We start from the raw sequence: 72,089 nt of genomic DNA on the forward strand, positions 1-72,089 counted from the left end.
AGATGCCATATTTGCAACTGAATATGTTTCGCGAGAAATCGTTTCTTGCCTATCTCGCTGCGCTCAGCCGGCGAGAAATACAACTTCTTTGACTTGACTCAACAAAATAGGGAAGAAAAAAGTTTCAGTAGAATATAGGTTGCGATTTGAATCCATAACGTCATGGTCAGCTGAAAGCATTCTTAAAAACAAGGCCAAAAGGGCAAAGATATATCGTGGATTTTGAAAAATCGCTACTGGCTTCATGGGCAAAGTCTAAACTAGGGAAAGGCCAGAAACCTGGTCGAAATCCTTTACTCCTTAACGACTTTTCCAATTGTTTCGAAACCTTCACACAACAATTTTCTATGCCCTAACAAGCTCTCTTCTATGTACTATAATTTCCGAGTTCCCTTATAGTAAAGAAAAAGAACCAAGAACTACCCGTTACTTGACAATCAGCTCATGCGATAACATTGCACAAAACTGACCGACAGCACTGGCGTTCTACAACTAACTGGCTACTAGCTCTAGAACGTGTATGGTGCTCACTCCAACAGCCATCCAACTCAGAAGGTTCTAAGGTTTATGAAAACACAGCAGAGGAAGGTCAGCGCAACCAAGACAAGGAGAAGGTGAAAGTCTCAGCCGTTAATGACGTTGGCGGATGTTCATGAATGTCGACGCCTATACTGGCAAGACCATCAGACAATACGGTTAAGTAACTAGCATAACTTGTCGTTGGTTGGTTGGTTGGTTTATTTTAATTCGCACAATAAACGGGAACTATGCCCAATGATATGAAGGCGAATGGAAAGACCGAATTTAAAAAAGAAAGGACGGAAATTAGAATATTACGAAAGAAAAAGTAGCTGACAGAAGTAATTCCTTGGTCCTTTTTCTTTACTTAAAAAATTGGTTCTCTATCCTAGGCTATCCCTGCGCACCTGATGAGCCCTCCTTATCTGTACGGCGAAACCCTGGCCTTGTGAAACTGCTGCTTGTTACTGCTGCCTATTGTCCAAATTGTCATATTCGAAGTACGGTACTGTTTAACTGAGGCGTTCGATTTTTCATCGTTCAATTTCAATTAGCTTCTCCTTCATTTGATCTTTTCATCTTCGGAGCCACGCAAGGTGTGGTATGTTGATGTGAGTCCTTGAATCTTGGTTTGACCGTATTGTCTAATGGTCGTGCGAGTAACATCCGCCAACGTCCTTCATGGCTGAGATTTTCAGCTTGTGCTTGTTTTGGTTGCGCTCACCTTACCATCCTATGTTTTCATATCACTTACAACAGTCCAAGTTGGAAGAATGTTGGAGTGCGCACCAATGACGTACTAGATCTGATCGCCAGTTAGTTGTAGACCGTCAGTAGACTCTACGGTCGATCACGTTTGTGCAATGATATCGCCTGAGCTGATTGCCAAGTAACTTGTGGTGTTAGTGGACATAATAGCGTAAATTGGTCGTTTTCGTTTACTATAAATTAATAATTGACTCTCTAACCGAGTCTTTTTCCCTTATCTTCATTCTTCATACAGGCAAAAACCTGATTGTCAATGTTTATGGACTATAAGTCACTGTAAGTTTCGAGTGTTGAACGACAACGTTTTCGGATCTTTATCCATTGTTATCTTCACTACTGAATTATCTTTCCATTTTGTTAATGCACATTTCATGCATCGATTGACCGTTTATTATAATAGTCACCTGTCCATCCAACTGGTTTTTCTTACTGCGACTCTAAGATTGTTGTCTTCTCGTCGTTTTGTTTAAAGAATTTTTGATATTGGTGCACATTTGCAGTGAGAAAAGGCGCGGTTTATGACTACAATGTAACGGCATGATGATGATCCCTTTTTAGAAACACGCCACTCTAAATGATGATTCATTACAGCAGCCAGTAAATTACACTTTAGCGCTAAAGGAAAATAGGCGAGGGGTAACATAACTCGCCCGGATTCCTCTTGGTGTTCGGAACTCATCTTCATCCTACTCTGTTATTTCGTAAACGTTCGGTCTTACTAGCTCTCGCTATCCGAGTTATCTTTCACTCCATCTCTTGCCTTCCACATTGTAAGACATCTCTCCGGTACATCAATGAGAAAACCAACGTTACCGCTTACCTTGAGCACCTCGGGTCGGCTGCAGAAGAATTCCTACGTTCCAGATGAGATGGAATAGAGATCTGACTTTTGAGAATGATCTAGTTTGCGAACGGCTTTTAAAAGAGTACTTGCAACAGGGTTGACCTCTGTGCACATCCATCGTTGGAACGGTGTTCACCGAGGGTTAAGCGCACACAGTGCAGGTCAACCAGGTCATATCTGTGACAAACCCGGAACCGTTCCAGCTGTGACGGACATTCTCACGCCCCAATCATCGCCAGGTGGAAAGAACAAGAAAATGATAAGTACAATGTGGCAATCAGAGAAAGGAGATTGCAGAGCAAACTAGGGTACCCCGTGGGAATGCACTAGCAAAACAACAAATACTGCTACTCATTCATACTGTCATCTGGAACACAGTCACGGTTCGAATGGCAGTGACACGGCCGGTGCTGGAGTACTAGTATGGGCTTTGAGTTCTCAAGGATTTCGACATTGCACTGTGGAGCCGGCCTTCATCTGACCACTGCTATAGTATGCTGCAACTTGCCGATAATCTCGTTCAGGGGAGGGGGGGGGGGGAGGTGGCGCAAAAGCAGTGCCCATTGAGTACTAAAAACTAATGAAACTTGTTTCGGGCCAGGCACTCTGGGTTTTGTCTGCAGCCAATGGGTGAACAGCAGCACAAAGAGGGGAACGTAAACCGTGCATTTGTGAAAGCGAGAGGAATCACGATTGTTTTAGGGTAACCATAATACAAGTATATATATAGCCTACTCTCTAGTAGTGGTGAGGAAAAGCAAAGCACAGTAACCTGGTTCTCTTCTGAGTAAGATGATGAAGAGCATACCTACTTGCAAGTTTCCGTCACAGAACGCCCCATGCTGTTGACCAATCGCCAGACCGGTTCACTGTAGGCTGAAACTGTTTCACTTATAATGTTGCTATATCATGCACGAGCCTAGTTCCATTGTATGACCAGACAGCCAACAGTAAAACTGCCATGACCTTTGAAAATATTTAGAACTCTATAAGGCAAATGCTTCTGGCACCCCAGGTGCTATCATTCTTGGCACAGCTGTATACCTACGATTGTAAGGCGCGGATGTTTCTCACCGGCATCAAGTCTAAATATGATCACAATCGACACCAAACTGTGCATCACAATAAAGCAGCTTTCTGCCCATGTTCCATCTAGTTGATGAGAATGAGCACTATTGTGTATGAGCCAGTCGGCGCAGTGACAGAATGGGAAATATTATAGGCAGGACACTTCAGTTTCAGTTTTCTTCACTAGGGCTTGTATATTATGTATGTTTCATATAGTGCAAGTGAAGCAAAAGATGGCCCTAACAGTTCCTTTCTCCATCGGAACATTCACTATAGTTTATCGGCTTGAAACACTGATCAAGTCGGATCCATCAAAAATATCAGCAGGCATAGCCAATGGTCATGGTGAAACGGAACAAACTAAAGTAATCAGCCACTTTGTACATGCTAATCAAGGACCTTCTACTTCTGCACGAGAATCGGCGGCACGACTCCCTTATAGCCGTAAGAGTAGCCCTCGTGATGTAGCGACTAATGGGCCAAAACCATTGCATGTAAATAATGAACTCAACCACGACCCAAAGTTACATTAACCCTTTGCGTGCAGAGTACGAGTTAATTCGCGCTTTTGAAGTGGGCTGATCCACTACGTACGAGTAAACTCGCAAAATAAATTCGCGAACTAGGCATTTAGTATGAAACCGAACTCTGTCGATAGGGGTGCACCCTTTCTGGGTACCGCGAAGTGCACGTTTTGCAATACTATTGGCGCAAAGGTCCGTGCCTAGAACTCCTAAAGGTACCCAATCCAGTCTCGGGTCCAACAATTAAGCATTCTTGGTCCTAGCTTGCTTCACGTCTATGGTAATGACGCATGGGTGCTTTTCATGGCAATTGTCTCACATGTTTTGTACTAGCGCCGCATACATGTAACTGCCCCAGTGTAGCTCACGCTAAACTCCTCAATCGGAGCAAAGCACAGCTACTGACGTGATACAATCAGCGCTAGTCTAAAAGATTTTGCGGAGAAGCTGACCTAGTGGTGGGACAAAGCAGATGCCTAGCTTGTCAACGTACAAGCTAGGCATCTGCTTTGTCCCCCCCCCCCCTCTCCTATCCAAAACCCTAATCTATGTAGTTTGGAAGCAATGAGCTTTGAGTTAGATTAAGGAATGGTTTAGAAACAGATAGACAGCCATGACAATCGTATGTAGCAACGCGGATACAGAGGCAAATATCACGATAAAACAAGAATTGGGTGCATGGTGAAAGGCGATTCTTATCTTTAAATTCAATAGAAAGTGTTCGAAGAAAAATTGAATTTTGTTGAAACTATTGCCAAAGCGTTCCGTGCGTAAACAAGAATACGATCTTTCGTTCAATCATAGCCGACTCATCAGGCCCAAACCGCGTGGAAGAAGAAGACTACGATGGGCGTAAGCCCCCTAACTCATATCCCTGCTCATCGTACTGTTCAGAATTGAACGCAGTAACTTGTAAGCTACGAGTGATCAACAAATGCGGCACTTACGAAATATAAAGACTGTAGATTGAGTACAAATTGAGTACAAAATGGATGTGTTTCTTTGCCCAAAATTATTGTAAAAGTCTGGTTTTATCTTTATTTCTGAAAAGTACATAATGTTCGGGATCGTGTGAAATTTAATTGATCATTAAAAGATCTTGCGAGAAATGTGAGATATGTTCCATCCTTGCCTTCACTACTTTCCCTCCGGGCTTAGTTTTGCATGTGGGAGTTACCATAACCGCTGCCAAAAATATAAAATGATAGAAAACAAAGAAGAGGTGTACGTCGTTTAAATCAGTGGAAGTGAGAGAAGCAAATGATGGTGGCTCAAATCTGCCCCAAAGACGCATACTGTGGCTCCAGGTTTGGTTCGATCGTGGTCACGTCCATCTGGTACACATCACTCCTGGTCAACGTGTTAGTAAATAGAGCAGATTGCTGGACGGTGTTGTCAGTGACGGTGATACGCCGACTCCTGCGTCGGGAACGCGCAATGTAACTTACAATCAAAGCACTGGGTGTTAGCAAACCAATACAGAAGCCAATGACACCGGCAATGATATTTGAGGATGATGAAGCTGACGCTGCTTGTTCACCTGTATCACAAACAAAGAGCGCCAAATCAGAGCTTGATATTACATACAAAATCCAAAGTTGATTAATCAACTTTTGATCAACTTTGGATTTTCAACTTTTGATTTAAGTTAAGCAAATCGGAGACTAGCTAGTAGCAATCGCGTGACTCTTCTGACGAATTTCTCCATTTGCTAGGCGAAAATACAATCAGTTCTGTTTTTTTAATCATGGCCTTTGGTCATCACGCTATGCTTGCCTGCGAACACAGGGTGCCAGGTTCAAGTCCTGCTGGGGAGCGGAAGGATTTTTTCCAGCCGTGCTTAGAACCACAGTCAATTAGGACCTCGTGACCTGGCACGAGGCAAGTTTGGATTAAACGAAAAGGAAGTTTGGTCTTTGACCACTTTTGGTAGTCGGTCTAAGCTACTGACCTTACATCGCTTCTACCACTGAAGACATATTCCCTATCTTCCTTCTGGGGATTTCTGGAAAATAATGTTTTTGATCGGTACAGCGGTACTACTCCAGAAAATCGTCTAAGGTGAGACAATGGTAGCTTAATGGAGTTTTGTTCGTAGTTTGCTCGTCTACGCTGTGGCATGACTCTTTTAGACTTGTAAATAATGTGATACTTGGGCTACATTTTTGTAGGGCATGCCAGTTTCAAGGTTTAATTCAGAATCCTTTTTTTCAAGGGCTTTACACAGTTCATCAACTTTCCAAAGGAAACCTGCCTGAAATGATTGAGCGAAATCGGGGAGATCGCCTTGCACAGATACCTTGGTGTTCCCAGGCATGCTGTAGAACTGCTCACCCACCGACGTCGGCTAATGACGCGCGACTAGCACAAAATAGTTAGGTGGAACAGGACATGGTGTCAGTTCCAATTTCAACTGGTTCCCGGCATATGCATTCTGTCAATACATGAATATCGTACATCTCCTTGTAACAGCCACTCGTCAATGCAATCAGGGACAACCTCAAAATGATATGCATTAACTCTGGATGCACGTTGGTACGCCATTTATATGTGGTTTGCTGGATATTCGAACAGGTAGAGATTGCTGCATGTAGTCATTCGTACGTTGTACCGAACAAAGTGAGCTGGCCTGCCGTTTTTATCGCCGTACAATTCCATTCCAACGTACAATTCCCTTCCAACGTACAACCAATATGCTTTTGAGTAAAAGGTTTTCATGCATTTTCCATGTCGCCTTTTCGACTCATCCAGACTAAGCATTACAGATGGACTACAAGTCATCGTGGCTCACCAGTACTATGTTTAGTGAAGCAGCATGGAACGGACTGAGACCAACGTCCATTTTTCAAGCAGGCTGTGTGCGTTGAATCAGTTGTCATGTATCCGTCAGAACAAGAATATTCGCGGGAGGACCCAACATCTAGGCTTCCATTATCTATGAATCCATTGGCTGGTGCCAGCAAATACGGGCAGGTTGTTGTTTTCTCTGTGAGGCAAGGGCAGTATGGCAAAGACAAAGAAGTCTGGAAACATTCAAGAAGCGAACACTCTGGAGTAGGACAAAAACATAGTTCAATGGGTGCACCACCAGCAACACGGTCCACATGCTTCTACTCCATCCGCACATTAGTCTTCGCAGTTAACATTCAGTATGTACTACACCAATCGGGAGTCAGGTGAGTACGTGTTGGTTGGTTGGCACCATGTTACAAGGTGGAGGACGCACTGTGTTGAAAACTGTGCGTCTTCCACCTTTGTAACATACTGTCAACCACCGACCATGTTTTAAACCAAACAAGGCCTACCTAATAGATCAGTACACGTGTACTGGGAATTCACTTCTCGCACCAATACCAGACCTAGCATCCAGCCGCAAGATGAATCTCTTATAATTATTTCACCAACATCAACACGGCCATCTTACCAATACAATGAGGCGTGCCATCGGACCAAGTGCCAGTTTCCATACACACTGTTGCTGGATTACCTACAAGATTGAACCCGGTGTCACATGTGAATCTTCGCACGGTAAATACCTCCGTATCACCAGTGGAGACTGCTCCATTTTCAGGCGCATTGACGTTGGGGCACATCACTCCTGCGACAAACAAGAACGAAGAACGTTAACGTTGTGACATTATCGCATACGGCGATTGACTGCACTCTCAGGCGAACAATAGTGGCCCTGCTATGGCTACATTTTCCTTGACCAACCAGATGCAGTTTTGCAAGCGCGGTAGAGATTAAGCTTGCTACAAAAGTTATGAACCCCACCGAAACTGCAGAATACGTCATTTCCTAGCCTCTAGAGAGCCACAGAACGGAATGCCAAAGTCAAAGGAGCATGTTTTCTCCGCCCGCAGTACCCGGGAGTACTGTGATGGTTTGTATTAAATTATTTTTACATTTCACAACTGTACGTAGTATTATGTACATATAATTTCCAGAATTTATCATGAGACACGGCTATCCAATGGAAGAACAACCTTGTCAGCTTTTATCGCTAGAGTATCACGTAGCCGATCGGGTACAAGGCGGGTCCTATAGCGTTGCTGATAAATTGTGAGGAAACATGTGAAAAGTGTGAACCTGTCGCAATAATTATTATGTCCAGCACGATCAATCCGAGTCCCATACGCCCTGGCTGCCTACTTACGATCACAGTTGGGTGTGGGGGAGGACCAGACTCCTCCATGATTACAAGTGGCAGAGGAAAAGCCGATCAGTGTGTAACCATGAGAACATATGAATGAAGCCGTTGCGCCAACAGTGTAGCCAGTCAGAAACACAATGCCATTGGTGGGGCCTGCCACCGTGCTGCAATCTCTTGCTGCAAAAAGCAATGCAGGAATAATGCACACAAAATTTAGTAATTTTTTTAGTAAAATTTAGTACTTCGAAGTATGTGTAAGAGGCATCAGTCTTTGCGACACCTGTGTCTACTTCTGGCACATTTCAAAGACCTGAACTCCCATCAAGAAACAGTAAACACGCTGCGTGCACTTTAGCTGGCATATGTAGCACGGAGGCCACCATTTTCCTGCGCACTTTGGCCGCACGAATTCAATACCGTAACCGTGACGTTTAGCGCATAACTATAACGGTTCGAGCGAACCAAAGAGATCAGTAGTCCCTACTTGGAAACGTGTTTTTATTAACCGTATAAAATGATGATGCAAAAAAAGAAAATGCACTCAAGCATTGCAACCAGGAGGCAAAAAATGAACTCAGTCCCTAGCTAAGGCTCAATGAGGTTGTGTGCTTGTCCAAATTGCAAAAGGATCCAAGCAAAACTCCAACAAACCTCCCACCAACACAAGAGCAGCCAGAAACCCAAAAGGAGAGTAATAGTAATCCCTACTGCTCTCTAGGGAAATACCTGCCAAAAGGTGCCAACCAAAGTGAGTATATTACCTAATGACTTAGGGCGCGTTCGAATTGTCTTCATCAACTGTTCTAACAAATTTTATAAGGAGATTAGTTGAAGTGTCCCATTAGAACGGTTTCTATCATTTTAGAGTTTTTCAGTGGAATTGTCATGGCGATGATGACGTCCGATCAGATCGACCATCTCCACATACTACATGATGTAGCTATTCCAAACTCTTCGAAACTAATCCACCTTCCCATTGGATGAGTTTCGAAGAGTTTCGAAGAGTTTCGAGGAGCTTCGTTTTCCTGAAGAGGCCAATAAGGCCACCTCTTCAGAAAAACGAAGCTCCTCGAAAAGTCAAAGAGTGAGAATTCGAACGCGCCCTAAATTAATAAGGTATTGGGAGAGTATAAGCACAGCAAAACAACCCCTTACCAGAGCACATGATCTCACTCCATTTTCCGGTAGATGTACAGCTGATGTGGCCACTGCCACTATGTCCAGTGTTGCAATGTACGAACACGCTGTCACCGTATACATAGGGTCGCGTCAGGTTAGCCCTGACAACGGCATTGGTGATATTGGGTGGCTTAGGGCATGGCTGAACTGTGAAGCGACAACAACATTCATGGCAGAGTTATACTATGAAGGATGAACGTTTAAGTCAGAACGAATCAACGTCAAGAAAAGAAGGCGTGAAAATCACCTGCACCAGAAGTCGACCTTGTTATAAAAGGTCAGCCATACTTATACTCTCACAGTATGATCACGTCAGCTACATACTATAATTGTCTGGTTTTAATGCTTGGAATAGTGGAGGAAATCTAAGAGACAGTAGTATTCATTAGGTTGAGGAAATTGCAAACTTGCAATGTCTGAGGACTAAATGTGCAAAGGATGTGCCACAGCGCCGTTTGAATTGTTCTATTTGTACTGTGCAGTTGATGCAAATGCTGTCCAAGTGTAAAGTTCAGAAATGTGAATCTGTGAAATTTCTACGGGATGCGTCTAGAAGTAGTCATCATGATTCGGTCAATCAATCAATACTAGACTTACGAACGCAAGTGGCACTAGTCGTTGACCAGGTTTTGTCTGCTTGACACACAATTACTCGGTCCGATCCATGAAGTATATATCCCTCATCACAGCCTAACACACGTGTAGAGCCCAGAGAGTTCTGTTGTCCAGCCAGGAAACCATTGGTTGGAGTAGACGGAAGGTTGTCGCATTTGATCTCTGGTAAGGTACAGTAATTCAAAATGAATGCGACGGCGTTACAGTCTTGGTCATACGATGAAGTTGGAAGAGCACATGAGTGCATATGAATGGACATAATAACGCGAACTGGAAAATCACAATCATGTTTATTGTATCTTCTTATGTATTTGAAGAATGAAAAGGATCCCTGTGGACTTTGATTAAGCGTGATTAATTGAAGATGTGCTGGCTTTGTCCCTGCGAATTACATCACTTAAAGTAAAATCAAACAACATACACCAATAACTGTCAGGAAAAAAATTGGAGGCCTATCCAAATTCGAAGAAAAGGTGTCAGCACCGACGCAATCCACACAGTCAAGTAAGCCTATTTAGTAACGGAACGTTATCGTTCCCTTCTCATCATGGGTTAATACAGGGAATGATCAAAAATGTCAAATACAGCAACTGTCGTCGCGTATACTGGAATTGTACTATCATTTCTTCAATTGCGACTCTTTGATTCATCGTATCTTTTCTGTAATGATATGCTCAGCAAGGGGATTTTAGTGGATTAAAAAGAGATTTCAATTTCTCGGGTGTCTAAACAAATATGCACTTGCCGGTGAAGGCATAGTGGAGCAACATACCTTTGCATGTGGGAGACGAGACTGACCAGTTGCCGTCGGATTGACATACAGTAGACTTTGCACCGTAAATTTCATAGCCAGGACTGCACGAGTACTCTCGCGTGCTGAAGAACACAGCATGACCACTGGAGACATTGCCATTTGTTGGAGGAGTGAGCAGGGACAAGCACCTTATTCCTGAAAAAGAATTTGGGGAGTGAATGATAGGTTTGAGGGTAACGAATACTATAATGAGCACATTGAATATTGACGGCTCAAGACTCTGGCGATTGCCTAGTGCACTTTCTCAATGCGTATCCCCTATGTAAATTCGGTGACTATTACTGGCTGATCCCTATAATTATGCTCATTTCGTTTCAACCGAATTTTTTTGGTGTGGCTCAAGACTCCAGAAGTCAACATTTGATAAGAAAGGCCTCAAACACGAAGTACCTTTATCCACTCCCCGGGGGTACACCTTAACAATTTCCACTGAAATTATAACGTCTTCCATAGGGACATAGCTAGGAAATGGAGATGGACGAAGAATATGAGCGTGGCAGGGGATGGGTAAGAGACAACAATCAGAGGAACCACAACAGCGGTTGGTTTGTTTACCTTTGGCCATAGTAAGTGAGCCGCAATCAGCGAAAACGACCCTTAGAGATTTCGTAATTTTTTCGAGAAAAAGGTCAATTTGTGACGTTGAACGATTTTTTGATCGCGCTGCAAACAGCGCGACGACTTCTTGAACTCCTTGCTCGAAGTAATTTATTTTGAAGTTAGTTGAAGTGGTGTCGAGTGGCGACTCCAGTGTTCCTTGATCTTGCTGCGATGGCTGCGGACGCCAGAGCTGTTCGCAGAGCTCACACGGCAGTCATTGTCTACAGCTAGCTCGAGCCTGTTGGGGATCCGGGAGTGGATGCTGAAGTAGCCGCTGAAGTTCAGAATAAGGATGAGACGTTCTTTGGTTCCGACATCCATGTCGACAGCGAGGCGGAATCACAAAAAGTATTCAAGCTGCCCACCCACCTTCGAATGCTGAATATTCATTGTACAAATACATCGTATACATACATTGCACCAATTTGGGGTACACCTTGTATATTGGTGTATACACCCGTTTTGAATCGGAATATTGAACTTTTTCTTGGCTGAGGTCCTTCAGTAGATATGGTTCAACAAATTTCTAACCAAAAACGAAATTTTGAAAATGTTGACCCTAAGGGCTGTTTTCGCTGGTTGAGGCCCATGTGTTAAAAGTTCGTAAACCAGAATAAAATCTTACGTGCACATGTCGGGGCAATTGTCCAATTCCGTGAAGGGAGACAAGTTATTGTATTCAACCCTTGCAGTGCGAAGCCTTTATCACAGTCCACAAAGGCAACACTGCCTGGTACAAGCGGTGACTGGCTTGGCCAAATATTGCCATTTGTAATGCTAGGAAGAGCATTGCAGGTATGAGCTGCAGTGCACATTGGAAAAAATAGCGGCGATAGGTTGTGAATGTAGCTTTTTCATTCCACTGTGGTACCTGATCAATTCAAACACAGTCATTATGGAATACGTAACTCTGACATGCTAGGCAGTATATTCCAGATCTTAATATATAATATTAATGTGAAGAAACGTGTACGAAAAGTAAGGTAATCAGCATTCCTAATAACTAAAACTATATGGCCGTTAATAACAAGTGTTGGATGCAGGTAGCTCCGACATACCCGTGCAGGTTGTTGTAGCATCGGACCATTGTCTATTTGCCTGGCACACGGTAGTGCTATCGCCAATCAGCTGAAATCCAGGATTACAGGAATACGTGCGAACTGTCAGAAAATCATTTCCTCCAGGTGACAGACTCCCATTTGTAGGAGCAGTTGGGGTTGATGAGCATGCTATTTCTGTTTGGGAAAACGTGTGCAAGGAACCATCATGATCGAAGAAAGTAAATAAAGACCTTGTAAACCATTGTGCCTGCAAAGTATTTCTCAATATTTTACATACCCTACGACTTTCTATTGCTGTCAACATACCTATAACACTTCAATGACATCCACCGTCAAAGTTAGCGCACTGTGGTGCTTGCTCCAACAGTCACGGGGCTGTGCGATGAATGTACACTGAAAAAGTAAAAATATATTTTCCCATTGTTCCACTCAATCTGTGGTTGGCATTGAGGGGTAATTCCAAAATGGAAGTCTGTTGGTTTGCTCACTGGAGATGTGTTAGAGCTAGGTCTGGGGTCGGTGAATGTCTCAGTAGCCGGTCAGTTTTGTGCGCTCATATCGCCCTTCTGACTCTTGATCATCTTGTTACAATCGTGGATAGTTGCTGCAAAACTCGTTCTCATGTGTTTCTTCTCTTTTTTACAATTAACATTCTGTATCACTTTTTTGCATTAGAAAATGAGGAACTTCCCCGGGAGGGTACAGATCCTAGGCGTTTTTTGTTTGTTTACAAGAGCCACGTAAACCCGTCATGTGTGAGCCATGAATAAGGGGAGTGGTGGCGTGGTCTGGGATGCTCTGCCGACCTTGGGTCTCGGCTTCATCACAACCAGGCGCGCCAATAGCAGAGAGAGAAAGAGAGGGAGAGAGAGAAAGAGAGACATAGACAGAGAGAGATAGAGAGAGCGGGAAGGGTTGGGGAGCAAGAGAACTAAATAAAGTATAATAAAAATATGAGAGAGAGAGGGAGAGAGAAAGCGAGCGGGGAGGGTTGGGGGCAAGAGAGGGGGAGAGAACTAAATAAAGTATAATTATATAATGCGTAAGGGGTGCACATTCAGATCCAGAGAAAAGAGTAAGCAGGGCACGAGGCGTATGGCAATATGCAGGAGTGTGTGGGCAGATGTGCATACATCTTACAAAGTGTCAGTGGCCCAGTGCCGTTGCTGGGCACGGAGGTGCCGGAAGACAGACACTTTGAAGCTTTACAGCCGTTTCCGGTCAGGTGGCTGGCTGAGGACGGCGGGTGGCAGGGCATTCCATACAGGGACAGCACAGGCTGGGAAAGCTCTACGGCACCTGTCCCGGCTATTAGCCCTGTCTCAGGTAGCCCTGTCTCAAGCTCGAGTTATGCATGTCGAGACGGACGAGAGACAGACGAGTGGGTCGAACATGGGCTGGTCGGGGGCTTGAGAGGGAGGCAAGAGCTGACGAAGTAGGCTGGTAGGATTGGAGCACAGTAGCTTGTAAATGTAGGTACACGCAGCTACCATGCGCCGGAAAGACAGGCTTTGCAGCATTGCGCCGGGGCCAATCAAGTGGAGGGCTGAGCGTTGCGTCTGCAAGTGACAATCTGCTGCGCCCATCTGGACCAATGGGCAGTACTCTATTACTGGGCGTACAAACCCACCGTACACTGTAGCTCGGCTGCGAGAATCCATGAGCGGCGAGGCGTTCCGCAGGAGCCCGAGACGCTGGCGTGCTCTCATGGCGATGGTACGGAGGTTTATCCCATTCCCTTTAGATGTCGATGTCGTTGCGTAATAATTTGCTCTTCTTCGGCATGCTCTCTATCATCATCGTCAATTGTATTATTCATGTACTTCCTGAGTATCACAAACAGCTAAGCTATGGCTATGTACTCTGCAAACTATTCACGTTCATTATTTTGACATCGAACTCCACATCCTTAATATAACTCGCACACGGTGTTCCGAATGCAGCAACGAGTCGATTACGACTCCCTACATCCCAGCATTATTATGGAAAATATGAAGCTGGGCAACGACGAGGGTTTCCCGCCAGATCTTGGTTAGTAAAGCACTCGGAGAGATATGTATTGTCGAGGGGGAGAGTTTATTTATTTTTATTTATTTATTTATGGATTCCCCAAAGGCCGAGGCCTAAGTCTAAGGGGTCTCCGTTCATGGCTTACTGGGAATATATCCGCCAAATTATAACATCATATATTGAGAAGAGGAAGGGTTATCACAAAATAATGCGTACTGTAGAAATCAACCATAAAATTTGTTACCATGTTACAGAAACTCTGGAAGGAATGAAACCAGCGGGTTCGAAGCGGATGTTGGCAAAGATGGTACGGATACGAATTAATACTCGTAGCGTCTCGGTTACTCTCCCTATGATCTCGAGAAATTAAGTGATAGCTCTACCCCCCCCCCGCTTTCAGTCAACTATTTAGTATCGATGGAGACCAATGTATTTCTAAATAAACTTGGACTACATTACGAAACTTACTGCTGCATGTTGGTACTTGTCCAGACCACTGACCAGATGTCAGGCAAATGGTATTTGCGTGCCCGACCAACTCATAACCTGGCGTGCAAGAGTATGTTGACACACTGAATGCTGTGTTAGCTGGTGCCGTCACACGTCCATTAGTGGGATTGACTAATGATGCGGAACATGTTATTCCTGAAGAAAAAATATCACGATTACATTGAAAACAGTATTTACACAATGAAGAGTAGAGATGGCAGGCCAAGTAATTGGATGCCTTTGTTCCTTGCCTCCACACTACATTCTTCAACTGCAGACATCGGCGAAGAGACACCAAAACGGGCGTCGGCTGAAACTTGCAACACGTCATTATTTTCTTCATGGTTGGGAGATTTACCCCCAATAGTCCACTAACACCACCAGTTACTTTACAACCAGCGTACCAGATAGCATTGCACGATAAGGAACAACAGTACATGTACTGCCGACGGACGGTCTCCGCATAACTGGCAATCAGGTCTAGCATATCTTGGATGCGCAGTCTAACAGCCTTCCAGGCTGGAAGGTTCTAAGTTGGTAATAACATAGGAGGGGAAGGTCAGCGCAACCAAGACAAGCACGAGCTGAAAGTCTCAGTTGCGAAGAACGTTGGCGGATATACATGTGTGTTGAAGATCACACTGACAAGATCATCAGACAAGCCCCTCCGAATATTTTTAAACAAAGGAACGGTTGAAATGTTTTACTTCGGTGGCAATGAACAAAGCTAATGTTCCTTGTATGGACATGAATCTTGTGGAACCAGCCACACGGTGTAACCATGTGTTTGATTCTACAATCAACGGCTACCTGCTCCTCACCTTTAACCTTATCTATCTTATCACAAGTTAGGCACACTGCTCGAGTTCCTGTCGCTAACACACAGCCACCCACCTTGACAGATATCTATGTCGAAATACAGCAAGCTGAGCATGTTATGAATTCATGGTGATGTAATCTCAGACACGAAATGTAGAACACGGGTTTTCAGTCAAACTGCCTCGATTTCAAGCCCTTACGTTTGCAGGTAGGAGTTGGACCGGACCACGCACCAGTTGAAAGACAAATAGTATGGGAGCTTCCTTGCAGTTTATATCCATCATTACAGGTGTATTGTCTTGAGATGAATACGTCATTTGTTCCTGATGTAACATTTCCATCAGTTGGTGCAGGAACAGTCATTGGGCATTGTATACCTGCAAAGAAAGAGATGCTCAATGTGTGCCATTGTTCGTATCAGCAGACCAAAGTCACTATAGACCAATCTGTTTCTGATGTACACTTGAATTTGCGTTGGGAGACTATCAGATTTATGTAGTATTGCTACTCAAAGAACGCCGGTTCCCGGCGATCAAAAGATCCAAAATTACTCTGAATATTGGATGGAAGAATTCAACGTTAGCACATGACATACAATCACGGGCAAAAATCAGTATTGCTGTTATTTGACGTGCTTTTTTACAACACTTGCGGAAAAATATTATATTTGGTTTTAGGTGTAAGGTCTGAGGCCTCTTACACATCACATAGTTGTCATACTAGAGCTCTCTGAAAAGCAAGAACACAGAAGGCAGGGAATCTGGTCAGACACTTACGCTGGCAAATTGGCGGTGAAGTCGACCAAGCTCCATTACGAAGGCAAACAGATGCGCTACTACCGACCAAAGTGTATCCCGAGCTGCAGGTGAAAATTGTCGCGCCATAAATCTCCACGGACATGCTAGCAATAGCCCCATTAGAAGGAGCATGTTGACTGCTACATACCACACCTGAAGACAAAAACAGCGGAAATAACAACTTCAACGACAACACACTGTAAAAGTGTTATAATAGACACAGCATGAAAGGGGTACTAAGGCAGTCAGTGACCTGCTATCTAGCTTCAACACATCTACAAAAGGCAAACCAACAACGTCCCGACTTGGAAGGCCCATTTGCTGGGCGCTCCAATGAGTGGAGGAGAAGCGCAACGAAGATGTCCACGAGCTTTGTCTCTGGGCAAAAAAGAATGTCTAATGTCACATGTCAATTATTAATACTCTTCAGTTGTTCGGATAGCATGGTGAATGAGGCATGCACAGAAAGAAGTATAGAATAGTTTACTGACGTCTGCATGTTGGTGGTGTTCCAGACCATGCTCCTGTTGTTTGACAAATAGTTGTTGTTGCGCCAGAAAGTTGATATCCGGTATTGCACGAGTATGTTCTTGTCGTGAAAGCATTTCGCCCGCCAGGAGATACGATACCATTAAATGGAGGAGGTGGATTGGCAGGACATTGCGTTGATGTTGCTTGAAATACAGCAACCAGAGGTACACACAGTATACAGAACACGAGGCATTTGGATTTTAACTTGTCTTAGCAATGATTAATCGTTAATGGACATCCGGACTCACGCGAAGTATTCACCCCCGTGGTGTAGTTGGACACTAATAATTATACTCTAATACTAATATTATTATACTATGAAGACACAAAGTCACACAATGAAAACCTTGGCAAATTTATTCCGTTGTTGTGTATACTATGAAGAAAGATCAATAGTTTTTATTGCCGGTGCAATCTTTTCCGAAGTTTGTGCTATCCTTTCTTACTCTTCTTGCACCCTCGTGACTTTTCACTCAAAGTGTATAAATCCTATTATAGTTTCATCATTCTCTGTAGTCACGAATTCCATTGATAATGGTGGCAAGAAAAATTCTGGAATACTTTATCCGTTGCTGTGACATGAGTGCACATATAGTTTCATTCATTCCATAATTATCAAACCATTTCCCTGTTCTGTACGCCTGCCGTCTAGTAATAGGTGTATGTTCTCTGTGTGTGTGTGGGGGGGGGGGGGTTTGGAGGGAGGGGGGGGGTGGGGGGTGAGGGGAGGGGGGGGGTTGGTGGTGGGGGGAGGGGGTGTACGTGTGTGTGTGCCTGTGTGTGTGGGGGGGGAGGCTTTGTGCTACACATCACCTGAACGCCCTTTACTTCATTCCTGATACGTAGATTGTTGTAACAAATTATTAAGTCCTAGCCTTACACACGCATGTTGGAGGCGTATTTGACCACGTTCCATTTGGAAGGCAAACAGATGCACTGCTACCGAGAAGTTTGTACCCGGAACTGCAGGTGAAAATTGTCGCGCCATTTATCTCCAAGGATACACTGGCAATAGCACCATTAGGGGGAGGATTTTGATGGCTGCATACAACACCTGAAAAGGCAAAGAAGAGTAACAGCGACACGCCTAATGCTACCAGAAACAAAGTTTTTCCATGGGCATGGAGAGAGAGAGAGAGAGTGACAGAGAAGGCGCCTATTAAATATGAAGAATGTGTACAGTGCGGAACATTGCGACGAGAAAGAAAAAAAGATCAGGTACAATCCAATTGAACAAGAATGCGAAGCAGCCAACAACAGCCGGAGATGACTCGTACATATTGTTTGAGATACATGTCAACAAACAATGGATCACTCGTAGTGTTTTGCTAAGTGATCCGAGTGATCCATTGTTTGTTGCCATGTGTCATTGCTCCCCCAAGAAAATGGATGTTGAGCACTTTTTCTGCAGCTGCAGGCATAGTCTTACTGAGTATTGTTTGAGATATATTGTTTCGGAGGCGGATAATTGTCCCAATTCAAATTCTTTAGGTTTGCTGAGAGGTCTGGCAGGCACGCTTATCCGCTACTGCGTTGAGTATCCGTGTAGGGTCCTCGTACGTGAAAGTCATTCTCTCCTTTTGGTCAAATCTACCTTGATTGTGACCACAATGGCTGTGTGGCGCGCCCTCAAAATGCAGGAGTATAACATCGCTGAGCGGTTTCGAAACACAATGCAATGCCATGGTTTGATGCGCGGGACTGTCACTTGGGAGAAAGGAGTTAATGACCAAAGAGTCTGTAACGCTGGCGCTGGATAATGCTGGGCCTTGGGTTGGTGTGACATCGCTGGTACAGCGTGGCGCTAGATAGGAGCTTGGGTTATCGCATGTTGATGATTTCCGGGTTGAAAACGTTGAAACGTGTCCGTCTTCGAGAGTTCAGCTTGTGCTAGTCCCCTAGTAACGCTATTAAACATAAGAACTGGGACTGCGAATGCATTGTACAAACGCAGTCGCCGTTGGTCACCTTGTTTTGGACCCCATGTTTTCCAATGATCGGCAAGATGCTGTTGCTAACATTAGCTGACGTTTCCTCGATGTATCTCCTGCATCTTTCAAGGGTGAACCAAATTATCTAACGGATCTACAGCGTTGTTTCTGTCTTGATGGTGTACTAGAGTTGTATATTCAGACTCGGAGTTGTTCAGGCTTCCGTGCTAAAGTTCGAGGAGTTCCGGCGCCGTGGAATCAACCTCTGTCAGGTGTTGCTGGCCGTTTTAGATGAATGCCAAGGATATGAATAGTCTTTCAGAAACTTAACGGCGGATCGCGGAACACTGGAATCAAGGCAGCTGACGTTGCAGATTGCTAGAATACAACAGCATACGAGCTGACATAATAATTATTATCACAATTCAAGTACTTCTACAGCAGTAAAACAACGTGAATTTTGATTTGTACAACTTCCCCTTACGTTTGCATATAGGTGCTGGACCGGACCATGAGCCATTTGAGAGACAGATGGTATGTGAGCTACCTTGCAACTGATAACCATCGTTGCATTTATACTTTCTGGAACTGAATACATCATCAGTGCCTGTGGTGACGGCTCCATAAGTAGGCGTGGGAACAGTCGTTGAACATGTTATACCTGTATAGGACAACACATGAGACTCCTCGGGCTCGGTAGAGTGCTCCGATAGAGCTATCTTACTTTAGTTTTCTGATGGTTGCGTATGGGCATGAAACTACCGGTATTAGATGCAAGGAATGATGCGTGGTGCTCTGTGTCTTGCGTACCTGTATAGGAAAAGCATAGATGCCCTTGATGCCATTGTTCGAAAAAGAATGCAGTAGTTAACTATCAACCCGATTGCCTTTACTTATATCCGACTTGTATCAGCTGTCTGACGGTTGTCTTGTTGCTTTGGGAGAATGTGAAATATGCCTGAAACTTTCCTTTCTGTGTCTACTATGATGTACATGTACGCTGGGTATGCAGTGCATGGCATACAGAATTAGTTAGCCACAGACTTACGTTGGCAAATTGGTGGTGAATTTGACCAAGTTCCATTTGGAAGACAAACAGACACACTGCTGCCGACTACATAGTATCCTGAATAACAGGTAAAAATTGTTGCACCATTAATCTCCAAAGACGCAGTGTCAACCGAGCCATATATAGGAGCAACTTGACTGCTACACAAAACACCTGCAAAGCATGGAAGACGAAAAAAGTTTTTAAGATAAAGATTCAACAGGGCTATGAATATAACACAATTTAATGATGCCGACATTATATTAACATAATGGACAAATTATGTAGTGTATACGAGAGTAACTCATAACCGTTTTTCCTGGAGGGTCATCAGTGAATTTAAATCGAAAAATAAGGGAAACGAACCGACAAATATAATTATGTGTTCAACTGTGCTACAATGTACTGGTTGGAAGTTACAAAAATTAAAAATATCAACACACGTGCAAGAGTGATTGTATTATCTCGTGGTACGAGAATGTTGGGAAAGAAAAGTGAGTGTACGAAAATCTAAATGTGAGAAATGTGAATGCATAAGTTATCTGCGCAAGTAGGAATTTTACAGCCAATACCTTTAACTGTGACAAGTGGCTAGTACGACAAAGTACACTACTCAACCAACACACAATACTCACAATATTCTCTATACATACTTCGAAGTACACTTACACAGATGGACTTTTGGTTGCTCGTGAGAGTGCTCAATGCACCAAGGTGCAGAGCCTAGTACACACAATTGAGAACCCGGATCAAGCATTCTCGCTATGGATGCCCTGATGATGCCCAATGGGCGAAATATTGGCATTAGGAAATCTATTCGATGCAGCTGAGAACCTGTTATGTACGGTGTGCACTGGAGCTATTTTCCGAAGGTAATAATTATGTTATTAAATGGAAACAAAACAAACGCCAGGCTTAACGAAGTCTGAAAAGATCGATAAGATCCAGGACCTCCGCAACCCCTAGGAACCTTCGTTCTCCCAAAATCCCAGACGTTATTTCTGGCCCACTGTCGCACTGGGTTGAGCCAACAATTTTCGGACTCGACCATTTGGCCAGGTCCCGTGATTATTGGTGTTTCAAGATATTGTCTCCGAACGTCATGACCAATGCTACTAAAGGATAATAATAATCAAAATCAAAAAGAAGCTGGTTTGATGGAAAGGCTGGTGACGGTCAATTTCTTTCTTCAAAATGAAGCTGGTTTGGGTCTCTTAAATCCCTTACGTTTGCAGGTAGGTGTTGGACCAGACCATTCGCCGGTTGAGAGACAGATGGTGTGTGAGCTACCTTGCAATTGATAACCAGCGTTGCAGATATACTTTCTGGAACTGAATACATCATTTGTGCCGGTGGTGACGTTTCCGTAATTAGGCGAGGCAACAGTCGTTGGGCATTTTATACCTGTATAAGAAGAAGGAAAGATGCACCTGATGCCTTTTTGTGGAAACAGAAAACAATAGTAAACTATCAAACAGCCTGAAAAGGTGGCACATCACCCAAAAATGCTAAAAAATCGAAATCTCCCCGAAGTGGATTATGTTGCTGGTTTCTGGTGGTATGTGCCCTGAAGAATGCTCTGTAAAAATTTGACGTCGATTGCACCGATCCGAAGTTATGGAGCATTAAAGTTGCGCTATGCAATTGTTATTGAATACCCAAATTGAAAAACTTCAACTTTTAGGAAATTATTATGAAACTTCAAAATCGGGTATTGAGCCAATAATAAAAGTAGAAAGGAAAAGGACATATGGAAACGTGTTAAGAGTAACTCTCCACCACTGTAACTAGATACTATATACAGTCAGAAAGTGCAACAACTAGGCACAAAACTGACAGAGTACTGAGACATTCGACCCAAGTTGGGTGGTGTGCTGCTTTGCTGCTTCGAATTGTAGTAAGACCGCTTTGTCAAATCGCCTACTGGTCTCGTCATCGTCCAGTGACAATCGACATTCTTTGTTTCGTTGGGACTGTAGCTTGTGCTCGTTTTCGTTGCGCTTGCCTTCCCCTCTTTGGTCTTTCCATAACCTTGAACCTTCCAAGTTGGAAGGCTGTCGGTTAGCGCTACGGAGATGTGTTGAAGCTAGGTGTCGAATGTCTCAGTACTCTGTCAGTTTTGTGCCAAGTTGTTGCACTTTCTGACTGTATATAGTATCTAGTTACAGTGGTGGAGAATTACTCTTAACTCGTTTCCATATGACCTTTTCCTTTAAACTTCAAAGTAGTGGTGGATTTCACTCAAACTCCCACCGTCTGCGGAGAAAGACACGCTGCTTTGACTGCCATGGTTACAAGACCAGATTTTCCACGCGCCGCTCTTTTTTTCCAAAATCACGATTTTTCCCTATTTTTCGAAAGTTGAAGAATCAGTTGAGCCTTGAGGACGACGGTTGCCGTCGGTTGGTCTTCTTGTAGTTTTAGAACGACAGAACTGTCAGCTGGTTTGTGTAGCATTGTCGATAGCTTCATAGTGAGACTATGGGCAACAAGAGAAAGGGCAGTCGTCGATACAAGAGCAGAAAAGCGAGCTTTCAAAGGAAATCAATTCGCTTGAATATTCAAAAAAAAATCTAATTCCAGCGATTGATTCTGAATCTGAGAGCGATCGCAGTTTACCTGAAGACGTTCCACCACTTCTAGTGGAGACTGTTTCTGATGATAATGGTGGTGATTCTAGCTGTGTTGCAGACGGGTTTGATGAGGATGGAGATAATGTTGAGCAGCCTGATGATCATGGCTCACAAAGAAATTGAATAATTCATTTGCCACCATTGCAAGCCGCCTGGTCGCTGATAGCTGTGTGTGCTCAGTATGCAACGTAGGGCTCTTCAGCTCGTGGAGGCAGGCAGATTTGACAGACAGGCTGGAAGGCAGATCCACGACTTTGACTTTGTGCTGTGATGACTGTTGAGCCGAGACAACTTCCCAAATGGCAGAGACACCTGTAGGCAAGAAATTCTGTGAGGTCAACAGGAAGAGCGTGCTTGCCATGCGTCGTATTGGTAGATCGCGGGAAGTCCTGTGCAAGACCAGTGCCATCCTGGACATTCCACCTCCTGTAGCCAACAGTGCTTTTCTCAAACATAGGGATACACTCCATGCAGCAGCAAAGAAAGTAGCCAACACACTATGGCCACAGTTGCCGACGCGCTGAGAAGTGGCGAGTCTGAAGGCGAGCCGGTAGACATCGCAGTTACAACAGATGGTACTTGGATGAAGAGGGGATTCAGCTCTCTCTGTGGTGTCCGGACTTCGATTGCCTGGGATGTCCACAAAGTCGTTGATGTTGACTGATGTGCTGATCAACTCCACGCAGAATTATTACGGAATGGCCATACGGGGGAATTCAGTGGCAGTGATAGATATGGCACGGGCGATATGGGCATACTTTTGTCATACCTTTCTCACTGACCAGACGCCCAACCATGAATTTTGTCCTGATGGCTCCACTTCCTGGTGTGGATGGCAGAAGGCCAGGGCTGAGAAGAGATCCTACAGCCACACCAAGAGTCTGTCACCCGCAATCCGTGATGCCGTGAAGCCTATTTATGTACGTCTGGCCGAGACAAGTTTGTTGGAGCGGTGTACACGTGGTGCCACCCAGAACGCCAATGAAGCGATCAACAGCCTCATCTGGCAGATCTGCCCAAAGGAGCTATTCCGCAGCGCCATGGTGGTGGAAACAGCTGTGTATTTGGCTGTCATCATCTTTAACGATGGGTGCGAACAACTGGAAGCCTAATTGACCGAAATGGCATGCAGCTCTGGCACCCTCACAAGTAGTGCACTGCAGGGTCTCGACCGCAAGAAGCAGTACCACAAGGTTTTGAAAGTCATCCTCAAGCAAGCAAGATGCAAGGAAGAGTCAACGAGCCCAAAAAGATGGGGTTTGGTGATGCAGCTCCTGAGCGAGAGGGTGTAACGTACACCACGGGTGGATTTTAGCTGGCCCAACATACATAGTTTTTTAGTGATTTTCGTAGGACATGGTGACAGTATTTCCGGCATAACTTTAGTGCTATTCATGCTAGAAAAACAAATCTTATATGTAGTCGCATCTGCTTCGAATTTTCCAGGTGCTGGACCTCTCCTTTAATGTGTAGAGTGAAGCAGAGAATGCTTTTGATGTATTCAAACATTCTGATCGTTTTCTTACTGCCGGAAACAGAACTTTGGTGTGATTGTAGTCTGCTTCTTTGTTTCCTTCTGTCCTATTTTGGAGGTTCAGCACCTCAACATAACTGCATAGAGTCTGTAAATTGAAAGATATCATTATTCACAACTGTTCTCAGTACTTTCTGCTGAAAATTTATCAAACATCGCAAAATCGCAAATTTCCATTTTTGAATTTGCGTGAAAGATTGGAACGTATTCGCGTATGTGCCTACTAATTTTGTCAATCTCCTCCCTGATGCACATGGGAGCCACCCTGAAAATTTGAACTGAATCCAATGTTCTAGTGCTGAGTTACACCCAGAAATGTCCACGGACTTGTGATTTTGGCCCATTTGGGTAATGTGCCACCTCTTGAGTCAGAGTTGCAAGACGCGATAAATATGATTGTCACCTGGATGTCCAGTTGGAGGCTTCAGGCAAACGTTTCAAAACCAGAGTACTGTTTCTAACAGATTCTGCCTCAATGTTTAAGTTCACCTTTCCCAATTCACCCACAGAAATTCAGACGGTAAAGGAGCACAAACACCTAGGGGTAATGTTCGATTCATCCATGTCCTGGTCGGCTCATGTAGATTACATTTGTAATAAAGTCAGCCGTGCTCTTGGTTATATTAAAAGTCATTGTAAACAGGTCTCTATTCCGTGCCGTTCCGCTATATATAAAATGTATCTGCTTCCATTGTTTGAATATGCTGCCACAGCCTGGTGTGGCCTAGCTAAGGTCTTATCCGATTCCATTGAAGTTCATCATAAGAAAGTTCTAAAAATGTTGTTCTCGAAGAACCTTTCCTTTCCCTCCAATGAGTTGTACTTATTAGCTCAGACTACTCCGTTAGAGCAACGCCGACTAACTTGCCTCTGTATATTTGTTCATCGAATGCTCTTGGGTTGTGTTCCTGAAAATATAAAGCCTTATAACTGGTTTGTTTCGGGCCGCTCAACCAGAAACAAAGTGTCTCTTCCCAAGGCCAAGTCAACGCAATTCACAAGATCGCCATTCTTCCAGGGCTACTGTGCATGGCTACAACTTCCCGACTCAGTGAAGACTTCTGCATCATCGAAAGAATTTAAAGTGAATCTGAGGGCCTGCTGATGACTGAGTGCACCATGATAATAATAATAATACTTGCAAGTAAAAACTAATCAATATAGCTTTTCGTCTGTTTCCTTTTCATGTATATAATCTTCTCCCTCTTTTACCATGGTTGGCTATCACCCACATCTTCCCGTTTTGGCTTCCATCGGAAGCCATAAGATGTTGAATAAATAATAAATAAAGAACATGCCTTTACTTCAATCAGGTTTGTATCATTTGTCTGATGGTTGCCATGTTGATTTGGGAAACTGACAAATAAAATTTGAAACGTTCTTTTCTGTGCCTCGTTTGTAGTTCGCTGGATATGCAGGGGATGGCTAGCAGACCTACGAAGCCATGGACTTATAGTAAAGAAAAAAGGACGAAGGAACTTCAAGGTACGCTATAATGTCCACTGACACCACCAGGTACTAAACAATCTGTTCATGCGATAAATTTGCCCGACACTGACTGACGGTAGTGCGTTCTACAACTAACTGCCCAACAGGTCTAGCACATCTTGGATACGCACACCAACAGCCTTCCAACTTGGAAGGTTATAAATTATGGAAAAAATGAAGAGGGGTAATTTGTAGTTTCTTGGTCCATTTTTCTATACTATAAATTTAACCTTGGCTCTCCACCCGAGTCCATAGACTTACGTTGGCAAATAGGTGGTGAACTGGACCAAGTTCCATTTGAAAGACAAACAGACGAAATGCTGCCGAGTACATTGTATCCTGAGTAACAGCTGAAGGTTGTTGCACCATTAATCTCCAAAGACGCCGTAGCAATCGAACCATTCATAGGAGCAACTTGACTGCTGCAAGAAACGCCTGCAATGTATGGGAGCAGAAAAATATTTCGTCAGATTCGTTCTTTGATGTACAGTGAAGGCTGCGTAACACCAGCCAGTGTGGATTCAAAGGAAGCGTGAGTTACGATGACTGAAGGAAATGTTGAACACTCTCTGGTAAAATGACAGCTGCCCCACGGCTCAGTGGTTAGGGTATCTCGCTGGCTTCACGGTCCCTGGTTCGAGTCCTGGTGGTGGCAGTCAATTTCTGCCCGTTTGCATCTTACCCTCAACCCAGTGAATGCCTAGTAAGCAGATTTCAGTTTATTATCCCTCCCATGCTCGCCTATGCAATGTCCGGCTTTCGGAAGTCTGAAAACATCAATAAGGTCCAGGGGCCCAGCGATCATTACGAACCCTCGTCCTTGTCCCTTTTCCCAGCGTGCGTGCTTCTCCTAGCTCCATCTCATGTTTGGTATTATATTTGTCTTTGTAGAGATAAAATAAAAATTTCTGCCCCCGATTGCAAAAATGGGTTGAGAATTTCAGACAATGTCGAGGGAACTCAAACATTTGGCCAGGGCCCGTGATATTGTCTGCGAAGGACCTGACGAATTTTTGCCGAAAGGACAAAACTACTCCAACTAAAGACGAAGCTGGTTTGTTCTTTTTCCCTTACGTTTGCAGGCGGGTGTTGGAGCAGACCATGCGCCGGTTGAGAGACAGATGGTGTGTGAGCTACCTTGCAACTGATATCCTGAGTTGCAAATATACTTTCTGGAACTGAATACATCATTTGTGCCGTTGGTGACGGTTCCGAAAGAAGGTGATGGAACACTCGTTGGACATTTAATACCTGTAAAGCAAGAAGAAAGATACATTGGACAGCATTGATCGAAGCAGAAAACAACAGCGAACTATAGATTCAGAAAGGAAAAGGATACGAGTTAAGAGTAACTCTCCATCACTGTAACTGGATACTATATACAGTCAGAAAGTGCAATACCTAGGCACACAACTGACAAGAGTACTGAGAAATTCGACGTCCTGACACCTAGCTTCAACACATCTCCGCAGCCCGATGTGTTGAAGCTAGGTGTCAGGACGTCGAATGTCTCAGTACTCTCGTCAGTTGTGTGCCTAGCTATTGCACTTTCTGACTGTATATAGTATCCAGTTACAGTGATGGAGAGTTACCCTTAACTCGTATCCTTATGTCCTTTTCCTTTCTACATTTATTTATGGCTCAACATCCGAGTTTCAAATTATAGATTCACATGCCTTTAATCTGTATCAGCTGTCGGATGTTTTAGTGTTCATCGCTGAAATTAACAAAAGAGACTATACATCACGCCACAACTGTTTCGCCGTTTGCCGTTTATACATATACGTTGCTGCTAACACTGGGTATGAAGTGGATGGTTCACAGAATTAATTTTGGCCCTTGACTTACGTTGGCAAATTGGTGGTGAACTTGACCAAGTTCCATTTGGAAGACACACAGATGCACTGCTGCCGGATACATTATATCCTGAATTGCAAGTGAATATTGTTGCACCATTTATCTCCAAGGACATACTAGCAATAGTTCCATTAAGAGGAGCCAATTGACCGCTGCACACAACACCTACATAACATAGAAGAAGATAATCCTAAAAATTCTTGTGGGAGTGCGCCAGTCTTGTTTTTGGTTTGGGAAACAGTATAATGAAGTGCTTTCGGAACACAAATTTCATTAGCCTACTCCGAATCGACTGGGGAGGGTTTGATCCCTCACAACATTGTGTATTGGGACACTGTTTGTAGAGATGGCAGTGGTGCTTTTTTGAAGGTTCACCGAGTGGAAGTATTTGAATGCGAGTATTGTTCCTTACGTTTGCACTTAGGTGTTGGCTGAGACCATGCACCAGTTGAAAGACAAATTGTGTGTGAACTACCTTCAAGTTGATAACCAGGATGACATTCATATTTTCTGGAATTGAATACCGCATTACTTCCTGACAATACAGATCCAAAGGAAGGTGATGGAACGATCGATGGACATTGAACACCTACATAGAAAGAATGAGAATTGTATCTTTGTTCCAAACATAAGCCAATTTAACCCTCACAGAACACACATAAATGATGGTTATACAAGCCTATCATGCACTTGTTACCATGAAAATATACTCAGTTCATTAGATTCCGTTGGATTCTCGGGAATTCGGAGGTACGCCAAAGTGAGCATCGTAATACGATGCTCGCATTGGCGTATGATTAACGTGGCTCCCACCCTCTGCGCGCGCATCGTTTGAAAAATGTAGATTTTCAGTGAATATTTCGGTAGCGATAATTTTTCAGCGATCAATCATTGTAGGAAACGTCTTCTCGCTTTTCTGCAATTCTGGCGACCTAGCTAGAACCTGCTGCTAGTGTCCCTCTTCACTCGTTCCTTCTTTCAAAGGGGAAGGCAGCCCTCGCAGAAGATTTTCCAAGAATGCAATGTCGACTGGTGCTCGTGCCGGTTCCTTTTTCTTTTCTTTTTTTCTCCCCTTCTCCCTTCCTTGCCGTGGCTGGCTACCACCCCCTCTCTTTGTATTGGCCGGTGTTCTCACTGTGCTATGATATGCTGTAATAAATAAATAAATAAATAAAAAGAAGGGAGAAATCAAAGTCCGCTCTTGAATCATGCCTGGGTCTTAGAATTATTTCATAATCCGCTTGTGTACATTTCCTGCCAGTGCCACTGACATCTCGCGACCTTCAACTGCTCGATCATCTCCGCACTGACTGGCAAATTCGTCAAGTAGCTGTGGATGGATCGATTCGGGGTGATCGAAGGTAAATACATCGAAGCACTTCAAACATGTTTCAAGACGCACTTCAAATTTTGTAATTATGTTTTGAAAATTGTTTAGAATAATTCGTACTTCAATACGCTGTCGAATCATATCCTCTGCTTGGGAGTCTCGACTGTTTTATTGCTGCATGGCCTTCCTCAACACCGTTCACTGTACATGTATCCCGGAACGCAGATTGGATGGCATTTGAGGTGAATTTGATAATTTGTGACTGTGTCATCAACCAAGCGAGGATATTAATATCAACAGCCTCCGAGGACGCTCCGAAAATCACAAACGCTGCGAAATAGATATGAAATGGTCTTATACACTGGTGGGTATTCCACATTCATTGCGTCATATTTTTAGACTGTCCGAAAGTTTGTCGTGCCGTGCAACTTGCACAGACCAATCCGATTATTGGCGTGTGGCCCTATTGGCACACACTCATGCTTATACCACTGAATCTATCTATATGTGCACGCATGTTTGTGCATACATAATAAATTATACAATTTTATTAAAAGTAGAAAGGAAAAAGACATATGGAAAGGAGTTAAGAGCAACTCTCCACCACTGTAACTAGATACTATATACAGTCAGAACGTGCAACAGCTAGGCACAAACTGACAGAGTACTGACACATTCAACGTCCTGACACCTAGCTTCAACAAATCCCCGTAGCGCTAACCAACAGCCTTCCAACTTGGAAGGTTCAAGGTTATGGAAAGACCAAAGAGGGGAGTTGGAACTGTAGCTTGTGCTCGTTTTCGTTGCACTTGCCTTCCCCTCTTTGGTCTTCCCATATGGATGGTTATCAGATTCTATAGTCATGTACTTACGCTGACACGTTGGTGGAGAAATCGACCAAGTTCCATTTGGAAGACATACTGATGCGCTGGAACCGACTACATTGTATCCAGAATTGCAGGTAAATATTGCTGCACCATAAACCTCCAAGGACACACTAGCAATAGCTCCATTAGAAGGAGCAACTTGACTACTGCACAAGACACCTGCACCATTCAGAAAGCAGGAAGATATAAATGTTTAAAAAGTGCAGTTTTCATTACCTCCACGTTGCATCAGATCATTGCAACCAATTTTGTGGTGCTTTACGCAGTTCAGAGTATATTTTTTCTTCGCAAGCAGGTGTCCAAATATGTAAGATATGCGTGTGCTTCAGAATTCGGGAATCATATGTCTTATTTATCCCTAAAACTACAATAGAAATTCAATAATCAGCATATGACTACACCGTGTTTTGACATACACGTTTGGTAAGCTTTTGCTTTTGGATTTGGAAGCTGATGATATTCAAAATCAAAGGAAATGCTTTATCGACAGCGACACTACGCCTGGTGAACGTGGCTACCGCTAGCCCAAACTAAAATCATAGGCCATTATTCCAAGAATCCATACCTGCGCTGGAACCTTATCGTTCTATGTTGCCAATAATATAATTGATCGCTGTGAAAACGTGCGGCGAACACCGCAGTTGTGGCTGTTGCCTGATCATTGTGAAAGCATGAAACATTGAGGATCGACTAACTAGTCTTGACTGCCACCCTGTTGGTTTGTGAAATACGCATTGTAAAATACTATTTTTGTTATGTACAGCTATATTTCCATCGTCTCTTTGTAATTAGAAGCTAAGCGCCTGGGGACGAAGGAAGCGAGTGCTGCAAATACTTGAAGTAGCAAGAAAGGAGGAAATTAATTCTAGAGCGGATACTGACGGGTGCACGTTGGTGGTGCTCCAGACCATGTTCCAGATGTTTGACAAACAGTTGTCGTTGCTCCAGAAAGTTGATATCCGGTATTGCATGAGTATGTTCTAGACGCGAATGCCTTTCGATCACCAGTTGCTACAGCACCATTTACCGGAGAAGGTGGATTAGCAGGGCAATGAATTGCTAAAAAGGCAAATTCCAAAACATCAGACTTTCAGTCAGTGACTCTCAGTTGTGCAGAAAGCACATGCTTCTCACATGACCTCGCTACGCATGTGCTTTAACTGAGTTTGTCAGAGAAATAGGTAAAAAGTGTGACCAAATTGATCTGTCAATTTCCGTTACGTCTGTAGTAAGGTATTCGTTGGTATGGAGATCAGGCGTGCGGAGCCCTTGATAACGTTTCGAAAGACACTCGTGACACTGAAATAACAATCAGAAACAGCTGATACATATCACATGGGATTTAGATTCACATACTAGTCCGAGCACAGTACACACGCAGAACGTCTCTAAACCATGCACCACGACGGAAACATTCATGCCTCATGGGGGAAGATGTCTGAGTAGTGTACCGGTTAACTACTTGAAGTAATCCAGTAGACCCAATGACGAGGGATCCAAAGGGATAATCTCGAAAAGATATTTATTTTTTTAATCGTCCAGATCTAATCACGACATATGAACAAGAAATGTCCAGCACTCTACGGCGGGTGATATTGGAGCCCCTCTAGAAGTGTCGAGGACAAAACCCAAATGTTATCCTTGTACAACTCTGTGTGTTTGCTGCTTCAACTGCACGTACTTGACTGCTAAGTCCACATATCCTATGAACTGCGCTAATGCAATTAAAAAAATAAAGCTGACCTCGGCAGAATGGCACTGGCTCTGACCATGATCCAGATATGTTGCATACGGAGGCTGTCCTGCCCACTATTGTATATCCTGAGTTACAGGTGAAGTACGTTGCACCCCCAACGTCATTCAAACTGCTTACTATTGCACCGTTCGCGGGAGAACTAAGAGATGTACATGTGATTCCTAAATTTGCAAACACGCAGAAGAAGAATTTCACCGTCAGAAAGGTTATCGAATGATTCTGCAGAGACAATCATGCATGTTCACTGTATACTTTATTACACATGACTAATTAAAATGGTTGCCATTTCAATTAACGGAACTTGTTATGGAGGTGAAATGTAGTCGATGTGTCCATCGTATAAAACCTTACTTGTGCATGTTGGCGCTGTGCTTGACCACGTGCCATTTGCCAGGCATACAGTTGCCCTGTTTCCAGTAATTAGATAGCCATCGTTGCATGCAAATACAGTGATCCCGTATGGCAACGTAGAGCTGCTGACAATCAAGCCATTTGCTGGCGGGGAAAGGGGTGCACACGATCTCACTGCCAATCACCGAAAAAAGAAGAAGATAACATTGCAAAAAAAACCATTGAACAATCCAATACATATTGGGAGCATCAAACTGTCCTTCATATTGAAGCGAGTTTTCTTTCAACTCCACAATAGCAAATAATGTCATCAACCATCACACCATAACTGCGCTCTCCAGCGGAATGCTGCTTCTCGTGGTCTCCAATAATAGATTTCGAGAGGACTGCCACAAATAAACTCAAGTTCAAATGGTGAGGGGTGAATTCCCGGAAAAACTGAGTATTGAGCAGAAAATGGTGTTTCTTTCACGATTGTAGAGCGTAAAGCTCGGCGTTCGTGTCTTGCACTACGGACAGCAGTCTTGCAACAGTCATGTGTAGAGCAGTCAGACCAGCTCCAATGTTAGTATGTAAGAATGTATTGTGGTATATTGAATTATATACTGATATCAATGTGAAAATCAACTTACAAGTGCAGCTTGGAAGAGAAACGCTGGAAGGCCACTGGCCACTGCTGCCACAACTGATTACTGATGATCCATTTATCTCATATCCAGGAAGACATGACACATTTGCTGTACCACCACTTCTGAAACTTCCCACTGTAGTGCTGATAAACCCGTTTCCAATTACAGGCATTGCAGAGCATGTAATGGCTGGTAAGACGCAGAGAACAAACACATACATAGATTCATTCTCGTTCTGACAGGAACCGAGTACTGTATGGAAAACCTCATCTTGAATGTAGCAAGCTATTGGAGGCAGACTCATATCTACTTCCATTCCCAGAGCTATACCTGGCCTCTTATTGATGATACATATTCTACAAAGCATTTCGGCGTTTTGCATGTAGTTTATTTCAGAGGCTGAAGGCACATTATTTTAGCTGTTTTCAAAGTCGGTGATATTCGCGAGCCATCCGACAAAGATTGAACATGAAGACACAGATACTTGATGTACAAAAGAGATTGATCCTAACTGAACGAGACCAACTCAATTGGTGTTCACAAACTTCAAATATGAAACGTGTGAGGTTTTGTTGGACGCGATATGCTGTACAGGATATATGTCTTATTATATGAGTTCTCATCTTTGATAATCGAACATGATTACTTGAACTCATTGTTTAGATCAAAACTGGTATGTAAAGATACCGCCTCCCCTGTTAAAGTGAAAATATAGAGAAGCTGATTTCAAGAAAGAGATAGCATTGCATATTCCAAGACTATTTACAAAGATGAGGCAACATTGCTTTCAGAAGCGTATTACTACTTCAAGTATCTTCTTATACCTTGGCAGATGGGAAGTGTCGGAAATTCACCACTAGTAGGACAGGTGACTGTGCTGAAACCAACGAGTAGAAATCCAGTGTCACAGGACACTTGGTATTGCTGTGGAGCACTAAAAGGGACAATGGTCGCTTTCCCATTACGCATGGGAGGCTCTGGACATGTTACCCCTGGAAGTGGGTACCGGAGAAAGAAAAGATCACGGGCAAACTTTCAGGCATTTGCACCCAACCCAGTAACAACGTGCAAACATTCATCAATTATCGTCCCGTGATCATGGACATCAATACCCAACCCCGCTCCCACCCCCTCCAAAACTCTCCGTCTCTGTCTCCATCTCTGTCTGTTTGTCTGTTTTCCTGTCCGCCTGTCAGTCTCTCTCTCTCGCTCTTGCTCTCTCGCTCTCTCCTTGTCTCTCTCTCTATCTCTCTGCCTCCATCTGTCTCTTTCTCTCTCCCCCCTCTCTCTCTCTCTCTCTTTCTCTCTCTCACACACACACTCTTTCTCTCTCCTTCTTTCTTTCCCTCTCTGTCTCTGCCCACATCGTTTTCTCTCCATGGTTCGCTTTCAATCCTCTCTATAAATCTCTTTCTCTGTTATACTCTCTCCCTTTCCCCTTTTCCTCGTGTGTACGCTCTATCTGTCTTCGCGTTAGAAAATGACGACAGTTGGTTGGACACAGGCTGGTAACTACTTTTCAACTCAGTTGGTGCAAAGATGAATTCTCCCACTGACGTACTTGTCACTGATTGGGATTGATCACCTTAAGATCAGATAATTATAATTCATTGCAGTACGATTACAAGGATTTTATTCTACAACGGTTACTGACGGGTGCACGTTGGTGGTGTTCCAGACCATGCTCCATTTGTTTGGCAAACAGTTGTTGTTGCTCCAGAAAGTTTATATCCAGTATTGCATGAGTATGTTCTAGTCGCGAATGCCTTTTGATCACCAGCTGATACATCACCATTTACAGGAGAAGGTGGATTGGCAGGGCAATTAATTCCTAGAAATGGCAAATTGCAAACATCAGACAGTCAGTAAGTGACTTTGAGTTATGCAGAAAATACCAGCCTCTCACATAACCTTACGTCGAATCGGACTTAACTGAGCATGTCAGGGAAAAACGACAACCGTATGACCAAATTGATCTCTTCGATTTTGGTGACTGCTGAAGCTAGGTATTCTTTGCTATAGGGATTAGGCGCGCCGAGCCCTTGATAACGTTTTAAAAGAGAACCATGGCAGCGAAATACTCAGAAACTGCTGAAATATGACATGTTTTTTAGATGTACATACTAGTCCGAGCATGGAATACACGCACAACCTCTGTGAACCATGCACCATCACGGAAACGTTGCTTCGTGTTGGATTATGTCTGAGTAGGGAACTATAAACCTACTTGAAGTAATACAGAAGACCCAAAGACGAAGAAGGGCCTGCACCACCAGGCGCTACAACACATGACCTTGAAAAAGACATTTAGATTGTTTACACGGCCAGACTACACCAAGCAACATGACCGAAAACATCCAGAACTATACAGCGCGTTGACAACTTCATCTTGAATGTAGCAACCGATTGGAGGCGGACTCACATCTTTTTTCATTCCCTTATCGATCTATATATATTCTACATAGCATTTCGCCTGTTTACATGGAGACACATAGTTTTACTTGTTTTCAAATTTGTTTACATTCAGGAGCCATCCGACAAAGATTGAGAATAAAGACACAACAAATATGAAATACAACAGGGAATTGATTGGTTCTAACTGAACCATATGGTGGTAAAGACACACCTGGCAATATGGCGGTAAACACACGCCTGCCCACACACGCACTCTAGGCTGCAAAGTTCTGGCACAGAGCTCTCCTTCTCACCACCACCACCATCAGTTCGCGCCTGGCGCCTGGTCGATGCATGGTTGGCGGTATCCGGCATAGCAGGTTGGTACATCAAGTAGTGCATGGCACATAGCAGATGACACAGCAACGACATAGCTCGATTGCGACGTACGTTTCGTCCCCGCTGGACTCATCAGGCAATCTTCTTCTTGGGTGTCTTCACACGGAGCTTGACTCGGGAGAATGAAGTTGAAGACACCATTGCAGCTGTACTTATGGTTGATAAATATGGTGGTAAAGACACACCTGGCAATATGGCGGTAAACACACGCCTGCCCGCACACGCTCTCTAGGCTGCAAAGTTCTGGCACAGAGCTCTCCTTCTCACCACCACCACCACCATCAGTTCGCGCCTGGCGCTTCGTCGATGCATGGTTGGCGGTATCCGGCATAGCAGGCTGGTACATCAAGTAGTGCATGGCACATAGCAGATGACACAGCAACGACATAGCTCGATTGCGACGTACGTTTCGTCCCCGCTGGACTCATCAGGCAATCTTCTTTTTGGGTGTCTTCACACGCAGCTTGAGTATTTGTTGTCATTGGTTAAATTTCTTTTACTCTTCATAGGCTATCAGATCAGTGCACACCTAGCTTCTTTTGTTCATTCTATTAAGCTTGAGTTGTGCCCACCTCATCTCATGTGTTTTATTTGGTTCTATTCTCTAAGAACTAGAAACTCGCTCTTACTCACTAAGTGTAACTCATCCACTCTTTTGCGCTACCCTCTCTTTATTGCTTGTTCTGTTTGGATCACTCTACCCAGAGAAGTTAAGGATCTGACCTCATTCCGCCTGTTTAAGATCCGTGCCGCCCTTTATTTACTACGACATATAAAGCTCATTATCCACATGTCCTTTGCGTCCCTGTGTTTTTCACTGTTTTTACTTTACATTATCTTTCTTTACGGAGTTGTTGTTGCTATTCATTTTGGCACTCCTTATTTTAACCTCCCCTTACTTTTATTTATCGCCGTGGTTGGCAATCACCCACTCTCTTGGCAATCACATTGGCCGGTGTTTCCACCGAGTCTTGAGATGTTGTAATAAATATAATATTTTCATTTTCGGTCTATTTATAACCAGTATCTATATGAGAGGCGAAGGACTAAAGGGACCCTCACTTAATTTTTACCGACTTTCGCGGCAAAAAACACATTTCGACACGCGTGTGTGCTGGACGTCTGCGCGTGCACGACAAGACGTACGTGTGAGCTGGCTGACAAGTGAGAGCCAGGGAGTCGTCAAGTACCGGCGTTTGACGACTCCCGGCCTGGTGAGAGCATGCATGCATGCATGTCCAGCTGGCGGGAAAGGGAACCTATTTTGTAGATCGATGGGTTGAATGTGAAATTGTGGATCTACACGAGGTTTGTTTTGATGTTCTGATACTTGTTGTAATGGCTAGTGATCTTGCAAACTGTTAACTGTTACTGTGACTTTTCCAAGTCCTACTGATATACCTTGTCAAATCAGATGCCCTGTAGTAGTCTTGGTGGAGGCAGACTGGAATGCGTTGAATTCGGAGCTTCTGAATTGAAATTTATTTTTTCTGGAGTGACACTGACAAGCGATGGCATTGGCGACAGGAGAGCTGCATCGCAGTCGGATCCTGTCCATGCACATGCGATCATGCTGTGTTGTAGACAGTGGAGAGCTAATTTTGACCCAAGAAAATAGTTTTGAACATTCATGAAGAGGATATTGTTGCTGTAGCTAGCTGACAGACATAGCCTGTGGCAGTGGTGTATGAAATCAGCGTGCAAGGTCTGTAGCAACTTGATCATGCAGAGAAGGAGCTGAGCTGAACTGCACACGCACTCGCTACTGCTCTCGCAAGATGATTGGCTTTTCTCGAGTGATCCAGCCCCCTCAACGCATGGATCCACTGCGCTTTGTCGTCGAACACATCAACACGCCTGTTGACGTTCACTGGGAAAGGTATCACTTCACGATGAGGAGCACAGCACTCGTGGAGACTTGTGCTGGGTGAGTGGCTTCTCTCCAGTGATGCAGGCCACCTGGAGGCATCGGGCCAAGTGCGTTCTTTGCCGCAAGGGCCATATCAAAACAGCAACACCAGCAATGCCACCACTTCCCGACTTCAAGACAACTGGACCACATCAGTCATTTGCCATAATTAGTGTCGGCTATGTCATCCCCTTCTATGCACGCCAGGGTCGAGATCGGTCACAACTCAAAGAGATATGTATGTGTGTTTACATGCCTGCTGACTAGGGCTTGTCATTTCGAGGTTATCTCTGGACAACGACGGTTTTCTCCTGGCTCTTAGACCCCGATTCACCATGCGACGTGGTGTGCCACAAGAGATGCAATCGGACAACGGTACCAATTTCCGTGTGGCTGATCAAGATGTAAAAGCAGCTGTCAAGTTTCTCGACAACTTCAGACTAGCAGCAGAAAGGTCATACCGCGACATTACCTGGTACTTCAAGCCACCAAGTGCACCACACTTTGGTGGTGTGTTCTAGGTAATGGCCAAGGCAATGAAACTAGTGCTGCATGAAGACCTTCAGCTGCTATTGCCACAACACTTTCTCATTGGCCATGCTAGGGCAACTGTTGCTGCTGAAGCCAACACATCTACAATGACTCAAGCTCACCCAAGAAAGCGCTGGGAGTTTGTGCAACGTATTGTAGATCAGGTATGGAAACGTTAGCTGAAAGAGATTGTTCCAAAGCTAAGCATCCAAGTGTTGTGGTTGCTTCAACAGCATCACCCTAAGGAGATATCGTGCTTGTGATGGATAAGCACACCGCAACTGCACACTAGCCACTTGGACGTATGCTTATGACCTATCCAGGTAAGGATGGTGCTGTTCGGATAGTAGAAGTTTAAGTAGCTGGGAAGGTATACAAGCATGCAGTTCATCATCTTGAGCCACTGGAAGTTAAAGGTGCAAGTACTGAGCGAACTGTGATTATTTTCATATTCATAGTAAAGAAAAAAAGACCAAAGAACTACAAGTTATGCTATACTGTCCACTAACACCACCAGTTACTTGACAATCAGCTCATGCAATAACAATAATTATAACATTGCACCAAACTGACCGACAGTACTGACGTTCTACAACAAACTGGCTATCAGCTCTAGCACGTCTTGTAGGTCCTTGGTCCTTTTCTTCCATCCGAGTTTTCAAATTCAAGTTTTCATATTCAATTGCCATTGTTTTTGTCATGTTTTTCTTCTTGTTGTCTTCGTCTTTTACTCACTCATGTGATATTTATCACTTTTCTTTCACGAGGGAGATATGTTAGATTTAATCTCCTATTTCTGTGTAATTTACATGTACTACTGTGTTCAATGGTGGTGAACCACGATGCATTGATCATCATGAATGCATGTGACATGCGTCACAGATCTGGTTTCTATTGCTGGCATCTATTACGCCTGACTGCTTTCCGCCTTGGATTTGCATTCACAACTAAATGTACAATTATTTCTGCATGGCTACATGCATGTACGATGCAATGCTGTTAAAATTTATGTTGTTGACTGTTCATACTGTCCTGGAGCTGGAAGGACGCTAGTCTTACTTACTTCTTCTACTTTTAGTTGTTGCTATCTCGCCTAAATGGGCAGTTAATGTTTGCAGCAGTTGTGCTTCGGTTCATAGTTGTATCAAGGAAAGTTAGAACATATGGTTCTCTGTGCTTGTAAGACCACAGTGTAGCAAATGTAACACCTTGCATGCTGGAACTAGCTGGCCGCACACATGCACTCTTAGCCACAACAAATAGCACCCGAATATATACCCTCCAGTTGCATGAGAATAGTGTTGTACATCAGTAGTACTAGTAGTACAATATTCTATCACAACGAAACCCAAAAAAGCATGATGGGAATAAGTGATCAATGTTGAGAGAGTGTGTGTGTGCTAGTGTTCATGAGAAAGCAACAAAAGAAGAGAAACTGAAAGATAGAAAGAGCTTGTGCCTGTGTGTTAGAGAGAGAGAGAGAGAGAGAGAGAAACTGACAGACAAAGAGAGACACAGAGATAGACAAAGAGAGATACAGTGTACGTCAACAGAGAGTGAGAGAGACACACACACACACAGAAAGAGAGATGGAGAGACAGACAGAAAAAGAGAGTAAGTATGTGAGAAAGCGAGCCAATACTTCGTGCCGAGCTTGATCAATACGCGATCAATAATCCAGTCAAATAAGGACAGAACTTCAAAAGAATTTATTACAGCAAAGTACATTGTAGATACACAGGTTGAGAGAAAAAGAGAAAGAGCGACACAGAAATCAAAAGACGCAGAGAGATACAGTGTATGTCAACATGCGTGTTGAGATGTTCAACGACAAAGTGCAGTAGATCCATGCTTTGTGAGTGAGTGAGTGTGAGAGAGAGAGACACACACACACACACGCACAGAGAGAAGAGAGAGAGAGAGAGAGAGAGAGAGAGAGAGAGAGAGAGAAAGAGTTATTGGAGTTGTTCATGATCAACAGTGTATGCTAGGCACATGTTGCATCCATTGGTCCTGTTTGAGTGACAGTAGGCGTGCAACCGGACAATGTTGGTGAAAGGCTGCATTACCAAAGAATTTGGAGAGAGAGAGAGATGCAGTGGATTCACGCTTCAAGGTGGCCTGCATCACTGGAGAGAAGACACTCACCCAGCACAAGCCCTATCAAAAGCCACGTGCAGTTCATCATCGTTGAGTAAAACAATCACCAGTGCAAGCTGAATGGCATGCTCCATGCCTCGCTTCAACACACCGCGCGGTATTTGTCACGTAGCTCATCATGCTTCAAGGTAGCCTGCATCACTGGGGAGAAGCCCCTCACTTTGTACAAGCCTTCACGAGTGCTGTGTGCTCCTCATCGTGGAGTGACACCTTTTTCCAGTTATATCTACGTCAGGCGTATTGATGTGCAGATAAGTCATGCATTGAGGCAGCCTGTATCACGGGAGAGAAGCCAATCACTTGGCAAGAGCAGTAGCGAGTGATTGTGCTGTTCCTCATCGTGGAGTACCGTTAAAACTAAAAAAACATGCGCCAATGGAAGTTGCTTCAGCTCCTTCTCTGCCATGATCAATTTGCTACACAGGTCCTCATCGTGGAGTCGTATCTTTTCCAGTGTACGTCAACAGGCATGTTGATGTGTTCCGCGACAAAGTGCAGTGGATCCATGCTTTGAGGCGGCCTGAATCACTGGAGAGAAGCCAATCACTTTGCGAGAGCAGTAGTGAGTGCGTGTGTAGTTCCTCGCCGTAGAGTAAAGTAGAACATGCACAAGTATAAGCTGCATGGCACCCTTCACATCTCGCTTCAGCTCGTTCTCTGCCATGATCAAGTTGCTACAGACCTTGCACGCTGATTCCATACACCACTGCCACAGGTTATGTCTGTCAGCTAGCTACAGCAACAATATCCTCTTCATGAATGTTCAAAACTATTTTCTCGGGTGAAAATCCGCGCTCCACTGTCTACAACACAGCATGATCGCATGTGCATGGACAGGATCCGACTGCGATGCAGCTCTCCTGGAAGGAAGCAAAGTTCTCCTGTCGCCAATGCCATCGCTTGTCAGTGTCACTCAAGAAAAAATAAATTTCAATTTCAGAAGCTACGAATTCAACGCATTCCAGTCTGCTTCCACCAAGACTACTACAGGGCATCTGATTTGACAAGGTATATCAGTAGGACTTGGAAAAGTCACAGTAACAGTTTGCAAGATCACTAGCCATTACAACAAGTATCAGAACATCAAAACAAACCACGTGTAGATCCACAATTTCACATTCAACCCATCGATCTACAAAATAGGTTCCCTTTCCCGCCAGCTGGACATGCATGCATGCATACTCTCACCAGGCCGGGAGTCGTCAAACGCCGGTACTTGACGACTCCCTGGCTCTCACTTGTCAGCCAGCTCACACGTCTTGTCGTGCACGCGCAGACGTCCAGCACACACGCGTGTCGAAATGTGTTTTTTGGCGGGTAGTCGGCAAAAAATTAAGTGAGGGTCCCTTTAGTCCTTCGCATATGAGAGTGTGGTCTGTCTCCATGGTAGCCGGTGTTCTTTTCATAACTATAGCCACTTCTCCTTGTTAGACCTTATCTGGAAGGCCCATTCTTGCATATTCCAACAGCAGCCAAGGAGCTAGCTCTCTTAGTTATGCGGACTGGGTCCGATCCTAAAATGCGGTTTTTATAAACTGTTTTTATTGGATAGGATATGATTGTGTTGAATAAGCGAGGTTTGCGTCATATTGGAGATTGACTAACTCTTGGAGATTTTACGAGTTGATTCTAATATCCGATAATTATAGTTACACCCTGTTCAATTACGAAGATTGTATTCCGCATGGATGTGCCAGTTAGAACATTTCCCCCACATATTCTCATGACTATGATCAGTTTAACTCGGATAGTGAGTCAATTAAATTATGGTGAAGGAGGACTTTGTCGCACTCGTTGACTGCATAAGTTCTGGTTACGTTGGTGGACAGTTAGTCATAACTCGTAACATATTGTCCTCCTTTTTCCACTCTCATCAGTGTAACATGACTCTAGCTATGTAGCTCGTTGATTTAGTGATTCTTACTATGTGATGATATTCCACTGATGATAGTGACGACAAAAATATTCTGGATATTTTCCATCCATTCCTTAATCATTGCTTTATACATTGTTATGATTGCACAACACGTTTTATTATTGTTATTTTACGACTGTTATCTCCTAATAATCTCTATGTTCCTTAACTCAGCCTATGAGTTCCCATCATTTGTTACGATTACCGTGCGTCGAGAGCGCTTGCTCTAGCACTCCTCCTTTCGTAGTTCGCAAAACTAGCCAGCGGTGTGAGCAGGCTTTCATAAAATATTTTCAATTCTCCCTAGTATTTGTTTCCGTTTACATCTCATTTCAAAAGTTTCAAGGCATTTGTCCAAAATTCTGGACTGACATCCTGCGTTTTAGGTCAAACAATTTCTTTCATTAAACACCTATGGTATTGGTCTCAGTTCTCATAATATTATATTAACTTGACTGTCTTCATCATTTTCTCCCTCACTCTCTGACTTGATCTATTTAACGTTAAAAATAACCTCTTGAACGTTTTGAACAATTTTAGTGGGATAAGGTGGACAACCAACCTCTTATCACATGTCCCATTGTTAAAATAGCGATACTCTCTTCCTGCGTTCGACGAGTTGTCACGGCTGATTGAGCTGAGCCGTGGGTGAGATTGGAGGATTTCCTTTTTCTGCAGATGTCTATTTGAATATATTTTCGCGAAATGCTTGTATAACTTTGAACTCGGGCCTGTATAAAAATTGTTCTTTTAATCATGTCGATAACCCCTTCGCAATGAAAAGGTTGACATTGAACACCCCAAAACTGATGTTCTAGACCTACTAAGGAAGGACGAAGTTAAAAATTGTACTGACGAGTGCATATTGGTGGTTTTCCAGACCATGCTCCAGTTGTTTGACAGACAGTTGTTGTTGCTCCAGAAAGCTGATATCCAATATTGCAGGAGTATGTTCTGGTCGCGAAAGCATTTCTACTACCAGTTGCTACAGCGCCATATGCAGGAGAAGTTGAATTGGCAGCGCAATGATTTGTTAGAACGGCAAATTCAAAAACATAATAGATTCATGCACTCGAATTTCATATGGCTCAGCACAGCGCCTGATGCAATTATCACAATTTTAAATATTGCGCCACATCTTGGTTGTGAAGTGGTGGTTAAGAATATGGGTGGATATGATGGGGGGGGGGAGGGAGGTGGCGGTGTTGAGGGGGGGAGGGTGGGGGTGGGGCTATAAGGTTCCAGTTGTCTACACGGATACCGTTCCAAATAAGAAGAAGGCTGCGTTTACACGGAGACAAAAAGAAACGAAGCGGAACGAAACGGAATGGAACTAAACCTCACTGCCCTCGAATCGTTTTCAAACCATTTTCACGAGAAATCGTTTTGAACCGTTTACACTTATGCTAACCGTTTCTGTCTCGCTGTGGTCCGAACGTCATCCGACAGCAGGTTCCAGAATGCAGATCCTGCGACGGACGGCCGAGAAGCGCCAGAGCGAGTGGAGGATGGCTGTGTGAGCAGACCACTGGACCTCTGATGACGGGTTCTCCTGCCAGGAGATCTGACGAACAGTACAGACAACGAAGCACTAGCTTTCCCGTGAAGGCACCTCCAGACAAACAATAGTAGCTTGCGCTTGCTGAGTTCGCCTATCCGGTACAAGCTGTGTTGCATCAGTAGGGGACGCACGGTTGCGTAGGGCGGGTGACCGTCGATAGCTCGGATAGCCCTGTTCTGTAGCACACCCAGGCGATCAAGCTAGCGACCAAGGATCGCGGGGAAGAAGGCTTTACTGCCATAGACTATGTCAGGGATGACAACAGCCTGGACGAAGAGACGCCGTGCAGATCGGGATAGGGAGCGACGAGCTCGCCACAGCGCACCAATCTTACGGGTAGTCTTGATGACGATTCGGTCGACTTGAGCGTCCCATGAAAGCTTACTATCAAGTACTTTCATTCATTCGGGAGCACAGTGGACTTAGTAAAAAAAAAAAAAAGTACGACACCGAGGTATGTGGTAGTCGATGCTGTTGGAACGGCTACTCCACGACACTGGACAGTTACGAGAGGGTTGTCCACCTGTCGGTGAGGAAGAAAGGTCACAGCACGGCTTTTGGTAGGGTTGAGGACAAGGCCCCTCGCCTGTTGCCAAACAGCTAGGTTGGTGACTGCCGTCGTAAAGGTGACAGAGACAGCCCCAACAGAACTCTCCAATGCTATGTCGTCCGCAAACTGGATGCTGAGTACAGGGTGCAGGACGGAGGGGACGTCGCGGGTGTAAATGGAAAATAGAACAGGACCTAGCACAGATTCTTGTCATACAGGGAGTGGCCTAACTCGTGGTTGGCCCAATGCACACCATCTGCTCTCGCGTAGATACAGTCCGTTTCAAAAAGATTTGCAATCCTGGCATTCGCCCGCGAAGTTTGGCGTCTTACCGTATGAGCATTCGATCGCTGCCTGGAAAAACTCACTGTGAACTCGACGAAATATTCCGCGCGAAAGCAGGAAAAATGACAACTCACTCACGTTGATATAGTCATGTACGTCTGGTTTACAACAAACGAGTTCTTCCTCGTGTCGATAATGGAGTCAGAGAGGACATGTCGAAACGAAAGTGTTGTAAATGTTGACGAGCGGCATGGGTCCCAATTCGTTTTGTGACCAAAATAGTTTCTTTGGGCTGCGATGCAATTTACTCACTGTGTGACGAAAAGAATATCGACACGGACTCATTCCCAAGCCCAAGACCGCCTTGGGAAGACTTGGCAAAGCTATCCGTGTGACTTTGAAGACATTTGGAGAAAAGCAGACGCTTGTGAACGATGATAGAAGACGGCGTTGACTGCTAAATTCAAATAAAGTTGTGATCTTGAGATACTCAATTTCAAAAAGCTACAGCGCGATGACTTCCTTATAATTCACTCACACCATTGCAGTGTTGTGGGTGTGTTCACATGACGTGAGTCAGTCAAGTGTCAGTCAGTTCGGCAGGAAGCGCGAGCTCCAAGTTCCAACAATAAGTCGTTTGGTGCAGCCATCTACTTTGTCTTGTACCAGCGTGATCGCCAAAACAATGAAAAAAGTTTGACTTGAGGATAGGTTGGGATATGAACTCACAAATTCATGGTCAGCAGACAGCATTCAGAACCACAAGGCCCAAAAGGAAAGGATAAATCGTGGGTTTTCATAAAAAAAATCGATACTGGCTTCCTGGGCAAATTGTAAACCATGGGAAAAGGCCGGAAACCTGGCCGAAATTCTAACTCCTTAACGGTTGGTCCAAATGTTCCGAAAACTTCACAGAACAATTTGCCGTGTCCTAACAAACCATTCTATGTACTTTGCTGTCCAAATTTCCCTTATCTTCATACTGTTTAAAACCCAAACCTGATTGTAAATCTTTTTGAAACAGACTGTAGGCAGCTGGCAAACCAGGTGAGGGCCGATCCGCACACAGAGACGTCAAACAGATCGACAATGAGCTGTGTGTGGCGGAGTTTGTCGAATGCTTTGGACAAATCCAATGTGCATAGTCCGGTCCCATTTACCCTGTCCTTGGCAGCGAAGAGATTGTCGGTGAGAAGGCAGAGGGCATCCCCAGTGAGGTGGTGCTGACGGTAGGCAAATTTGGTAGTAGGGAGGCACTGGCTAGTTCGAAGGTGGCGGAAAAGTTGGCTTTGGACGATCTTCTCAAGTAGTTAAGAGATAATGGGGAGTAAAGACACAGGTCGATATGAAGTGGGTAGGGAGGGGTCACCGGATTTATACAGAGGTACGACTGAAGCCAGTTTGAACGCTGAGAGCACTAACACCAATCCGGAGCTAAGCACAGAATAAAACGGCAAGTGAATACGCCAGAGCATCAGCACATTTCAACGGATCTGGGCGTGGTTTGAATATTTCCCGTACGATATCAAATTCCACGCCCGGAATGGTTTCCATGACCGCGCTCAGTTTGCGTTTCTTTCACTGTTTACACAAGAACAAAACGTTTTTAAAACGTTTCAAAGCACTTTGAAGTGCGTTCCAATTCCGTTTCCGTTCGGGTGCTTTTTCGTGTGTTGTCGTGTAAACGATGAGTAAGGCCGCGGTCACACCTAACAAGCCGTTTCCCGCTTGCGCTGAAAGTGGCTTGTGATGAATGGGGTGGTTGGTCACACCACTTCGCGAAATCGGCTGGACTTTTTTGTGTGCTAGAGTTTTTTTTCTTCCCGCTCATTTTTGAATAAGATTTTCTCTTGTTTTCCCGTCCGCCTTCTCCAGCACACTTCTTCAGTTCGTCCAAGATCCACGCTCTCTTTCTGGTATTTTTTTCATAGTGGTCTTATACTTGGTTTTTGTTTCAAACCAAAGCTCCAGTAGTCGCCGCTCCAGTAGTCGCCGCTCCAGTGCTACTGTCCAGGATTCAATGATGACCGACAAAAAGGCAAGGAGAGAAGTTTCACCAACAACGAAAGCCGGAAGGTGGCAGAACACGATGCAAGCTGCAAGATCATGCCAAGATGCGCTTTGAACGAGTTTATTTTTCCCGCCACTGTACTGCGCCAGAATGGCTGAAAGTGGCTGAATCCATTCAGCGCTCCCATTCAGCGCTTTGAAAACGGCTGACTGCTGAAAAAGGCTGAAGCCGAAAATTCAGCCGTTTCCGTAGCGACGATGACGTCAAAAAGCGCTTTTTTCCGCTGAATGGCTGAATCGCGCTTGGTGTGACCGCGGCCTAACTGCAAAGACTTCTTTCCGTTTCGGTCAGACTTCGTTGTCGTGTAAAAGAAAATCGATGCCGTAACAACGCAGCCTTAGGCCGCGGTCACACATGCACTTTTTTGGGCGGTTCCCCCAAAGCGTGACTTACGCTGCCGCCGTTGCTTCGGCAACGGCGGAGGCGTAAGGTACGCTTTGGCGGAAAGTTTGGATTTCGCTACGCCAAAAATATGCGAGCGGAACCTCCGCTTTCGCAGATCCGCTTTGGCGGAACCTGCATGGTGATGGCTTTGGAGTTTGGTGTGCTACTTCTGCACTGAGTTCTGGCGTTGTTTGGTTGCCGTTTGGTATTCGGTTTTCATATTGTTCTTCTTTGCTAATGAACTGTACGTTCTGGAGATCTCGCAAACGATACTGCATCGTTATGAGTGGATAGTTGGTGAGGGAATCCCTCTCCCAACTCCTGGGCCCCGATCGCGGACGATCTCCAACTCTCTCCTTCTCCCTCCAAGCAATGCGTCCACCAGAGTATGCAGCACTAGGACTGCAACCAGGGAGTAGTAGAGTACTCTGCCACACCCTCACTGCAACTGCAGGCATCGACGCAGTCGCTGGGGTCGATGATGGATCATGGGAGGAGGCAACGACACCCTGCTATACAACTATTTTAATTTGATATTGATGTAAACTAAACTAATATCCAAATACATGTACACCAGTACTGGGCCGCCAGTGAATGTGCCCCAAATCCACGAGTGTACTTGACAGGAGACATTCAGCAGCCTGTCAGCGATCCACGATAGCTCTACTTGTACAAACGAAGGTCGCTTCAACCAGGACTATAACAGCTAAAATTTCATAGGACGTGCTGCATTTGCATTCCCTCCTCCAAAGCGGAGCGTTGAGGAGCACAGTAGTCTACATGTATGTGTGACCGCTGCATCGTGTGTTCCGCCAAAGCGGCTGCGGTAGCTACGCTTTTCGCCTCCGCAAAAGCGGTGCAAAGGTTTTATGTGTGACCGCGGCCTAAGTGGGGCAATCACCAAAAACGAAACAAATATGTTAGCTGTCGAAATCGCCTAGTAAGTGTCAGTTCAAACGGGAAATCAAGCCGGTCACATACACTCTTTAGTCTGTTTCAAAAAGAAATACAATCAGGTTTGGGTACATACAATGGCTTGTTAGGACACGACAAATTGTTCTGTGAAGGTTTCGGAACAATTGGACCAGCCGTTAAGGAGTTAGAATTTCGGCCAGGTTTCCGGCCTTTTCCCATGGTTTACAATTTGCCCAGGAAGCCAGTATCGAATTTTATCAAAACCCACGATTTATGCTTTATTTTTTGGCCTTGTGGTTCTGAATGCTGTCTGCTGACCATGAAGTTGTGAGTTCAAATCCCAACCCATCCTCAAGTCAAACATTTCTTTCATTGTTCATTTTCCATTGTTTTGGTAATCAAGATGGAACAAGACAAAGAAGATGGCTGCACCACACGACTTGTTGCTGGAGCTAGTCCTTCCTGCCGAACTGACTGACACTTGACTGGCTCACGCCATGTGAACACACCCACAACACCGCAATGGTGTGAGTGAATATGAAAGTCATCGCGCTGTAGCTATATAAGATTTATTTTAGTATTTCAAAATCGCCAATTTAATTGAATTTAGCAGTCAACGCCGTCTTTTATCAGCGTTCACAAGCGTCTGCTTTTCTCAAAATGTCGTCGAAATCACACGGATAGCTTTGCCAAGTCATGGCCTTGGGAATGAGGACATGTCGATGTCGTTTTCGTCACACGGTGAGTAAATTGCATCACAGCTCAAAGAAACTATTTTGGTCTCAAAAACGAATTGGGACCCATGCAGGTCGTCAACATTTGCAACACTTTCGTTTCGACATGTCCTCTCTCACTCCATTATCGATACGAGGAAGAACTCGTTTGTTGTAAAGCAGACGTGACTGATTTGTCATTTTTCCTGCTTTCGCGCGGAATATTTCTTCGAGTTCACAGTGAGTTTTTCCAGGCAGCGCTCGAGTGCTTACACGGTAAGACGCCAAACTCCGCGGGCGATCGCCAGGATTGCAAATCTTTTTGAAAGGGACTGTAGATAAGCTAAGCAGGTGAAAATTAATATAAAATAAAGTGACAGCAATAACCTTTTTTGAAATGACCAACATTTTTTTTTTCAAATTTACCTGTGCACGTGCCAATGGGAAGTGTCCAGGAGCCATTCGACAAGCAAGTTGTTCTCAATGGGCCTGAACGCTGGTATCCAAAGTCGCATTGAACTGTTGCCACCCCAAATCGGGTAGTGCTTGTTGCAACAAATGCACCATTTGTTATAATAGGGGGAGTGACGCAAATTGTAGCTGGGGTATAGGCGTGTAAAGATGAAACAAGCACACATAACATACCATTAAAGTTCTCAATGAAGGCAGTAAGCTCAGTCACAAACCAGGCATCTCCATGCTACTGTCACTCATGCGGATCTGGGACACTTTAATAACGGCCGCAAATTCATCTCCAACCAGATATGCAATCTGGCTTTATGGTAGAGTTGAGGATTGAAGATTGTCCAAGCCTCGACTACCTACCTTCACACGTCGGCAATGGAGACCAAGTTCTTCCAGCCATGCAAATGACTGCTGACAAACCAAGCAGGTCATAGCCACTATGGCATGACACTGTCACGGTCGTTCCTATCGTTCTTGTAGATGTGTTGTACGTTGCTTGTGTGATATTGAGTGCAGAACATACCTCTGCATTTGTAAATGAGAGCAGAAAACAGAACGGGTCATACACATGGTTGGATATGGCACACCAGCCACTGCCAATTAGCACAAATAAATGGCTATAAAGGTTATAACTATCGAGCGTGTTTTTTTGTAAAAGCGCAGTGATCCGGATGTAATTATCAACTTGGTGCTCAAGTTCCGATATCGCCTCTTCGGTCATATCAAATGATTACTGATCGAGGCAACCTATCAGTAGGCGATTGCAGATTATCTTGAATCTGAGAACCGTAAAAAGGGAGTAGAGCCCCGAACGACCCTCCAGGATACTATGATATCCGACTTGAATTCTGCAGGCCATGGGCAGTTAGAGATCAAGCAGGACATCCAAGCGGTGCAAGTGCCAGCTCTAGACTGGGCAGGGAGGATGCACGCCTGCAGGTCCATCTGCAAGGAATTCCGACATTGAGGACACAAATACGCTAACATTGGACAAACAATTCCAATACTTAGCATGTATCTACTTCACCCTTACTGGTAAAAGAACATGCTGTGTCTCTCACCAATTCGCAGTGTATTCGGCGTATCACTTCTTTCAAGAATTATAATTAAGACCATTCTCTGATCTGTAAAAGGGGATAGTGTAGGTCATGTCAACTTCTCCGTTTGATGGCTGTCGTGAGTCAGTCGAGGGAGAATTCAAGTCGCAGGTAAAGCGCAAGCTCCAACATAGGGAGCAACTCAAAACTCCCCAAGTATCGCCGAAGTTGCACCAACCTCTCCGTCAAAATAGGGGAAATCCACGAAAAGTTGAAAAATGTCATACCCTGTACTGTTTCGTGCGCTGAGTCAAATGGTCTTGGTCACAAGTCTCTACGACAAAGTGTGCCTGAGATATATTAATTTTATCCAGGCCCCTATACCAATGTACGTGTGACGTCATTGTGGCAGGGTGCAAAAGTACTTGGGATGTTGAATCTCACTTTCTTGAGGAAGAAAGTCACTTCAGAAAGTAGTTGGTCAAGTCGCCTGAGCCGCCGCGATGACAGATTTTCGTGTTGTTGGTATTGCCAGTGTCACATAATTCTCCTGTGGTTAGTTTCCTCAGATTCTCAAATGATGGAAAACTGGCAGAGCGCCGACATGTTGCAATACGTCGTGAAAATTGCAAGCCTATTTTCGCAGCATGAGCTAACGTTATGTTTACTCGCTGCATTTATGATCTAGAGGGACTTGAAACCTGAATTTTGACGAGTACGCCGTCCAGAAAATCCCTCATCAGTGTACCAGTGCCCTCCGAACCGTGACTCCTCCAGCGCAGCGAACTCGACAAGCTGCAACTGGTACGATGTACGTACCATCAGGATCAGAAGAGTACTTCACCCCATCAACTCCGACTGCATCTAGCTGATGAACGATATTACCTGAGTAACTCTCCGCATACCAGTACACAAACAGACAGATCCCCAGCAAGTACGAAGGGGACAGAACTGTTTGCTTGCGATGTGCAGGCAGCAGGCACGACGACATGTCTCACCAATCCAATCTCACCAAGCCAAGCTGAACCAGTGTAAGTTGATTGCTTTGATATGTCTCTATTTATAACCATTACCCTACTTTTAGGCATGGTTGCATGAATATCATATCACTCAGAGCAGCTGTTAGAAGTCTGGGCAGCCTAGGAAAAGTGCAAGTAAGGTGGAACAAAACGTTATAACAACGCCGAGTTTTTCACTTGCGGGATCATTAGGCCGAAACATATCTAATTTCGAACGGGGAATGGGTTCTTGTATGCGAACGAAAAGCAATTGAAGAACTGTTGTGCAAGGAATATAGTGGGAACTACACATACACATGCACAGACACACACACACACACACACACACACACACACACACACAAACTCAAACTCACTCACACGCACGCACCCTAGCCTAAGAATAGTACATATTCTGTATTCCCACTCTCTTAGTATTGACTCCCATAGATTTTTGCCATACATCAGCATTTTAAAATGTTCCTTCATATTTCACTCCGTAGGGCTATATTGACCGCTTATATCTGACTCCTTTTTAGCGATTGAAGACATGCTTTGGTTAGTCGTGATTAATAAAATATTGACTTTGTACTTGGCTTAGCCTCGGTCTTTTACTCCACTTTTATTTCCTATATTGGCCTCGTTACAAGTCAGTATTAGATACGTAGTGGTGTCCTTAGTGAAATGACTATGTATGCAACTAAGGACACTGCCACTCCGCGCAAGAAGACAACAAATATTTGATGAACGTTTTTGCTCCCTTCTCTCATGGGTAATACAGGGAATGAAACGAACAATGCAATTGAGAACAAGAGGCGTCCTGTAGTGAAGTTTACACTTTCTCGTACAGCAGTGTTTTGTCTAAGCAAGTGTGTGTTCTCCATGCATTCTCTTTGCCATACAGGTATATCACAGTAAAGTACATTCTCAAACGTATTCGCAATTCTGGGCATGGTGGACACGTACATCTCGCAGCTCATCAATGTAAACCGTCGCCACAGCACAACCAAAAAGGCCTCGATAGGAAGGTATAAATTCCAGTTCTCAAAGCATAAAGAAGATTATGTGGCCAAATAGATAATTATACGACATAAAGAGCTATGAGTATGTTGACAAGCTCATTTGTGAGGTTTTAGCGGTTGCAAATGGAATGATATTGGGGATGGATACTGATTAAGACACGTTTGATTACCTACTACTTCAGTAGTACAAATATGTCTTGGTCAGAAAGTACTGATGTCTTACCCTACGGCCAGAATTTGTGCAATATTTTGGTGTACGCTTCCTCACGCTTGTACGTTGCATGACATGGTACACTAGAGATCGGGTAATCGACATATCCTATCGCGTGACACGACAATCTATGGGTTCGGTGTGATCAAATGCATCCATGCATGATGGTGCTCATAAACTTGGTGCAGTGCTCTCTTCACAAACAGAACACTACCATGCTTTGCAGATCTTGTACCAATCCAAGGCAAAATGGCAAAGACAAATTTGTTTGAGGCACGCATGAAAACTTGTGATAAATACCAGCACGTACACATTATTTCATGTGCTATGCCTGACAACAATAATTATGATCATAAACACAGCTCGCATCTTCCCTGAACCTGTTAGACAGGGGCAGAGTCGACGCATCTGTCAACAGTGTCAAGCCAAGTTAGTCTATCTCCTGCAGCTTGGAGAGCGCTCTCCACGGAGAGATCCGCTGCTTTCAGGTCGTGCCGAATCGTATCTATCCACTGCAACGGTGGACGGCCACAGGTTTTTTTATGTCGTTTGTGTTGATTGATAGCTCCAGTGCTTGGAACGAGGCGGATTCTGGACCCTCTCGCACAACATGGCCAAACCACAGCAGCCTGCGTCGCCGGCATGTGGCACTAAATGGAGATTGTTTTGTTTCTGTGTATAAGTTGTTATTGGTGATGCTTTGCGGGTAGACAATCTGCAGCAGTACGCGTAGCTTCCTCCGTTGCCATTTGTCCAGTTTGTCGTTCATCAATTAGGACAGAGTCCACAATCCGCAATTGTATAGAAGGATCGGCATTATGAGTCAGTTAACACATACACAGTCGAGATTGAAAGGAATGCCGTCTCCAAGAAATCGAACCAAACGCCCTGTTTGCTTTTGAGATTCTCATGTCCACGTCTTCTGCAGAGCCCAATAGAGAACCCAGGAGTTTGATTTATCTCCATTCGTTGCTGTTTCTTGTAACATCAACATATTCAGTTTTCCGTGTATTGAGCTTGAGGTTGTCTTCGTTAAATATAGGTTCACACTCAGCAACAAGAGCCTTCGCCTCATCGTCATTTCGGTTATGCCGAGTTGTATCGTCAGCCTACTGCGTTGTTGGAGCAGGCATTGGTGAGCGACTTGTGCATCTTTCCCTCATCTTGCGCATTGTGCCTTCTGCATATGTTATGAACATAAAAGGGGGCATCGGGTCTCCTTGGACCACTCCGATGTTAGTTGGGAAAGGGGGACTCGGGGAGCAACTCAGCTTGATCCTGGCTGTCGTGCTGAAAAGTAGAGACTTGATGGTTGTTGTGCTGATATCTGCTTCCTCTAACCTGTCAAGTGCTGTAGTGCGAATTAAAGTGTCAAAAGCACAAGAGAAATTTAGAAGGGTGACGGAATATGTCCAGTTGCCAAGCAAGGCCCGCTCACACAGCGACCTTGTGTAAAATACACCATCAGCGGTTGAGCGACCTGGACGAAATCCAGCCTGGGTTTCAGAGACATACACTGTGATGTCATCCGTGCTACGTTTAGTAATAACTGATGTCAGCACCTTTCTCACTACAGAGAGTAACATGATCGGGCGATAACTTTCCGGTTTTCCGAGTGGCTTGCCTGGTTTGTATACAGGTACTACCAATCCACTGCGCATATCGTCAAGGCAATAACCAACACTCTGTATTGCATTGAAGAAAGAGGCCAGCTAAGGACTGAGGAGGCCCTTAGCAGCTCGTAGCATTTCCGCACTGACTCCACCGGGCCCAACGGCGCCTCCTTTTTTGTTTACTGATTGCTGAAGTGACTTGGTGGGTGGTAAACGTCAATTCCTCATCATTGATATCTTGCGAGTCACGGAAATCACAGGGTAGGTCAGGGCGATGAAATATTGACTGGAAGTATTTACTAAATGTGTCGAGATTCCATTGAATGCTTGTCATGATATTGCCATCATCGTCTGCCAGCCGAACAGGAGGAGTGTTGGTGTTGGACTTCATTTGACGCAGATTCCGGATTGAATTGTAATACGAGCGTGAGTCAGGTCGTAAAGCATCAGTAGCTTCTGCTTGCCTTTGCCAGAAGTCGTCTCAATCCTGCCTCAGTATTTTTCTGATTTTGTGCTGAATACTGTTGCGCTCTTCTTTTAGAACTTTTCTTCTGGCAGGATCTGGCTCAGCATGGATGCGTATGTGGAGATCCTTTTTGGTCTTGGGATAATTGTTTTATAGTTGGATTTGTGCTCCGAGTTGGCTTAGCTCGCCAAGGTTGAATACCAAAAGACGTACATGCGGCACCATGTACAGTCGACACAAAACTGTTCCATAGAGTATCAATTTCTCCCTGCGATGACGGTGGTGGTGACGCCACGACGGGTAGTGACTCAGACAGCATACGTTGATATTGTTTCTGCGTGTCGGCAGAAGGCGGGTTATATGTTACAAAGCATCGGTGGTTGGCTTTTGGAGCATTGTTCGACTTCTTGAAAGAAAGTCGAACATCCGCGATTACTGGATGATGATCCGATCGGGTTATGAAGCCTCCATATAACCGAGCGTTAGTGACAATTGACACGTCCGCTTTCCGTACCATGATAGAATCTATCAGGTTCCTGACTTGATTCCCATCGTTATGACACAAGCCATCAGCAAACCACGTTGCACGATGCTGCATGCGGTGTTTGAACATTGTGTTAGCTAGTAGCAGGTGGTGTATCTCACAAAATTCAATTAGACGGCTTCCATTGTCATTACTTATTCTGTGTTTTGAGTACATTCCTACTGGGTTCGATGAGCCAGCTGGCGAACTGCCTACCTTGGCATTCATGTCACCCAGCACCCACAAGACGTCACGACGATCAACATTTCCAACAGCTTTGCTCAGCAAAGAATAAAATTCATCAGCCTCAATAGGGTTAGCTGTGTAACGTTGTAGGGTAGGAGCGTAGCAGCAGATGATTGATACCCCTCTACTGTTTCGACTTCCAGTTAGCAGTATCCGTAGCGAAACTACTCGGTTCGAATAGAATTGGTACGAATCAATATTTCTTAAAAAATTATTATTGACGAGAATTCCTACTCCAGCTCTGGACGAAGTGCCTCCAGAACGATACAATGTGTGGCCATTGTCCAACACATCGATACCGTTGCCTTCCATCCATGTCTCAGTCAGGCGGAGGACGTCCAGGCGGTCAGTATCAAAGTCTGTTGTTTTTTGATTTTAGTCCGCAGCGAACCAACGTTGAATGTACCAACATGGCACGACGGCGCTCCAGCTCCTTTATGTCTCCGGTGGAAGACAAGCCCAGGCCTCAGGCTATCATTATCAAAAAAAACTTGACTTAGACATAGTCCGAGGACCTGAAATACCCTCCAGAAGGACAGCTGACGGGTGTTCAACCCGCCATCCAATTCTCTGACAACAATAAGTAAACAACAATAAGTTACACAAAAACATTACGCGCATCGATCATCACAAGACAAGTCAAGAAATTCTCGAAGCAACGAGAAATTTGTTTGTGTCATACATGAAACTTTTGATAACAACGAGTACAATGTGTTTCTCGTGCGGCACCTACTGTAGTGCGCCTGACAACAATAAATTTCAAAAAACATACTTCGAAGTGTACCTATCATATCGATACGCGATCCTCACAAGACAAGTCAAGACAAACTAATCGAGGCTTATCTAATGTCAGACTCTTCTGTCACTGTCATTGGCATCTTCCGCATGTCGAGATAACCTCGAAGAGCAGTGGTGGGCACAGCCTAATGGAAGATTACGATCTCGTAATCTGCAAGGTCCGTTACACCTGAGAAACCTTGGGCCGTCTTCTCGACACCGACGGCAGCATCTTGCCAGCACAATCATTCATGCGAGCTGGGCATGGCTCTACACGTTTGTCCATGTTCGCAACAGTCGGAGTCGCAATCGTGTCGAGATTCTGGTGGTCAAGCTACTCCTCTTCTGTCGGGCGCAGCTAGCAGGGCATCTGGGCTCCCTGCCCCAACCATACATGCCGGTGGGTTTGTGGAGGTCATCACTGACCTCAGCATCGCTGCCTTCATTGCTGGGTCAAGAGAATTGTTCGGAATAGCTCATCTCACCAAACCAATAAAAAAATGAAACGAAAATTATGTATGGAGTGCAAAAAAACTCAAACTGTGAGATTTGTGTGATTAAGAGGAGAGGAATAACATCAATAGGATAAGAACCAGGGGTGCTGATAGAACACTGGAAAGGCACTAAAACAAAATACCTGAAGCAGCGGATTTAGACTACTTGTATATTGTTCGACACGTGAAACTAGGTATGCCGAATATTGGGATGCGGTAAACTTCATAAAGCTTCCTTAATTGGCGATAAAATGGCGTGGGACAATCGAGTGAACATGTATCAGCAGAACGTTTGTTCCAAGTAACAGCGATAAGGAAAAGGAAGGATTTAGCGAGGTAACCGCCAGTTGCTAGAAGGACACGAGACTGGGGTGTCGGGATGATGATGAAAATCGAAATTTGAAATCAAAGAGAACAGAAGGAAAGGTTTAACTCGAATGGTGAGCCAACTAATTTATGGTTAAAAAGGAGGACAAATGTTACGAGTTATGACTAACTGTACACAACCGTAACCACATCTTATACAATCAGCGTGTGCGACAGAATGGCACAAAACTGACAAAGGAGTACTGAGACATTCGGCGACCTCACAACTATCTCCAACTCTTCTCCAAAGCGCAAACCAACAACCTTCCAACTTGGAAGGCTCAGATTCGGAAAGGTCGAAGAGGGGAAGGAAAGCGCAACGAAGAAGTGCACGAGCTTTGCATCACGGCAACAAAGAATGCCGAAAGGTACCGGATGATGACAAAACTAGTAAGATTATGGGACAGACCGGCCTTACTACAACTCGACGACGCAAAGCAACAGACCACCCAACTTGGGAGGCTCAAGTTTATGTAATGAACATAGAAAGGAAGCTAAACGAAGGCGAATAGGCTCACCAATTAGCTCACCATCCGAATTGAACTTTGCACACCTGATGAGCCGTCATGACCTATACGGCGATACGTACGTCGTGTGGAATTACTTGTTATTGTACACACCTAGTCCATCATCCATGATAGTGGAGTTCAGTATAATGTTGGCGTTTCGGTTTGTCACAATTCGTCTTCGCTTAGTTTCCCCTTCTATGTTTATTACATAACCTTGAGCCTCCCAAGTTGGGTGGTCTGTTGCTTTGCGTTGTCAAGTTGTAGTAAGGCCGGTCTGTCCAATAGTCTTACTAGTTTCCTCATCATCCAGTAACTTTCGGCATTCTTTGTTGCCGTGGTGCGTAGCTTTTGCTCTTCTTCGTTGCGCTTTCCTTCTTATTATTATTATTATTATTATTTCACCGTCCAATGGCAGAAGCCAATGCAAAGGAGGGGGCGTTAGCCAGCCATGGCAAGAGAAGAAAAAAAAAGAAGAAAGAATGAAGGAAAGAAGATGATAATCGGAAGAAAATAATGCATCAGTGGGGTGAAATGTATCACTATGTTGACCATGGTGGAGAGCGGCGAGATAAGCTAGCAAAAGAGGCGAGCGAGCCTACAACATGGCATGACATTTAACATGGTCTATGAACTGTCTAATATTGGATATTGTCTTCATTTCCATGGGCAGCTTGAGCCAATACGAGTATGCAGAGAAGATAGGAGATTTGGTAAACATAGTTGACAAAGCTCTGGGAAGTACTATGCCATTGCGAGTGTCCCGTGCGAAAGTAAACCAATTATACTTGGTGAGATGTTCAGGGACAATGTTCAGTTTAATACGATGGACCAGAACGCATGACTGTCTCTGCGACAGGATAGAGATGGGGCTGGTGGAGGCCAAACTATATAGATCAGTAGAGGGGAAAAGAGTGGATTTACGAAAAATAATTTTCAACACACGTTTATGATGTATTTCTAGTGTCTGTACAGCAGATTTACTAAGCAGGGAATGCCAAGCAGTGGCGCCGTACAGAAAGATAGGAAGGAGGAAGCATTTATAAAAGAAACGAATACATTCGGGAGAGAAGTGGGAGCAGTGAGACATCAGGCAACCTACAGTTTTGCTAACTTTGTTGCATACAAAATCTACGTGAGAATTCCAGGACAATTGCGAGTCAAATACAACACCCAAATGCCTGTGCGTATCTACAATAGTAATATTAATAGCCGAATTAAGTCCGGGAAGGGTAAATGTAGGAGGGTGGTCTATTTGAGGGAGAAAGACTATTTCTGTTTTCAATATATTGGGTTTCAGACGCCATGACAACATCCATTCATGAACAACATTGATTCCAGTCTGAAGCTTCGTACACAGGTTTGCAATGTCAGCGTCAAACTGAATGAGGGCTGTGTCATCAGCAAATAGTGACAAACCATCTATACAGTCAGGTAGATCATTTATATACAACAAGAATAGTAGAGGCCCCAGTATAGATCCCTGGGGGACTCCCGACTTCACAGGCAGTGGGTCTGAGAGTACCCCTTCGACTGACACTGATTGCGTTCTATCTGTTAGGTAGTCCGTAATCCACGCCAGAGACGCTCCTGAAACATTGTACATCGCAGATAATTTAGCTAGGAGTCCACGGAACCATACCGTGTCAAACGCCTTGGCTAGGTCGAAAAAACACATGCCAACATGTTGGTGGTCATGACGAAGGGCCACAATGTCCTGCACAAGGCGTGTCAGCTGCATGGTGGTTGAGTATCCTCGTTGAAAACCAGATTGGACTGGGGCAAGGGCCGGCGACACATGAGCATAAAGCTTATCAAAGAATAATCGCTCACATAGTTTCGATACACAGGACAACAAGGAGATAGGACGGTAATTGCTGGCTTGTGACTTGGAGCCTTTGCTCTTGTAAACCGGAACAACCTTCTTCTCTTGGACCTTTCCGAACCTGAGTCTTCCAAGTTGGAAGGTTGTTGGTTTGCGCCTTGGAGAAGTGTAGGAGCTAGGTGTGAGGTCGCCGAATGTCTCAGTACTCCTTTGTCAGTTTTGTGCCATTTTGTCGCACTCGCTGACTGTATAAGATCTGGTTACGTTGGTGTACAGTTTGTCATAACTCGTAACATTTTGTCCTCCTTTTTCACCATAGAAGGAAAGGTGTAGACAATGTGGTGAAAATAGCGTAATGAAAGGATCTGTAATCGCCATTTTATAGTTTCCCAGCCTGCATGCCGATTAAGATTTTCTTTTGTAGTCATCCAATCTGGCTTCCTCCCTTATTTGGTGGCAAGATATCCTCTGGCTGCAGATGCTTGGAGCCAACGTAGGCAGGCCAGTATGACGGAGCGAAATGGCCGCATGACGTCACGGTACGAACCCCGTTTTGCAATTAAAATTATTTCAAAGTGAAATATTTAAGGGTAAAGGGTTAAAGGGGAACTCCACGGAAAAATGAAACTTTCATGCCTTATAGAGTTTCGAGCGCTGAGTCAAATGGTCTTGGTCCGAAGTATTTAAGACAAAGAGTATTCTTCCCTTTACCTTACTGCTTTCCGTAAATTGCCGCTCAATCGTTAACAAATCTGCCGAACTGTCTGTCATTGCTGATTTCAACAAACCTGATGTCATCTGTCTAAATGAAACATGGCTAAATCCAAGCATAGCGCTCACCATCTCCGGTTATACCACATTTCGTCGCGACCGACCACCTCATGATAACAAATCCGGTACGGCAACCAGAGGATATGGTGAAGTTGCGATTCTTGTCCGGCAAAATCGCTTCGGAAGAGTCCAAGTTCGCGACGACCTTGCTCGTCCGACCTGTGAATCCGTATGGGTTGAGCTTCACCCAATCTTAGGCTCCCCGACACCCATCCTCGTCTGCTGTACCTACCGTCCGCCCTCAGTCAAAACCACGGAAATAGACCACTTCTGTGATATGCTAGCTAGTGCTTTGGTAACCGTTCCCATGTCATCGTACCATGTCATAATGGCTGGGGACTTCAACAGTAAGCACAAACGGTGTTGCCCATCGGATTTAACGTGTCCTGCTGGGGCGGCACTTTTTCGCACCCTTACCTGCTTCGGTTTGGATCAGCTGGTGCAGAGTCCAACGCACACAACATCTTCCGGAACACAGTCATGTCTAGACCTTGTCTTCACGAACCAACCCCTGCTGGCGACGGACGTTCACACAGCTTGCGCTCTTGGCTCCTCGGACCATCTCATGGTTTCATGCCAGTTCGCCGTCTCATTGCCCTCGGATCCAGACCTGCCACTTCCTTCTCGCAAACCGTTCCCATATCGCTTCCGTCGAGTTCCCTCTCAGTGCTGGGACTCTATGAACGCTGATTTCTCCTGCCACGACTGGTCGTTTCTGCAACCAGAAGGCTCTCCAACTGTTGACGCCGCGGTAGATCACTTTGCAGCCGTCCTTGAACGAGGGTTCCAACAGCACCTCTCTAACTTTGCTATCGGCTACAACAACCGGAAACATTCCAACCCAACATCCTCGACATCTAGTCCCCATGGGTGACACGGTCCCTCGTATCTGAAGTGAAGCGCAAGCGTGATCTTTTCAGCATCTACAAGAAATTCCCAACGCCGGTTAACCGGGAGGCTTACCGAGTTCAACGCAACTTCGTCAAGCACCTTTCTCGTACCTCACACCGCTCCTTTCTAAACTCTCTTTCTGCAACACTCTCCTCCCCCGATCGCCCATCACTCCACCAATTCATTCGCAACCAGTGCCGCGGGACCTCCCGCGCGCCAATCCAGTACCTGACGGACTCCCATGGCAACCGCCAGCACGATGTGAAGGCGATTGCAGACACACTGAACAAGCAGTTTGTTTCATCCGGCATTCCGGAAGATCCGAATTGGGTCATTCCATCGCTGTCCCCAGCCCCTGAACTTAGCGCACCACTCACACGCGTCGTTACCACGACTGCTACCGTCTGTAAGCACCTCAAACTCCTGAAGAATTGTAAGTCCCCTGGCGAAGATGGCATACCCAATGAGGTTCTCAAATGGCTTGCGCCATCTCTGTCCTATCCCTTGTGCCTGCTCTTTAACATGTCATATCGTACAGGAGTATTTCCGTCCGTCTGGAAATCTGCTGTTATCGTCCCGATCTATAAGAAAGGCCAACGCTCTCAGGCTGGCAACTACAGACCAATCTCTCTCCTTCCCGCTGTGTCCAAGGTCTGTGAACGTATTTTCTTTGAGTCTCTGTACTGCCACGTCACCCCAGCGCTTTCACCATCTCAATCCGGTTTCTGCCGTGGAGACTCCACAACTTTCCAACTAACACGTCTAGTACAAGACATCTACACCCAGCGGAACCTCAGGCGGCATGTTGGCATCGTGTTCTTTGACCTAGCGAAAGCTTTCGACACCGTCTGGCATCGTGGTCTGCTTGCAAAGCTAGAGTCCGTCTTCTTGGTACACGGTCCAGCCCTGCAATGGCTCTCATCCTATCTTTCCTGCCGCCACCAGACTGTCAGAGTATCTACCTCCCTATCAGACCCATTACTAGTCGTGTCTGGGGTACCCCAGGGGTCCATACTTGGGCCGCTCCTATTTCTACTGTACGTTAATGACTTGCCAGCCCTTGTACCAAATGTAAGTCTTTTTGCTGACGACACTGCTCTGATGTGCTCCGACAGCTCGGCAGACAACCTCACGGCCTCCATGCAGTCCGGGGTCAACGCTACAGTAACATGGATGGAAACCTGGAAACTGAAGCCTAACCTCGCCAAAACCGAGGCCATGTTCTTCTCTCCCTCGCCCCCCACTCAACTTCTGTATTTTCCTGGTCTAAATAGTACACCTATTAAAGTTGTTAACGAGCACAAGCACCTGGGCGTTATTCTCGACCGCCAACTCTCCTGGTCTCCACAAGTCCAGTCTGTGTGCAAGCGTGCGAGTGCGTCCTTAGGTATGCTACAACCCCACTGCCAACACTTGAATGATAACTGCAGAAAATTGTTCTTTAAGTCGTACATTTTGCCTATATTTGACTATTGCGATATAGCTTGGTGCGGGTTGTCTCAGACTTTACTCCACAGACTGGAGGTACATCAACGCTTGCTTCTGAAAATTCTGTTTCGAAAAGACCAAACATTTGCCTCCCTTTGTCTTTATAAACTTGCTTCCACGCACCCTCTTCTTGCCCGACATCAGCAGCATCTTTGTATCCTTGTGCAAAAAATCTTCCTAGCCCAAGTCCCGAAACATATTGCCAAGTACAACTGGTTTGTTACCACTAGACCAACACGCAATGCCTTATCACTGCCCCGAGCTAGTTCCTCTCTGTTTTTGAAATCCCCTTTCTTCTCAGCATACTCCCTTTGGTCTAACCTGCCTACTAGCATTAAGACATGCCAGGATATCAGGAAATTCACAGTCCAGCTTTCCACACTGTCTCATCCGAAGTGATCCCATGTTTTATTAATGTGCCTCCCTTTCTTTTTCTCTCCCTATCTCCTTTCCCTCTCTGACAGCATCTTTCTTTTATTTTCTTTTTTTTCCCTTTTATCTTGCCGTGGTTGGCTATCACCTGACCTCTCATGTTTATTGGCAGTCTTCGGACGGGCCAGGAGATGTTGAATAAATAAATAAATAAATACCTTCTGTGTGTACATGAATCGACCGAATTTGGTCGATGGACATGCATGCACTAAAACATTCGTAATTCAATCCATTCTTGCCGGGATCTCAGGAACTTAATATGTAGGAAGATGGCAAAGAGCCTAGCTTTGCATTGCAACAATCGGCAAAGAGCTACGATGCCGCATTTCAAAGATATCGCGCTTGACATTTTAGCCACGGCAAAAGTCGATTTTTTCTGAGAGACTGGCCTTGAGCTGGGAAATTTCCCTCTCCTGACATTCTGAGTCACCTGGTCATGTTTTGAGCGCGTGGGCGGCATAAAAAGAAACTCAAGCACAGAAAATTGAAATGTTTAGGATGAAGGATTGAGAAATGGCTGACGAGGAGAGGATTTTCTCGGATACCCAGCGGTGGGGAGCATTTGAAGCACCCTGGCGTTGGATATGTGATCTCGGTAGTGTCCAGTTGAAGCTCATTGTACACAGCTCGTGGAGAGATTTCCAGAATGCCCAAGAGTGTGAAAATTGGTTGATTAGAACCAAAGCTATTCTCAAAATGAGGTGAGAAATATCGCATTTGGAACTGTCTAGGAATTTTGGTGAGAAGGTAAATCGAATAAGCTCAGTTACAAGCAAGAGATCTCTATGCCATTGTCATTCATGAGCAGCAGGACCACTTAACAGATGCATACAAACTATAATATATTATATTAATCGCCGCAGAATCAGCTCCAACCAGACAAGCAGCCTGGGTCGTGATCGAGCTACTTGTAACATAGAACACATTAATAACATTCAGCACCAGATGAGAAGATTGACCAAGGGTCTATGGGGCAGCATTGCTTGCGGAGGAGGATTTCCGTATTCATTTAAGCCAGGCAAACCGTATCCGCCGCGGTCAGCGGATATTTTCTGTTGCTGGTGCTCTGCTGTGGAACGCTCTCCCTGGTGAGGTCCGCACAATAACCCGGCTGACTGAGTTTAAGCATGCATGTGTACCATACGCCTGTAGGGAATAGTTTGAGTTGCTGCTGATCGCTCTGCTCTCCCTCCCCGTGCAGTTCAGTAATCGTCACGTAGTATCGCAGAATCATCGTATTCTCTCTCCCCCGTTTAATCGCAGTTATTAGTACCCTATTATCTTACTATGTGCTGCCATAGCCTTTACTATGTTCTTCTATAGCCACTTCTAAGCTAAGCTTTCGCTGTCATTTAATGGGCCGTCATCCCGTTTGAATGTGCGAAGTAAAATAAAAACCAACAACCATTTACCTTGGCAGATAGGAAGTGTTGGAAAGCTACCACTAGCAGGACACGTGACTGTACTGGAACCATGGAGTAGAAATCCAGTGTCACAGGATACTTGGTATTGCTGCGGAGCACTAAAAGGGACAGGATTCGCTATTCCATTTGGTATTGTAGGAGCGGGGCATGATACACCTGCAGTTGATGCCAGGAGAAGGAAAGATTACCATCACTGAATTCGCCATTAATGTCGAAAACATGGTCTTCATATAGGCGTGTAAAGATGAAACAAGCACACATAACACACCATTAAAGTTCTCAATGAAGGCAGTAAGCTCAGTCACAAACCAAGCATCTCCATGTTACTGTCATCCATGCTGGTCTCTAACACTTTACCATATGCATAAAAAATCAATAACGGCCGAAATATCATCTCCAACCAGACGGTCAATCTGGATTTATGGTCGAGTTGACGATAGAAGATTAACCAATCCTCGACTACCTACCTTTACACGTCGGCAATCTGGACCAGTTTCTTCCAGCCATGCAAATGACTGCTGACAGACCAAGCAGAGTATACCCACTATGGCATGACACTGTCACCGTCGTTCCTATCGTTCTTGTAGATGTGTTGTACTTTGCTTGTGTGATATTGAGTGCAGAACATGCCTCTGCATTTGTAAATGAGAGCAGAAAACAGAAAGAGTCATACACACTATTGGATATGGCACACCAGCCACTGGCAATTGGCACAAAAATCAATGGCTATAAAAGGTTATATCGAACGTGTTTTTGTAAAAGCGCTGTCATGGAACAGGCAATGATTTAACGATATAATCGCACAGGTCACATTGTGGAGTGCAGATCACCTAGTGCTTTCAACAATAATTGTACTTTCACATTATGGGCATTTGGTACAACCCCACACCCGTCATTGTTGAATATTCGATAATAGCGTAGATTTCCCAAACAATATTTTTTTAATTTTTGCTATCCTCTCCAATGCCGCGGATATGTCACTACTATTACTGTCATCCGGATAATATTAGCAACCTGGTGCCCAAGCTCCAATGTCCCCTATTCGGTCATGTGACGTGATTACCGATCGAGGCAACGGATCAGTTGGCGATTGCAGATTATCGTGCATCTGAGAACCGTAAATGGGGAGTATAGCCTCCAGTATACTATGGTATCAGACTTGAATTCAGCAGGCCATGGGGAGCTGGAGACCGAGCAGGACATCCAACTGGTGCAGGTAACAGCTTGAGCCTGGCCAGGGTGGAGGCACGTCTGCAGCTTCACCGGCAAGAAATTGCGACATATTATATGATTTATACAAAAAGAAAGACCAAGGAACTACAAGTTATGCTATACTGTCCACTTACACCACCAGTTACTTAACAATCAGCTCACGCGATAACATTGCACGACACTGACCGACCGTCGGTCAGTGTCTTGCAATGTTATCGCATGAGGTGATTGTTTAGTAACTGGTGGTGTTAGTGGACAGTATAGGGTAACTTGTAGTTCCTTGGTCTTTCTCTTTTGTATAAATTAAACCTTAGGTCTCCATCTGAGTATATTATATCATTACCATAAAATCCCGCCAGAGCGCCCCTACCTCCTCGACGCTTCAGGTGGGGAGGGGCGGATGGGCGAGACCTACTTGCCGCATTCAGTGCTACATGAAAAAGCACTCACTCTACGAAAACTGTTTGTGCATCTCGTTTATCGTCCAAAGATCAAGAGGCGGGAGTCGTACAGACCCGACAGAACGCAGGGTTTGTGCGATACCTGGTCAAGAGCGTGGGCACTGTTGCGTACATTTCCAATGGGGTTGAGCACGCGTCTGCTGCACAGTATGGCATCACAGACTGCGACAGAGTCATACGACGACAAAATCAATCACGTCCCTGACAAGAAGTCAGGGAGGGGCGGATGGGAGATACTGGGCGCTCTGGCGGAATTTTACGGTACTTTTATTAATAGAATTATGATCATTCTCTGATCGTCAAAAGCGAATAGTGGAGGTCATGTCTCAACTGCTCGTGTGCTCTGGATCGCAGTCGTGACTCAGTCAAGTGAGAATTCAGGTCAGCAGAAAAAGCGCAAGCTCCCACATAGAGCGCAACACACAATTCCCCAAGTATCCCCGCGGGTCCCACCAACATCTTCGGCCAAATACTTATTGTAGGCAATAAGCTCAGTCACAAGCAAGACATCTCTCCGCCATTGTCATTCATGCGGAGAAGGGTCCTGCCCGACCATTTACCATATGCATAAAAACTCCATCATATTAGCCGCCGCAAAATCATCTCCAACCACACATGCAACCTGGATTCATTATCGAGCTGCTTGTAGCATAAAGTATTAACATAAAAACAGCACCAGAAGAGAAGATTGACCAAGCCTCGACTACCTACCTTCACACATCGGCAATCTGGACCAGTTTCCTCCAGCCATGCAAATGACTGCTGACAGACCAAGCAGGTCATACCCACTATGGCATGACACTGTCACGGTCGTTCCTATCGTTCTTGTAGACGTGTTGTACGTTGCTTGTGTGATATTGAGTGCAGAACATACCTCTGCATTTGTAAATGAGAGCAGAAAACAGAACGAGTCATGCACATTACATGGCGCTGTGACGCCGAGACCCATGTCTCTACCCAGTCCAATGTACTTTTTGTCTTTCAACATGATCTGTAGGTTTGTGTTCTCTTAAATAAAACCAAAAAAACACATGGTTGAGTATGGCACACCAGCCACTGGCAATTGGCACAAATCAATGGCTATAAGTGTTATCCTTATCGAGCGCGTTTTTGTAAAAGTGCAGTTATCCGGTTACAATTAGCAACCTGGTGCTTGTCAGGTTCAGTATACAAGAGACAAGTAGTTTATTGGTTAGAATACACCAATTAGAAAAAAAACGAGAAAACTTAATCTGTAAACGACAGAGAAGACTCTCAAAGCGATGCGTGCGTGCATAAACAGTAGAGCTAAAAGTTATACGACATCACGTGATAACATACTAGTAACACTCCCGTTGAAGATAAAATTACATGATTGTTAACCGGACACAAAAAATAACAAACACAGATGAGATAAAACCTGGTTTTGTAGCAACCACAATATAGAAAGTCATATCAGACAAGATGAAAGTACATAAGCATGATGCCACGATGAGACCAAATACTACAGATAAACAGTATCACACATATGACTGTCCAGACGTGGATGTAATGGCGAGACGGTCAGACGTCTTGAGAGTACGGGTGCTACAAGGAACAGGCTGGGTAGCGGCGTCAGTAGGTACACGTACTGACGAAGGTGGGAAGGGGTATGATTAGCGGGAATCCACAGATAGGGAAAACTACGTAATGAGAAAGCGGCAATTACGCCAAAGGACACGGCCACTAGGCACTTTGGCGAAGTAGTCGACTCGCGCCTACTGCCAAAGGCTACAAGGACGCCACGCAACGACCACGGCTTGGTCTTGTGGTGCTGGACATCAACGTGTGTGTGTAAATCTGTAGGGAACAGAGAGACCGGGCCGATTTGTCATAATGCCTTTTCAGATCTACATAGTCCACAGCCTCAGCAGACGCCATCCAGTGTCGATTCAGTGTCGATCAAAGCTACCAAGATGGGAGAAGACAAACGAATGGAGGGACTGCCGAACAACACTTGGGCGGGGTTGCTGCCATTGGGGCGTGGGTTATTACACCACTCCAACAGGCCGCATTGGAAGGCGTCTACATCCAGATCTCCATTCCGGGTCGACTTCTCAATGAGCAGATTCACTGCTTCCACTTCTGATTCCGCGTGGCCGTTGGATTGAGGGTAGTGCGGGGTGATTAAGCACTGTTCCACACCCCAACGCTCGCAGAACTCACGGACAGGCGACATCCGTGAATATCGTGTGCGGTACACCAACATTTTCGAACCAACGGCGGTGGTGACAGATAATGTCATGGGAGGTAGCCATACGGCCATTTCGAGGTACACACGGCCAGCCAGGCAGACGGGCAGGATATGCCAGGAATTGTGAGCCTTGGCTGGAGAAGAGAAGCAACTTGACGCGCACGACGCTTGGTGTGTTCCAGACCTTGGTGAGACGAATGCAGGTCAGTCAGTACATGGCGTTGTAGAGACTTGGGCACAACAATACTAGAGCCACGGAGGACAATGCCATTATTCAGGGTGAGGTGCTCACGGCCAGTTCGAATCGGAGCGTGAGTGGGTGACATGTGACGCCTGGCAGAAGGGACGCCGTCATAGGAGACTAACTGCACTTAATCAACATCATCCTGAGCGGCATCGCGGAGTTCGAGGAACGGGAGACCAAATAGCGCTGCAATTTTGGCAAACGCTGAGCTGAAGTCACTGCACTGGTTGACGAGACCCATGATTAAAGGCAAGTAAGTGCGATTGGCAAGGACCTCGAAGTCGGTGATAGCGCGGGTATTTTCCTGGTCTGTCTTCCAGCCAGATTTGTTTATCACGTAGCCGGAGAAGTTGATTTCGGTCTTGGGGAATGCAAACATTTTGGCTGACAGGGGGATACAATGCCGACGAGCGCGTTGAAGAACTTCACGAGTTCGTTCCTGGTGCTGCTCAAAGGAATCAGTGGATACCAAGCAATCACCCACGATCTTGGACAATTGCTCAATGCCAGCGAATGCTGCGCCGGTCCGCTGGTTGAATTCGTCGCCAGCAGAAATCAGGCCCTGTGGGTTCCGCAGGTACTGGTGTCTGCCCCACTGTGTGATGGATGTGGTCAAGCGTCTGTTCTCGTCGTCCAAGGGGACCTGCTAGTAGCCGTGGCGAGCATCCTGCTTGGTAGATAATGGGCGTTACCAAGGCCTCATACGACCGTACAAGGTGCGCGCATGGGATGCGCGGGCCGGGTGACTTGCTTGGATGACGGTGGATTAAGCTTTTCGAAAGCTGGTCAATGGCTGACCATTCACGGCGACAACATGGTCGGGGTCAGGTCCCAGATCAGCGACACTGCAACCAAGTCTGAGGAGATGACTAGCACCAATCGCATCAACATCCGAGCGAGGATCTGGCAATCACATTGAGGTGAGCGACAAGTCGTTGTCGTCAAGACGTGCTGAAAGCATCACTTTGTCACCAGCCTGCACAGCGTGAATTTATTTTTTATTTTTTATATTATATTCATTCACTGCAGCCATGAGGGCAAACATGGAAATTAAAGAGAAGAAGAATAAATATAGAAAACAAAAACAAAACAAAAATAATAATAACTTAGAAGTAAGTTAGTTGCGACTTCAGCGGTAATAGTCATGAAGATGGTTGCTCCAACGAGGAGCACACGCTTCTTACCGAACTTGACACTGCTGCTTCCTGTTGCAAAATGCAATCCGATCAGGGAGGGGGTTCCGCTGCCGTCGGATATATGCTTTCACGGCTACGGTAATCTCAAGAGCATTTGCATTGCGGGAGATGACAATTACATCTTCGCACATGAAACGCCGAATGTCCGCACCAAAAGCCTGACGAAGAGCTGATATCCGAGTCTCACGACTTTGGCTGGCGAGGTGCTGACACGCAGCGGAGTCGTTCCAAGCTTCGTCCAATGCCGCGAAATCGGCTACGGTTACGGTGCTGAGCAATACTGGTCGCTGGACAGAAATTGGTTTCTGACTGTGAGATGTTGATTTGCTTCGTGGTACCTGGTTGTCGCGCATTGCGCAGTGGTGTAAGGAGAGTCTCGCGTGCCTCGGCCGGTTTCATCTCCTGCTGCATCAAGGCGAGCAGTGATGCAATTTCTGCGCTGACAGGGGAAATTCGAGATTCCGCCATCACGACATTTCTACAAATTCTACAATTACAAGTATGCAATGCTATGCAACACGATCGATCGTTTGAAAATAAGAGGATACAGAATTCACTGACAACAACAGGCTGTTAAATATTCCGTGCTCAGTTCACTAGTAGTTTACTGACATGTTAGGCTCGGTAGTTAAGAGACAAGTAGTTTATTAGTTAGAATACACAAAGTAGAAAACCGAGAAGACTCAATCTGTTATCGACAGAGAAGACTCTGAAAGAGTAACGTGCGTGCATACACTCTAGAGCTATAGCTGTACGACACTACGTCATATTATTACAGGGTCACGTCAGCTATGCCAGTTTTGGATGTCGAAAACTTATATAACAGCGGTTTGGTCTATATTTTAATCATTCAACATCTACCTTCACTGGTGAGCTATGTATTAGCGAAACAGCTGTCTGAAGGAGTTTATCAATATCATCTACGGAAGTGTCCTCCCAAAGGTGATGGTTGTGTGCAGGAGGGTCTAGTCGGCTAAAGAGCGAAGTGCAATGGTGGAGTTGACTCAACATTACGTCATAGTATTAAAGTGCTAAAGGTCCGACGTCTCCTCTTCCGCCATGTGATGTGATTTACGATCGAGTCACCCGATCAGTTGGCGATAGCAGGAAATCTTGCATCTGAGACCCTCCAGTGTACTCCTCCAGTGTACTATAACAGAGGACTTGGATTCAGCAGGCCATGGGCAGCTAGAGACTGAGCAGGACATACAAGTGGAGCAGGTGACAGCTCAAGCCTGGCCGCGGTGGAGGCACTTCTGCAGCTCCACCTGCAAGGAATTGCGACATGGAGGACACAAATGCGCTAGGACTGCCATGGATACACCTTTCCAACTCTTTGTATACATCTTTTTTTTATTTTATAGAAAAACCACAAACCTTCAGACATGGGAATGTGCAGTGATAAACAGTGTACATACGTATGTATCAAGAAGGCAGCACGGAAACGGCAGTGGTGGTGAGGCCTGGGCAGCTCGTCCGACCGTGAGTCTCGGAGTCAACACTGGGCAGACGAACCAGGAGGGGGAGAGGGGGGGGGGGTGGAGTGGTAGCTTAGGAGATAAGGGAAGGAGCCAGCATGATCATAGTATGTAATGCATATGCAGAAGTAATAATTATGTAAATCTTAAAAACAATAGTATGGTGGACCTGCGCAGAGGAAAGGCATGATGGACATGATCTACATGTAGGTGTGTAACTTATAAGTGAGCTAGGGCACATCATTCACACACATATGCGCATGTTTAAATAGGAGATCAACCTGATAACCGTTCGCCGGCTTTGGGTAATCCTGAAATAAAGATAATAATAATAATTATTATTATTATTAAAGAGATTATTATCATACGCACACTTGAACGCCACATACCAACCATGTACACAAACACACACACCGTGTACCATGTATACGCCCGTCGCAAGAGAAGCACGCATAGCAGAACCTCTCTACTACCTCTGCGTTAACATCTTCGAGCTGCCTTGACAGCTCGTCAACCCGTTCGTTTAGCCGCGTTTCCCGATCAGCCGATTCCGAGACAAATGCGGCCTATGTTTTCAGGATTTCTACCACAGATAACTCAATGCCCGGCAACGACGCCTTCAGCCTCAGCTCCTCATCACTCAGGGCAGTCGCGCGAGTGTTTGTTCTCGTGGTGGCCCCAGGCATGGCGGAGGTCACCAATTTCTACGAGTACTACTAGAAAACTTACTGCTACCCTACGGCAACTACCTCCAATCCGGCCTGATGTCGGCTGGTCTCTACCAGAAAAGATTTACGGGAGCTTCAAAAGGTGCAACCTACCCCTACTGATATACTTGAAGACACCTACTTCCCCCTTCCCAGTAAAAGTATACTTTGTGTCTCTCACCAATTAACAGTATACCCAGCGAAATTTCTTTCAATAATATTGATCATTCTCTGATCGGGAAAAGCGAATAGTGTAGGTCAGGTTTCAACACCCCAGACGTGAACGAGAAAATTCATCATCATCATCCTACAATGGCTAGCGCCTCAAGCACAAACCCCACGCACAACTCCGAACGCTAGTACGTCGGACATAGCCTCTATACTCACCTCTACCCACTCTGACAACACATTTGAACTGAACATCCGCTCACTGTAAACAACAAGCAATTCCGTATCTGTACAGCTCTAATTTCACTTGCAGTAAAGCTCTGAATTAGGAATTTGCAGACACAACAACAAATCACGTGTTATGGCCCCTTATTGTCCTGGTTTATAATAAAAGGATCACCAGGCATTATCCTCATTATTAAATTTTTATGTTGTGAAATTCAAATGACACACATGCTCCCGAAACGGTATGTACCCAAACATTTAGGTAGAGTTGTGGTCGCATTGTCATCAACGCATACGATACTGGTGTTTCCGTAGAGATGATATCCGATATTGCATGATGCCGTGTATAGAGGCGCACTACCCTTGATGAGACCATTTTTAAGTATTGGTGTCGAACAATTGATCGCTGTAAGGGAAACGCGCACAAGCATGCATATGGGCACATTCACATGTTCACATGACCATGCACACGGATATTGGCAGAAACATGTTCGCGCATGTGCATACGCATATCCCCTTCGAAGACTATTTGACTTACAAAGGTTCTTC

The 72,089-nt window shown here is 44.9% G+C and overlaps 2 protein-coding genes across 2 annotated transcripts; both read right to left on the reverse strand.

Annotated features, from left to right (window-relative positions):
* Positions 1-4,299: 4,299 nt before the first annotated feature.
* Positions 4,300-9,041, reverse strand: LOC135820169 (P-selectin-like). Its single transcript, XM_065333481.1, has 5 exons — positions 9,032-9,041; positions 7,880-8,053; positions 7,148-7,321; positions 6,515-6,709; positions 4,300-5,263 (listed from the first exon to the last, which is right to left on the reverse strand). The coding sequence occupies exons 1-5, from the start codon at positions 9,039-9,041 to the stop codon at positions 4,995-4,997; spliced, it is 822 nt and encodes a 273-aa protein (XP_065189553.1). The 3' UTR covers positions 4,300-4,994.
* A 3,063-nt stretch (positions 9,042-12,104) lies between these two features.
* LOC135820170 (CUB and sushi domain-containing protein 3-like) lies at positions 12,105-30,925 on the reverse strand. Its single transcript, XM_065333483.1, has 12 exons — positions 30,852-30,925; positions 30,382-30,479; positions 29,485-29,658; positions 27,758-27,871; positions 20,998-21,174; positions 19,771-19,944; positions 17,672-17,845; positions 16,752-16,934; positions 16,240-16,413; positions 15,664-15,840; positions 14,624-14,800; positions 12,105-12,319 (listed from the first exon to the last, which is right to left on the reverse strand). Exons 1-12 carry the CDS (start codon positions 30,923-30,925, stop codon positions 12,105-12,107), a joined length of 1,911 nt encoding a protein of 636 aa, XP_065189555.1.
* Between the last annotated feature and the right edge of the window lie 41,164 nt (positions 30,926-72,089).

The sequence above is a fragment of the Sycon ciliatum genome, chromosome 6 (genome assembly GCF_964019385.1).
Source record: "Sycon ciliatum chromosome 6, ocSycCili1.1, whole genome shotgun sequence".
Taxonomy (NCBI): Eukaryota; Metazoa; Porifera; class Calcarea; order Leucosolenida; family Sycettidae; genus Sycon; species Sycon ciliatum.

What these genes read in the sequence shown, in the direction of transcription:
- LOC135820169 (XM_065333481.1), bottom strand. An exon ending in TGGCACGCCTCATTGTATTG is followed by an intron (nt 6,710 to 7,147) that starts GTAAGATGGCCG and finishes CTTGCCTCACAG; the next exon opens with AGAAAACAACAACCTGCCCG. An exon ending in CTTCACTAAACATAGTACTG is followed by an intron (nt 5,264 to 6,514) that starts GTGAGCCACGAT and finishes TTTGTGATACAG; the next exon opens with GTGAACAAGCAGCGTCAGCT.
- LOC135820170 (XM_065333483.1), bottom strand. Translation starts at nt 30,925, where the DNA reads ATGAGGCATGAATGTTTCCGTCGTGGTGCATGGTTTAGAGACGTTCTG. An exon ending in AGCACCACCAACGTGCACCC is followed by an intron (nt 29,659 to 30,381) that starts GTCAGTATCCGC and finishes TGAATGGTGCAG; the next exon opens with GTGTCTTGTGCAGTAGTCAA. An exon ending in TTCACCACCAATTTGCCAAC is followed by an intron (nt 17,846 to 19,770) that starts GTAAGTCTGTGG and finishes TTGCCTTTTCAG; the next exon opens with GTGTTGTATGCAGCCATCAA.